The following is a 72,089-nucleotide window of genomic DNA, read 5'->3' on the forward strand; positions in this document are numbered from 1 at the left end:
CTGAGAGCCCGAGAGACTGGAGAGGTTTATGACTGAGCGAGGCCGAGGGCCTGTTTGTGAGGTATTGTACCTTAGCACGTGAGTTGTCCGTGCGGATTCTGATAAGATATTATAGCACGTGAGTTATCTCTGTAGCACGTGAGTTATCCATGCAGATTATAGCGCTTGGGCTGTAGGAGTTCCCCCGGAGTCTGAACACCCCCAATGAGAGCAGGTACCTACTGAGTGCGAGTGCCGAGTGCTGAGCGATTGTAAGGCATGAGTGATTGTGAGGCTTGAGTGATTGTGAGGCTTGAGTGATTGTGAGGTTGGAGCGATTGGGAGGTCTGAGTGATGTTAGCCCGAGGGGCAGTATATGATTTCATCATCCATGCTTAGAGTTGCTTTGAGTCCTTGTTTGAGAACTGTTGAAAGATATTTCTAATTGTATTACTTGAACTTGATTTAAACAAGCTGATTTGACTTAAACTCTGGTTGCAAAGCATGCCGCACTTTACTAAATTCTTGTGATATGAATGGTACTTGCATTTAGCTCATCACTACCTCTCAGCCTTTATTTACCTCTGTTGCTTACTAAGTTGGTGTAATCACGTTACTCCCCACACATTGTGTGCAGATCCAGGCATTTTTGGTCACGGGGGCGACTGTTGATATTCCTGTAGCTGATCATTGGAGTTAGTAAGGTAGCTGCCCGGCGATCGCATCCCTGTTTTCTACTTCTTCATCTTCCCCTTAGTTGTATTTTGGATTTTTCCCATACTATGTTAGTCTTCTTGTTGTTGGACCAGTTTTTAGTAGTTGCTCATGACTCAGTGACACCCCGATGTTTGGGGCTTTTTATTCCGTATTTCTATTGTTGAGTTCAACCCTTGTTTCTTTTATGAAATTTTGCTATCCAAGATGTCTTTTGGCTTATCTTTGAATGAATTATCATAGTATTGTGGGAGTCGGCTGGCCTAGTACCATCGATAGGCGTCATCACGACAGGTTTGAGTCTAGGGTCATGACAAGTTAGTATCAGAGCCTAGGTTATATAGGTCTCACGAGTCATGAGCGGGTTTAGTGGAGTCTTGCGTATCGGTACAAAGACGTCGGTACCTCTCTTCGAGAGGTGTTAGAACCTTTAAGAAATCTCATATTCTTGAATTCTTGTCATGTGAATCTGTTGATTCTGGTAACTAAACACCTGTTATTTCATTCTCTCATAGATGGTGAGGACTCATGCTACCGGTCAGGAGGACCAGCCACCAGTACCACCAGCCAGGGCCGAGAGAGGCTGAGGCCACGGTCGAGGCTGTGATAGGGGCAGAGCTATAGCCCGCACAGCAGCTGGGGCAGTACCTGCAGATCCACCAGTTTCCCCAGATCATGACCAGATTCCAATTGTTGATGCACCAGCTCAGGCACCACTTGTGCCTATTGTGATTCAAGGCCTTCAGGAGGCCTTAGCTCAGATTCTAACCGCGTGTACTAGTCTTGCTCAGGCGGTCTCTGCTCCAGCCACAACAGCCACTTCTCAGGACTGGGGAGGTGCTCAGACTCCCGCTGCCCGCACACCAGAGCAGGTGGTACAGGGATTCCAGAAACCGGAGGCACCACCAGTCCAGCCCGTTGCAGCTACTCAGGATTATGTGGTTCCTGCTATGTCTGAGGATGATCAGCATAGGTTCGAGAGGTTAAGGAGACTCCAGCCTCCACCTTTCAGTGGCATAGAGAGAGAGGATGCCCAGGACTTCTACTAGTTATCCTGATGCTCATGACTCCCTTCAGTCCCCGCTACCAGTACCAGGGAGTTATTTTGAGTGTGGGGAGTTCGGGCATATGTGGAGGCAGTGTCCTCGTCGTCATGGAGGTCTATCTCAACAGAGGAGTCAGCCTTTGACTTCAGCACCAGTTACTTCACCAGCCGCCCAGTTAGCTCGGGGTAGAGGTCAGTCAGCTAGGGGCCGCCCTAGAGAGGGAGGCCGATCAGGTGGTGGTCAGGCCCATTTCTATGAACTCCCTGCTAGACCAGATGCTATTACTTCAGATGTTGTGATTACAAGTATTGTCTTAGTTTGTCACAGAGATGCCTCTGTATTATTTGACCCTGGTTCCACGTATTCATATGTTTCCTCGTATTTCACCCATTTTCTGGATATGTCCCGTGAGTCTTTAGTTTTATCTGTTCGTGTATCTATGAGCGATACTATTGTTGTGGACCACGTATATCGGTCATGTGTGGTGACTATTGGGGGTCTGGAGACCCAAGTGGACCTTTTGCTACTCAGAATAGTTGACTTTGATATTGGGTATGGATTGGTTATCTTTATGTCATGCTGTTCTAGATTGTCACGCTAAGACCGTGACATTGGCGATGCCGGGATTTTCGAGGGTCGAGTGGAGTGGTTGTATAGATTATGTACCTAGTAGGGTGATTTTATATTTGAAGGCTCAGCGTATGGTTGAGAAGGGTTGCTTATCTTATTTGGCTTTTGTGAGGGATGTTAGTGCAGAGACTCCTACTATTGATTGTGTTTCGGTGGTACGGGATTTTCCTGATGTATTTCCTGTAGACCTACCGGGCATGCCGCCTGTCAGGGTTATTGACTTCGGTATTGATTTGGTGTCGGGCACTCAGCCCATTTCTATTCCATTGTATCGTATGGCACCAGCGAAGTTGAAGGAGTTGAAGGAACAACTCCAGGAACTCCTTGATAAGAGGTTTATTCGGCCTAATGTGTCACCTTGGGGTGCACCAGTTTTATTTGTAAAGAAGAAGGAAGGTTCCATGAGGATGTGCATTGATTACAGGCAGTTGAACAATTTCACAGTCAAGAACAAGTATCATTTGCCTCATATTGATGATTTATTTGACCAGCTTCAGGGAGCAAAGGTGCTCTTCTAGATTGGTTTGAGGTCCGAGTATCACCAACTGAAGATTCGGGATTCGGATATTCTTAAGACAGCGTTTAGGACCCGATATGGTCATTATGAGTTCTTAGTGATGTCTTTTGGGATGACCAATGCCCCAACATCGTTCATGCATTTGATGAACATTGTATTCCAGCCCTATTTGGACTCATTCGTTATTGTATTCATTGATGACATCCCGGTGTACTCTCGTATCCAGGAGGAGCATGCTCAGCATCTGAGGATTGTATTACAGAGATTGAGGGAGGAGAAACTTTATGCAAAGTTCTCCAAGTGTAAGTTTTGGCTCGGTTCAGTAGCATTCTTAGGGAACATGGTGTCCAAGTAGGGTATTCAGGTGGATCCGAAGAACATAGAGGCGGTGCAGAGTTGGCCTAGACTGTCCTCAGCCACGGAGATTAGGAGCTTTCTTGATTTGGCGGGCTATTACCGTCCCTTTGTGGAGGGATTTTCATCTATTGTATCGCCCTTGACTAAATTGACCCAAAAGGGTGCTCTATTCAGGTGGTCGGATGAGTGTGAGGAGAGCTTCCAGAAGCTCAAGACTGCCTTGACCACAGCTCCAGTGTTAGTTCTGCCATCAGCTTTAGGTTCTTACACCGTGTATTGTGATGTCTCGAGGATAGGTATTGGATGCATTCTGATGCAGGAGGGTAGGGTGATTGCCTATGTCACGCGCCAATTGAAGACCCATGAGAAGAACTATCCTGTCCATGATCTTAAGTTAGCAGCCATTGTTCACGCCTTGAAGATTTGGCATCATTATTTGTATGGGGTTCATTATGAGATCTATACTGATCACCGAAGTTTGCATCATCTGTTTAAGTAGAAGGATCTTAACTTGCGTCAGTAGAGATGGTTAGAGCTTCTTAAGGACTACGATATCACCATCATGCACGATCCGGGGAAGGCCAATGTGGTGGCCGATGATTTGAGTCGTCGGGCGAAGAGTTTGGGGAGTTTAGCATATCTCCCAGCAGCAGAGAGACCCTTGGCATTGGATGTTCAGGCCTTAGCGGGCCAGCTTGTCAGATTAGATATTTCAGTATGATGACCCCCACCTGCTCGTTCTTTAGGACAGGGTTCAGCGAAGTGATGTCAGGTATGTGACTATTGGTGATGATGGCATGTTGAGGATGTAGGGCCGGATATGTGTGCCTAATGTGGATGGGCTTCGAGAGTTAATTCTTGAGGTGGCCCACAGCTAGGGGTATTCCATCCATCCGGGTGCCGCAAAGATGTACCGGGATTTGAGACAACACTATTGGTGGAGGCGGATGAAGAAAGATATAGTTGGGTTTGTAGCTCGGTGTCTCAACTGTCAGCAGGTTAAGTATAAACATCATAGACCGGGTGGCTTTCTTCAGAGGTTAGATACCCCATAGAAGAAGTGGGAGTGAATCACCATGGACTTCGTAGTTGGGCTCCTACGGACTTCGAGGAAGTTAGATGCTATTTGGGTTGTCGTGGATCAGCTGACCAAATCCGTGCACTTCATTACAGTTGGTACTACTTACTCTTCAGAGCGGTTGGCGGAGATTTACATCTGAGAGATTGTTCGCATGCATGGTGTCCCAGTTTCTATCATTTCAGATGGGGGCACTCAGTTTACATCATAATTTTGGAGGGCCGTGCAGCGAGAGTTGGGTACTCAGGAGGAGTTGAGCGCAACCTTTCACCCTCAGACGGACGGGCAGTCCGAGCGAACTATCCAGATATTGAAGGATATGTTATGCGCTTGTGTCATTGACTTTGGGGGTTCATGGGACCGGTTCTTACCGCTCGAGGAGTTTGCATATAACAACAATTACCAGTCAAGTATTCAGATAGCTCCGTACGAGACTTTATATGGGAGGAGGTGTAGATCTCCAGTAGGATGGTTTGAGCCGGGTGAGGCTAGGCTCTTGGGTACAGACTTGGTCCAGGATGCATTAGGCAAGCTGAAATTGATTCAGGAGCGGCTTCGCACGGCGCAGTCAAGACAAAAACGCTATGCTGACAGGAAGGTCCGTGATGTGTCTTACATGGTTGGGGAGAAGGTCTTTCTGAAGGTTTCACCCATGAAGGGTGTTATGATATTTGGGAAGAAGGGCAAGTTGAGCCCTCGGTTTATTGGGGACGTTTGAGGTGCTTCGGAGGATTGGGGAGGTGACCTAGGAGCTTGCTTTGCCACCTAGCCTATCAAGTGTGCATCCAGTGTTTCATGTTTCCATGCTCCAAAAGTATGTTGGCGATCCGTCCTATGTTTTGGACTTCAGCATGATTCAGTTGGAGGGTGATATAACTTATGATGTGGAGCCGGTGGCTATTTTAGTTCGGTAGGTTTGGAAGTTGAGGTCAAGGACATAGCTTCGGTGAAGGTGTAATAGAGAGGTCAGCCTGTAGAGGAGGCCACCTGGGAGACCGAGCGGGAGATGTCGAGCAGATATCCACACCTATTTGAGACTTCATGTATGTTTCCAGATTCGTTCGAGGACGAACGTTTGTTTAAGAAGGGAAAGATGTAATGACCCGACCAGTCGTTTCGAGAGTTATAGCCCCCTTTCTCCCATTTCTGCTTCTTCGTGTGTCCTTCAGCTATATTTTGATATACCAAGTTAGTTGGTTCGGGTTTGGAGTGGTTTTGGAGTGAATTGAGACACTTAGTCTATAAAGTAGAAGCTTAAGTTGAAAAAGTCAACTGGATGTTGACTTGTGTGTAAACGATCTCGGATTTGAATTTTGATGGTTCTGTTAGATCCGTTAGGTGATTTTGGACTTAGGAGTGCATCCGGAATATGATTTGGAGGTCCGTAGTGGAATTAAGCTTGAATTGGCGAAAGTTGAAAATTTGGCGATTTTGGTCGGCAGTGGAAAATTTGATATCGGGGTCGTAATGGATTTCTGGAAATTGGAGTAGGTTCGTGGTGTTATTTGTGACGTGTGTATAAAATTTGAGGTCATTCGGACGTGGTTTGGTAGGTTTCGACATCGTTTGTGGAATTCGAAAGTTTAGAAGTTCTTAGGCTTGAATCCGGGGATAATTTTGTGTTTTGATGTTGTTTTGAGTGATTCGAAGGATCGACTAAGTTCATATGATGTTATGGGATGTGTTGGTATGTTTGGTCGAGGTCCCGAGGGCCTCGGGGTGGTTAACGAGAGGTTTGGAATTTGGAAATGCAGCTGAACTGCTGCTGCTGGTGTTTTACCGCACCTGCGGAGAGGTAGCCGCCGGTGCGAGAAGGCTAAGGTGGGCTGGAACCGCAGGTACGAGAAGGCTATCGCATCTGCAAGCCCGCAGGTGCGAGACCTGGAGCGCAGATGCGGAAAAGGGGATATTGGCAGGCTTCGCAGAAGCGGAGGGAGATACGCAGGTGCGCTTCCGCAGGAGCGAGATTTGGCCACAGATGTGGAACTTGGGATCTTAAGTGAGTTCCGCACCTACAATGGAAATTTCGCAGGTGCTGCATCGCAGAAGCCGAAAAAGGGACCGCAGGTTCGGTTTCACTGGGCAGAATGTATAAAAAGGGGACTTCGTGATTTTTGCTCATTTTCACCATTTTCAATTCGGACCTTGGAGCTTTTGGAGTGATTTTTGAAGGGGATTCAAGGTTTTTCACAGAGGTAAGTTGCTTGAGCTCTAATACTCGTAGCTATGGTGTTTTCTCGTTGATTTCTCATCTAATTAGTGGGGTTTTGAAGTGAAAATTGGGGGTTAGGGCTTGGGATTTTGGAGAGAGTAATTTGAGGATTTGAGGGCCAAATGATGTCGGATTATGATGAATTTTGTATGGTTAGACTCGTGAGTGAATGAACTTACAGGTTTTGTGACTTTTGTTGGATTTCGAGACTTGGGCTCGGGGGTCGGATTTGAGTCGATTTCGGGTTTTGAGTCTAATTTAGTAGTTTTTTTGTGGGATTGATTCCTTTAGCATATATTAATGGTATTGTACTGCTTGTGGCTAGATTCGGGACACTCGGAGGATGATTCAGAAGGCAAGGGCATTGCAGAGTAGAGATTTGCTCGGTTCGAGGTAAGTAACGGTTGTAAATCTAGTCCTGAGGATATGAAACCCCGGATTTTTGTGTCATGTGACTATTTGAAGGTGACACACATGCGAGGTGATGGGCGTTTGGGCGTGCACCAATGGGGATTTGTGACTTGGTCCGTCCCGTAGCAACTGTAAAGTTGAACAACCTGTTGTAGCTATATGCTCTTTATGTACTTTAGAAAGATTTACTGTAAATCATGTTATATACCATGTCTAGGCTTTATGCCAGTATTGGTTGGACCCTTGGAGGTCGTTTCTTGCTGTCCTCTCACTTATTTAGTTGATATCCCGTACTCAGTCATGTTCATGCATTCTTACATCATAGCTCAATCTCTGTTATTCTATTTGATGCATTATGTTAATGTTGTTTGGGCTGATTTCTTTAATTTCTGAGAGCCGGAGAGACTAGAGAGGATTATGATTGAGTGAGGCCGAGGGCCTACTTGTGAGGTATTGTACCTTAGCACGTGAGTTATCCGTGCGGATTCTGATATGATATTATAGCACGTGAGTTGTCCGTGCAGACTATAGCGCTTGGGTTGTAGGAGCCCCTCCAGAGTCTGAACACCCCCAATGAGCGCAGGTACTAACAGAGTGCAAGTGCCGAGTGCTGAGCGATTGTGAGGCATGAGTGATTGTGAGGCTTGAGTGATTGTGAGGTTGGAGCGATTGGGAGGACTGAGTGATGTTAGCCTGTTAGCCTGAGGGCAGTATATGATTTCATCATCCATGCTCATAGTTGCTTTGAGTCCTTGTTTGAGAATTGTTGAAAGATATTTCTAATTGTCTTACTTGAACTTGATTTAAACAAGTTGATTTGACTTAAACTCTGGTTGCAAAGCATGCCACACTTTACTAAATTCTTGTGATATGAACGGTACTTGCATTTAGCTCGTCACTACCTCTCAGCCTTTATTTACTTATGTTGCTTACTGAGTTGGTGTACTCGCGTTACTCGCTGCACCTTGTATGCAGATCCAGGCATTTGTAGTCACGATGGCGGCTGTTGATATTCCTGTAGCTGATCATTGGAGTTAGTAAGGTAGTTGTCCGACTATCGCAGCCATGTTCTCTTCTTCTTTATCTTCCCCTTAGTTGTATTTTGGATTTTTCCCAGACTATGTTAGTCTTGTTATTGTTGGACCAGTTTTTAGTAGTTTCTTATGACTCAGTGACACCCCGATGTTTGGGGCTTTTTATTCCGCATTTCTATTATTGAGTTCAACCCTTGTTTCTTTTATGAAATTCTGCTATCCAAGACGTCTTTTGGCATATCTTTGAATGAATTATCGTAGTTTTATGGGAGTCGACTAGCCTAGTACCATCGATAGGCGCATTCACGACAGGTTTGAGTCTAGGGTCGTGACACAGGTGCATTGATGTTTGGCATATTTCGATATGTGTTGATGTTACTTTGCCCATGTTTTAACCACTTTTTGATGTTATTCAATCTTTAAAACACCCAACATGGTGTAATTATTGGTTTGATGACTAATTAAGTTATGTGTGACGATTTAAGGTGTTCGGAGTGCAAAATATGAAGAAAAGGTGGTTTAGCCAGAGGAAGAAGGGTTGGATGCGTCGCATCCAACCTAGGAAAACATCATCCTGCATGCAACCTTAGCAGTGAAGTTGGGCCATAGCGTCCGCCATCGCGTGCGAAACTGGGAAGTAGAAGTGAAGCTGGATGCGTCGCGTCCACCATCGCATGCAAGCTGAGAAATAGAGGACAAGGTGGATGCGTCGCATCCACCTTCGCAGAAGAAAAATTGAAATGGAGGACAAGGTGGATGCGTCGCATCCACCTTAGCATCAATCCCTGAATCCGATTTGGACTAGGAATAGGAGAGCTTTGGCCCACGACTTTTGTACGCAATATATAAGCCAAAAACGCCTCCTTTAGTGGATCGAACATATTGGGAAGAGGGAAAAAGCCACGACAAAGCTGTGGAGGCCGGACTTCATCAAGTTTCATCTTTCTCCTACCAAACTGAGTAATTTTTATGTTTCTTTGTATGATTTGTTTGGCTACCATGTCTATGTGGAGCTAAACTTCACGTTCTAGGGTTGTGGTTCTTTCATGACTATTGTTATTCGGATATTGATTTTGACTTCTTGATTTATCATATTAGTTTATTTATTCAATCTTGCGCTTAATTATTTAATTGCTTGATCACCAATTGAATACTATCTACGAATCTAGAATTGAACTCGAAAGTGGGAATTCTATATTGCATATAGGATTGAGTAGAGCAAGTTCTTGAACTCGGGCATCGGGGAACGGATTCGTGGTTAGGATAGACATATACCTAATTGCCTTGCTTGGTTGATTTACAGGAATTATAAATGCGTTCTTGTTGATTCTAACTCCATAGACATATAGGCGTTAGGTTAGCTTGAATAGGCGAGTAAGAACTCGACAGATTCTTATGAGCAATATTAACCCTGTCAACCAATAAGCTAGATAAATTAGTCGGTCAATTCAATTGAAGAATACAATAGGATTGTTAGATAGCCCATAACCCTAGATCGTTTTCATTACATTGATATCATAAAAATCTGCTCTTTCTCTGTTCAAAGTTCATTATTTATATTTTTTTATTTAATTAGTTTAGAATAAAATATTTTTAGGTTTAATTCTTGTTTAGATAATTAGGATAGTCTAATTTAGTTAATAGTTAATCATAAGTCCTCGTGGGTTCGACATCCGACTTTTAGTCACTTTATTACTTGACGACCGCGTATACTTGCGTGAGTGTGTTTGGTCGTAACAAGTTTTTGGCGCCGTTGCCGGGGACTTAGAAATTAGCTACGTGACTAAGTTAAGCTTTTATTAGATATTTGTTTTCAAGTTTTAATTTTCAGTTTGCCCGGTTTGTGTCAATGCAAGGTTTTCTCTCGAATGCAGAGGAGTAGAAGTGCAAACAACCTCATTCCTCTTGATCCAGAAATCGAACGAACACTACATAGAGTGAGAAGGGAACACGAAGCTAGAACGAGAATAGAAAGAGATTTGGACATCGCAGTCCAACCACAGCCAATAGATATGGCAGGCAATGAAGAGCGTCCGGTAATTGAAGCCGCAAGGCCCAATCTTGCGAATATGACTCAGGCTATTGTGAAGCCTGATATCACTGGGCATTTTGAACTCAAACAGTACATGGTACAGCTGATTCAGTCCACAGGACAATATGTGGGTCTATCTCATGAGGACCCGCAGAGGCATATTCAGAACTTCTTGGAAATCACGGACACTTACAATTATCCGAACGTCTCCAAGGACTATGTCAGGCTGACACTATTCCCTTTTTCACTGTTGGGGGAAGCTAAAGAATGGTTGCAAAAGGAGCCCGCGAACTCTATCCACACTTGGGATGATCTAGCAAGGAAATTCCTGATCAAGTTTTTCCCAACTAAGAAGACAAAGTCGTTGAGGAGCCAAATTCTTGGGTTCCAACAACGGGATGGCGAGACACTTCGTCAAGCTTGGGAAAGATACAAGAAACTACTCAGAGACTGCCCGCATCATTGTCAAACTGATGAGGTATTGGGTCACACTTTTGTTGATGGGTTAGATGAAGCATCAAAGATGAATCTTGACTCAGCTTGTGGGGGTAGTTGCATGGCAAGACCGTATAGTGAAATACAACTCTTGCTAAATAATTTCACTGCTAATGACCATAATTGGCAAGGAGAGGGGGATTCACGAAGGGGAATTAAACAGAAGGCCGCCGGTTTGATTGAGCTTGATGACTTTTCCGCCATGAGAGCCGATATAGCAAAATTGGCAAATCAGATGAATAGAATGACAACACAACAAATGCAACATGTACAGCAGATGTCTATTTGTTGCGAACTATGCGGAGATAGTCATATGATTGACATGTGCCCCACGAATCCTGAATCTATATATTATGTGGGGCAACAAAACAGAGGTCCTATGAATCAACATGCGCAATATGGGAACACTTACAACCCAAACTGGAGGAATCATCCTAACTTCTCATGGGGCGGAAGTCAACAGAATCAGTATAGGCCTCAAGGGAATTTTACTCAACCTCAGAAGCCACCCCAACAAATGGAAGAAAGTACGAATGACTTGCTGAAAAAGTTGTTACTAGACAATCAACAGCTCAGGACCGATTTCAGAAATCTTGAGAGGCAAATGGGGCAGTTAGCAGCAAACCAAAATACTAGACCTACAGGCTCACTTCCCAGTGATACAGAGAAGAACCCTCAAATTAATGCAGTTACACTTAGAAACGGGAGGGAACTAGAGGAAGTGCCAAGGAAGATAAAAGAAAAACCTATACCTGGGGGGAGTTGACACCTAAGGCAACACAAGAGTCAAAGGAAGATGATGCAAGTTCAGAGCGAATGGGGGTTACAAGGCCACCACCACCTTTCCCCCAAAGATTGCAGCAAAGGAATGACGATCGCATGTTCAACAAATTTCTCGCCATGTTGAGTCAGGTTCAATTAAATATTCCATTAGTGGATGTACTTCGTGAAATTCCAAAGTACGCTAAGTACATAAAAGACATAGTGGCTCATAAGAGAAAATTGACTGAGTTCGAGACGGTTGCACTTACTGAGGAGTGCACATCAAGGGTCCAAAACAAGCTTCCCCAAAAGCTTAAGGACCCTGGCAGCTTCACCATTCCAGTACAAATCGGTAATGTTAACGTGGGACATGCTCTGTGTGATTTGGGTGCAAGCATAAATCTGATGCCGTTATCCTTGTTTAAGCAATTAGGTCTGGGAGCTCCGAGACCAACCACCGTGATGTTGCAATTAGCTGATAGGTACATAGCCTACCCCGAAGGAGTGATTGAAGATGTGCTGCTGCAAATTGGAAAATTCATCTTCCCAGCTGACTTCATTATTCTAGACTTCGAGGTTGATGAACAAGTTCCAATCATATTGGGACGACCTCTCTTGGCTACTGGCGATGCAATAATTAAAGTGAGAGAAGGGAAAATGATTATGAGAGTGGACAACGAGGAGGCAGTCTTCAATGTCTACAAAGCAATCCAACTCCCCCGCCACTATGAGGAGCTCTCTATGATATCTGTAGTGGAGGTGGATGAGAAACTTCTTAACACGAGTGTATATCTAGGCGACTGTTTAGAAAAAGCAATCATGATGTTTGATAGCTTGGAGATGGATGATGAGGTTGAGGAGATGAAGGGAATCCTAGATACATCATGTGGTTACATGCAAGGAATAATCCCGTTTGAGCCCCTGAATAGGCCAAGTGGCCCTCCACCAAAGCCGTCAATTGAAAAAGCTCCAAATTTGGAACTTAAACCCCTACCCCCTCACCTTCAATATGCTTATTTGGGAAGTTCTGACACTTTACCTGTTATTATTTCTGCTCACTTGTCTAAATTACAGGAAGAAAAGCTATTAAGGGTGCTACGTGAGCACAAGCGAGCAATTGGGTGGACAATGTCTGACATTAAAGGCATTAGTCCAGCTTTCTGCATGCACAAAATCCTCATGGAGGACGGACACAAGCCAAGTGTAGAACACCAACGCCGACTAAATCCAATCATGAAAGAAGTGGTAAGGAAAGAAGTGATTAAGTGGCTTGATGCAGGTATTGTATTTCCAATCTCTGATAGTAAATGGGTAAGCCCCGTTCAATGTGTGCCGAAGAAAGGGGGGATAACCGTAGTAGTTAATGAAAATAATGACTTAATTCCTACAAGAACTGTAACTGGATGGAGAATTTGCATAGATTACAGAAAACTGAACAATGCCACCCGGAAAGACCATTTTCCCCTTCCTTTTATTGACCAAATGCTTGATAGATTAGCTGGCCAGGAATACTACTGTTTCCTGGACGGTTATTCGGGGTATAATCAGATTGCTATAGCCCCAGAAGACCAAGAGAAAACTACATTTACATGTCCTTATGGCACGTATGCGTTCAAGAGAATGCCCTTCGGTCTTTGTAATGCACCTGCGACTTTTCAAAGGTGTATGATGGCTATTTTCACTGACATGGTTGAAAGATATGTAGAAGTATTCATGGACGATTTTTCTGTGTTTGGATGTTCTTTTGATAGTTGTTTAATGAACCTTGATAAAGTGCTAGCTAGGTGTGAAGAGACGAACTTGGTGCTAAACTGGGAAAAGTGCCATTTCATGGTACGTGAAGGTATAGTTTTGGGGCACAAGGTTTCAAAAGATGGTCTACAGGTGGATAAGGCAAAGGTGGAGACGATCGAAAAATTGCCCCCGCCGACATCCATCAAAGGCATTCGCAGTTTCTTGGGTCATGCAGGTTTTTATCGTCGTTTCATTAAAGATTTTTCGAAAATTTCTTCCCCTTTGTGCAGGCTTCTAGAGAAAGACGTTACCTTCAAGTTTGATAATGCATGTCTGAAAGCATTTGAGGAGCTGAAGGGAAGATTGGTGACTGCACCAATTATCATTGGCCCCGATTGGGCACAACCATTTGAGTTGATGTGCGATGCAAGTGACATAGCAATTGGAGCGGTGTTGGGGCAAAGGAGGGATAAAATCTTTCACTCCATTTATTATGCAAGCAAAACCATGAATCCAGCTCAGATAAATTATACAGTGACTGAAAAGGAGTTGCTTGCAGTGGTGTGGGCGTTTGACAAGTTCAGATCCTATCTAGTGGGAACCAAAGTCATCGTCTACACGGATCATTCAGCTATCAGATACCTATTTGAAAAGAAAGACGCCAAGCCGAGGCTGATTCGTTGGGTCCTCCTCTTGCAAGAATTTGACTTAGAGATCCGAGATCGAAAAGGGACAGAAAATCAAGTGGCCGATCATTTGTCCAGATTAGAGAGCCGGAACCATGTAGCTGAAGGAGGGTCAATTAAAGAAACATTTCCAGATGAGCAAATATTAGCAATCACCTCAGGTGAAGCCCCATGGTATGCAGATTATGTGAATTTTATCGCAAGTGGGGTAACGCCACTAGAATGGACAGCTGACAATAGAAGAAGATTCTTACATGATGTAAGGTTCTACGTGTGGGATGAGCCATTCCTATATAGGCAGTGTGCAGATCAGTTGGTGAGAAAGTGTGTTCCTGAGGAAGAGATGAAGGCTATACTACATGACTGCCATGCGTCACCATATGGAGGTCATCACGGCGGGGATAGAACCGCCCAAAAAGTGCTACAATCAGGTTTTTATAGGCCAAAATTGTTTAAGGATGCACATGCCTTCATTAAAAATTGTGATAGATGCCAAAGAACTGGAACTATCACGAGGAAGCACGAGATGCCCTTGCAAAATATACTGGTGGTAGAACTTTTTGATGTTTGGGGGATTGATTTTATGGGACCATTCCCATATTCTAACGGACACAGATACATCTTGGTGGCGGTCGACTATGTTTCTAAGTGGGTAGAGGCCATAGCTCTTCCTACTAACGACGCAAAGGTTGTGGTAGGCTTTGTAAAGAAGCACATCTTCACACGTTTTGGGACCCCAAGAGTGTTGATAAGCGACGGGGGAACTCACTTTTGTAACAAACTGCTGAATAATATTCTTGCAAAATACGGAGTCAAGCACAAAGTTTCCACTGCCTATCATCCCCAAACGAGTGGTCAAGTAGAAGTTTCCAACAGAGAGGTCAAGCAGATTTTGGAAAAGACAGTAAGTATGAATAGAAAGGACTGGGCCGGGAAGCTGGATGACGCATTATGGGCATATCGCACTGCGTACAAGACCCCAATAGGCACTTCTCCGTACAGGTTGGTTTATGGGAAGGCCTGCCATCTGCCCGTCGAGCTTGAACACAAAGCATATTGGGCGATTAAAAAGCTAAATATGGAGATGGACTTGGCCGGTGAGAAGAGATTGCTACAACTCAACGAGCTTGATGAGTTTCGATTGCATGCGTATGAAAATGCCAAATTGTATAAAGAGAAGACCAAAAGATGGCATGATAAGCATATCCAACATCGTGAGTTTGAACCAGGTCAAGAAATTCTACTGTTTAATTCAAGGCTAAAGCTTTTTCCAGGAAAGCTTAAATCTCGATGGTCGGGTCCGTTTGAAGTGGTTAGTGTGAAACCTCATGGTGCGATAGAATTGTGTGATAAGGGGTCCAATACGACATTCCTGGTAAATGGCCAAAGAGTAAAACACTATTGGGGTGGTGACATTGCACGTCACAAGACCACAATGGATTTAGTGGAGGCATGAAGAACATGTTGCGTCGTGCCGCGACGTTAAATCAGGCGCTTCTTGGGAGGCCACCCAAGTTAGTTAGTTTTTTTTTTTTTTATTTTGTTGTTTTTTCTTTCTTTTCGTAGGACATAGATTTTATTCAAGAAAACGAGGCGGATGCGTCGCGTCCCCCTCAGCAAAAAAAAAAAAAAAAAAAAAATTTGACGGGCCAATTGCTCAAGGCAGTGAAGTCTGCCTATCGCGCCCGTATCGCGTCCGAAAATTTTTGAAGGAAGACAAGGGGATGCGTCGCGTCAAAGCTCGCACGCACAGGTAAGTAATATATATTTTAACACATCTTAAGATAACCTATTCGAACAAAAACGTTTCTTGCGACGCATCCACTCGTCTCGTTTTGGCGACGCCTACGAACGCAGAACAGAATTCTCTCATCAAAATTATAATGCGATAAGCTCAAACGCGACAGGTACGCATCATCCTTTTCATTCTTCCGTTGGCTTCTCTCCTAATTCATCTCTCCTCCCTCCTTCAATGGTAGCAACAAGTAGGTTTTGCAATTTCAAGGTTTTTAGGGCTGTCGTTCTTGGTAGTTGTAATGGTTGCGAGATGATAAACTATAATTCCCTTCATCTCGTCCAATTTTGGGAGGGTAGTTGCATTGCTCAACTGATAGAATGAACTAGGCACACTTGTTGCATACCACATGTTCGACGAATTGTCCCTGAGGAAAATTTAGGCGTCGGTGAAGTCTGAGTAACCGAGCAACATTGGTGTATGCTTGAGAATAAGTGTGGGGTCGAGTGAGGGGCTATGTGCAATTGAATTTTTGAAGAGAAGTTATCACATACTTGCTGAAAGTCATGAGCTACAATTCCATGAAGAGTGAATGGCATGACTTTACGAATAAATTGAAGTCTGCAAGCTGTTGCAATTGCTTTCAAGCTGAACTTCGCTGTTTCATCTGCTAATTGTTGAATTCTTTGCATTGCAGGTACTTAGATTCGTAAAATGACAGCAGCGAGTAAACCATCCAAGCAACAAGACAAAGATGGTAACAAGCAACCGCCCAAAAAGCCTACCGGAAGGGCAGCGGGCGGTCCAAATCCACAGAAAAAAAGGAAGCGGACGGAGAAGGAAATGGAACTGCTGCCTAGGCAGTTAAGTGATGATTCAGAGCAAGAGGAGGAGGAAACATTGGTCAGGAGGACAGTGAAGAAGGGTATTACACCAAGCAAAGGAATAGAGATACGAGAGCCTGTGACATACCAAAGAAAAGCTTCGAGAATGAGTGCTCCAACTGATAAAGGGAAGGAGAAGATTACTACAGAATCTGAATCCGATTCCGATTCGGACAATGACCACCTACAGATCAACATGAGTGATGAAGACGAGGGTGAACCCATAGACCGAGTTGATTGGGAGAAATACTTTGTTAATGAGAAAGCATTCCGAGCCTATAAGAAGATATTGGTTTCAAAGAAGTACATTCCGGAAAAGCCGATAAACATCGGACCACTTAAGACAAAGTACTCAGAGTTTCTCCAGTCAATTCGAGAGGTGCAAAAATGGGGACCCATTCTGAAAGGCCATGGCAAAGCCAACCTCACCATTGTTAGAGAGCTCTACGCCAATTGGCGTCACGCAAAGGGGAAACATTGTGCGAGTAAGAGGGGTAGATATTAATGTGTCAGCTGAAGCTCTGAATAACTTCTTAAGGGTGCCACACACACTCACAGACAGGTTTGACGCCATATGCAAAACACCAGATTATGCACACATTAAGTCTGTCCTATGCCCTACCAGGAAGGATGCAGAATGGAAGCATGGGAGTATGGAGTACCACTCTATAGCAAAGGAATTCATGAGTGCGTTAGCACGTGTGGCTCTAAATTTCATTTGTAACCGACTGCTGCCATGCCAACATAAAACTGATGTCCCTCGTTACCGCGCACTCGTATTATATGCTTTATTAGAGGGGATACCACTCAACTTCGGAGCCATCATGCATGATCAAATGCAGCGAACCAGGATGAATTACAAGTGGAGGCTGTTCTTTGCTAATACCCTAACGGCTTTTTTAACAGAGAGGGGAGTACTATGGGACAAGGAGAATGACGACATTGAGGCTAAAGCTCCAGGACCATATGATGTCACTCATGTTCTAGAGCCGAACAAGGGAAGGTCTTCTAAGCTCACCATCCAACAATTATTTGAACATATGCAAGCAGATATGCAAGAGAACAGGGCTGAGCTGATAGCAACTCGTGTCGAGTTGAGTGCCACCAGGGATGAGTTGAGACAGACTCGTGCAGATCTAAGCCGAGTTCAGACCGAGCAGGCCACGATGATGAAGGAGATATCATTACTCCTCAGAGCTCTGGTTCAATGTGCAGGTACAGACATATCCCAGCTGATTGCATCATCCACTGCCGGACCATCCACTCCTGTTCCTCCCATAGTCACCGAGGCTCCACTCAACAGGCCTATTGAGGTCGCTGTAACACCTGATACAGAATCCGCACCAGTTGTTGATGATAGGAATGCTATGGATGCAGATGCTCCTCCACAGACTGCGGATGAGCCCTCCACCTTGACTTGAGGGAGTTCTTCTCACCCTACTTTACCTTGTTTGTGTGCGTTGGGGACAACGCACAGTCCTAAGTGTGGGGTGGGGGTGATTTATGTTTGATGTATGGATGAATGTACTAATATATTCACTGGATTAATGGCATAAAATAGCAGTAAATTCATCTATATGGAGTAATTATCAGTTTATCTAGTAGTTTATTTAAAAAAAAAATGTATATATATATATATATATATATATATATATATAGTATCTTTGTAGATAGTAATAATCCCCTGTGGTTTTTCTTTGTGCCTCGGTTCTTTTCCATGGGATGTAGTTTGAACCGGGTAATTTTGTTTTCTTTTTAGAGTAGGAATGTAGGGAATAAAAGAAGTAAGAAGGGACCCTTCTCACTCTGAAATTATTGATGATGCCTTGTTAAAACGGATAGCATGTTTTGTTGCAGCCTATTTCTCACTTTCTTGACTTGTGTTCACTTTGCGCTTAATGCTTAATATCTCGTGGCTCCGTGAATACTTGCATTGCTTGAGAGTCGGAATGTGATCGTCCTTAGTGAGTCATGTGCCATGTGTGGTGAGATTTTTTTGTGTAGTCCATGTATTGTACTTGTGTCTAGAACTTGCCCGGTATGTGAGTTGAAGCGAAATTTTAGGTGATGCTCGGTTTGAAAAATGATTTTAGGCTTTCTTTGATCTTTTTGAGCTTATTGCTTATCACAAATAAAATCTATCCCTAGTTAACCCTTTTGAGCCTGTAAACCTTTTATTTGGTACCCACATTACAAGCCTAATACCCTTTTTATTTTTAATTGACATTGTTTTGATCCTTTTACCTCTTAAAGCACTTTAATTGTTAGATGAGCGCTAAAAGAAGTAAGAAGGGACTAAGTGTGGGGTGACTTTTGAGTGGAACCAATGAAAGAAAGAAGGGTGCACTTATTTTGTAAAATAATACACCACTAGCGGAAATTGAAAGAAAAAAAAAAAGAAAAAAAAAGAGAGAAAAATCTGAAAAAAAAAAAAAAGAAAGAAAGAAAAATATAAATGAATAAATTGTTATCTTGTTCTTGCTAGTGGGTATGAATTAAAGTAGGGCTTAAAGAAAAAGGGACTGTTTTGGGGGTGATATTGTTTGTGAAATTGAAGTGGTGTTGAAGAATTTGCGCTTAAAGTAATTTTGTGATGTATTAAAGTGCTTAGGAGGGTGAGTCACTATTCCTAAAATATATCCTACTTTTCCCTTAGCCCACATTACAATCATGAAAAAGTCCTAATTGATTTTAGATCGAGCGAGCTTACATTAGTAGAGATTTACATTAAGGGCAAGCATATGGTACCAACTACATGCATGTGACTTCTTTTGTGAGAGTGAGCGATTTTCTTTGTGAGCATGATATTCGAATGTGTGGATTGATTCTACTCGCTCTTTTGTTCTTGTTGTGAGGGCACATGGTTTCACGAAGGATAGGTAACGTTATTAGACTTCTCTATGATGTTGGGTGTTCAAGCCATGAGTGCATAGTGACATTGAGTCGGTTTTTGAGGTTAGGATTGTTGTGAGCATGTTATCTTTGTTCGAATATTTTTAAAGAATGGCTTAAGTAAAGCGAAGGGTATGTGATGCATATCCTAGAGCCTAATGGTTGCAAATAACCACGGTCAGAGGTGCAGTGTGCTTTGAATGATAAGAGCTCAATTTTGTTTCGTCTACTATAGGATGGTTTGTTCGAGGACGAACAAAGGTTTAAGTGTGGGGTAGTGATGTTTGGCATATTTCGATATGTGTTGATGTTACTTTGCCCATGTTTTAACCACTTTTTGATGTTATTCAATCTTTAAAACACCCAACATGGTGTAATTATTGGTTTGATGACTAATTAAGTTATGTGTGACGATTTAAGGTGTTCGGAGTGCAAAATATGAAGAAAAGGTGGTTTAGCCAGAGGAAGAAGGGTTGGATGCGTCGCATCCAACCTAGGAAAACATCATCCAGCATGCAACCTTAGCAGTGAAGTTGGGCCATAGCGTCCGCCATCGCGTGCGAAACTGGGAAGTAGAAGTGAAGCTGGATGCGTCGCGTCCACCATCGCATGCAAGCTGAGAAATAGAGGACAAGGTGGATGCGTCGCATCCACCTTCGCAGAAGAAAAATTGAAATGGAGGACAAGGTGGATGCGTTGCATCCACCTTAGCATCAATCCCTGAATCCGATTTGGACTAGGAATAGGAGAGCTTTGGCCCACGACTTTTGTACGCAATATATAAGCCAAAAACGCCTCCTTTAGTGGATCGAACATATTGGGAAGAGGGAAAAAGCCACGACAAAGCTGTGGAGGCCGGAATTCATCAAGTTTCATCTTTCTCCTACCAAACTTAGTAATTTTTATGTTTCTTTGTATGATTTGTTGTTTGGCTACCATGTCTATATGGAGCTAAACTTCACGTTCTAGGGTTGTGGTTCTTTCATGACTATTGTTATTCGGATATTGATTTTGACTTCTTGATTTATCATATTAGTTTATTTATTCAATCTTGCGCTTAATTATTTAATTGCTTGATCACCAATTGAATACTATCTACGAATCTAGAATTGAACTCGAAAGTGGGAATTCTATATTGCATATAGGATTGAGTAGAGCAAGTTCTTGAACTCGGGCATCGGGGAACGGATTCGTGGTTAGGATAGACATATACCTAATTGCCTTGCTTGGTTGATTTACAGGAATTATAAATGCGTTCTTGTTGATTCTAACTCCATAGACATATAGGCGTTAGGTTAGCTTGAATAGGCGAGTAAGAACTCGACAGATTCTTATGAGCAATATTAACCCTGTCAACCAATAAGCTAGATAAATTAGTCGGTCAATTCAATTGAAGAATACAATAGGATTGTTAGATAGCCCATAACCCTAGATCGTTTTCATTACATTGATATCATAAAAATCTGCTCTTTCTCTGTTCAAAGTTCATTATTTATATTTTTTTATTTAATTAGTTTAGAATAAAATATTTTTAGGTTTAATTCTTGTTTAGATAATTAGGATAGTCTAATTTAGTTAATAGTTAATCATAAGTCCTCGTGGGTTCGACATCCGACTTTTAGTCACTTTATTACTTGACGACCGCGTATACTTGCGTGAGTGTGTTTGGTCGCAACAAGTTTTTGGCGCCGTTGCCGGGGACTTAGAAATTAGCTACGTGACTAAGTTAAGCTTTTATTAGATATTTGTTTTCAAGTTTTAATTTTCAGTTTGCCTGGTTTGTGTCAACGCAGGGTTTACTCTCGAATGCAGAGGAGTAGAAGTGCAAACAACCTCATTCCTCTTGATCCAGAAATCGAACGAACATTATTAACTTTTCACTTCTTATTTTCTTAATAAATAAACTCCAATTATTTTGGAATTATTAAAAAAGAATAATACATGGTTAGTTCACCGTTGGCTTGTCTAGCGACGACGTTGGGTATCATCACGGCCTATAGGAAAAACTGGATCGTGACACCTTTTATATGAGTTGGGGGCCTGTAGGACCGAAATAACCTTGTCCCGAGCGAATTAGGAAAAATCTCGCCTCCGGTGTTTAGGGCAGCGCCTCGCGCTGCCTTGGCGCACAAACCAGAAGCTTTTTGCAATTTCAATCTCTGCTGCCAATTTAGTTTCCTTCAATGTGGCTTTTGCCTAACCTTTCTTTTCCAATGTCTTATTTAGTTTTCTGCTTCAATTTAATTGTAAGATCTCAACTAAACTCCAATGCCACATAATTAAATCTACGCTACATTATCTAAGATCCCATCAAAATACTTTCATTCTTTATTGCACTTGGCTTCCTCCACATTGAATTATTTTGGTCTTCGACATAAAGACTCTATTTAATATTAATTCACCATATACTCCAAATTCGTCATTTTGTTCAAAATTCATCTCCGATGTACCTACATTATCCATTAACACCCAAATAAATATAAAACTCTATAATCAAATTAAATTGGGCATATTCAATATCAAATATAACCAAAAAGCGGTAAAAATGTGAGTAAATTAATATCGAAACATATGAAAATATGCCCAACATCAACACGTTTAGATTTTAATAAATACAGTATTTAGACCTAACTACATGAGTTGAGAAGTTTGCGATATTTGTGATTTTATTTAAAAGTTACATGTGAGTACTTAAAATTCACTTCTTTTGCATGTTTAGTTTCTTTTTCCCTTTTTCCTTGTATTGAGATTCTCAAGAGCACAACAACAAAAATATCCCATTATAAACAGCTAAAAGGAAACTCTACCTTAGAGAAAATTGAAAGGTACAGGACAGGAATCTAACATATAGGTTACATATGTTATAAACGTACTAATAAATGTAGGGCGCTCGATGCACGAAGTATCTCGCGTTCAGTTAAGGTCCGGAAAAGGGTCGCATAGTTAATTTTACGGCTCGAACCCGTGACCTATAGGTCTCACGAATACAACTTTACTGTTGCTCCAAGGCTCCTTTTCATACTAATAAATGTTTATTTTAGAAAATGTATCATGATTGATACAACTAAAACAAAGCAAAATCCAATCATGTTTTGGAGCATAATCAATTATTATTTCTGAATAGAAAGTCACTCATGACTTGTTATTATTATTTTTCATAGCACAAAAGACGAGTAAATAAATAAGAAAAGACAAGCAAACACTGAAATTACACAATGACATATTGATCATAATTGTAATCTGTCCACTGCCACTAGTCACCACCAAAATTTGACGCACACACGGTTTGATTCGGGTACAAGAGTGTGTTTGAACAAATGCAACAAACCCAACAATCGCTGCAATCACTATCCGACGTACAAGATCTAAAACAAGTATTAAGCTGTGGGAGCATTCTTCTCTTGAGTCCGGGGAGCACAAGATCAACATCTTGTGTAGCTATAACTTGTTTCGTTGAGAACCAGGATGTATTGACTGAAATATTTAACCATAATCAGTATCAGAATCAAATAATCATCAGTATAATATCAAAAGCCCACATTTATACATCAGATAATAAAAAACACACACGCATAAACACTACTAAATTCAATTTGTATGTATGTGCAAGGTCACATATGTGATATGTACCTACATACGTACTAACAAACATAACAATTCTACATTGTAGATATAAACAGAAATGAATATTAACTTGTGACTGTCATGATAAGAATAGTGAAAATGAAGCTAAGCTTAATCAACGTCATGTTAGGAATAACACTTCAAGTTTTATGATATTTTGTGTATGAGTATCTCATTGCTAGATCCGAAGGTCGTATATATAGGCGTCTCGATAAGTAAACTACGTACCTCTGGCATGTAATATTCTTGCTTATTTTTCTTTTTTCTTTTGATATTTCTTCACTTATTTTTATGTGCAAGTGTTGCTCATGATGGCCTCCCTTTATTATTTATTTATGTACATGTTATCTATAAATTAAAGTTCCATTTACTCCCTTATTCCCCGAAAAACAAAATTGCATTGAATATTTATAAATGAGACATTTGAGCAAGAAGTACTCTATAGTAAATTTGTTTTTTCGTTTTTCTTTTTAAAATAATAGATTGACTTAAATTCAGATCCATTTTTTTCGTATGATCCATGTTGGATTAAAAATGAATCCAATCTAAAGCATTTATGCTATGCACATGGCTATTGAATTTTTCTATTTAAGTATAATTATCCACTTGATTAAAGGAAACTATAGAGTTTTTTTATTGTAAAACTCTTTTTGTGTTAGGTTAATGTAGGGTAATAAGATTTACGATTAAACGTTTAAATTGAATTGCTTATAATATTTTTCATTATTAGTATTGATAATGTTTAAGCGAATGAAGTGTACATTACTGAAACTAATAGTTTTATCTGTATATATAATACTAATAGGTGACTAAAGCCAAATACTAAAAATTAAAAATCATATGTTGACAACAATAAGACAGTGATTTTACAATATCAAATTGTCATTACAGGTTTTCTAACTAATTGAAAAGAAATTAGTTAGTCGATCCATATCTTATTTAGAAAGTTACAGATGTAAAAATACATAATAGGGAGAACTGTTAAAAAATTGACATAACATATTTTTACTGAAGATTAATAAGTTTCTTTTTCTTCCTTTTTTTTATTTTCAAGTATACAATGTAAGTTCTATATTAAATTTACAATTTTATCAGCCAATTAAATACAACCAAATAATATTTTAGTATAAGCAGAGGTAAATAAAATTATGTTGGTTAGTAAAAGATGCAGCTTTAAGAATCTAAAATTCAAAGGACTGCAATTATAATGACGAAAAAGAAAAGAACTAAAGAACACAAGTGATCACTGTTGCACCTTATTTTGCATTAGTCAAGACAGGATTCAACTTGTGGTTTCTCCGTTGTTGATGAAAGAGAATCGCCACCTAATATTTAAAGGTATACTAGGGTACCTATTTAATTACTAAGTTATGTTCACTATAGGTCTGCAAACTGGTGAGATTATGGGTAATGGTTTTGGTTCTTCTAAGGGGAAGGTGCATGTTAGGCATTCCTTAAAATCTACCTGAGGTACCTTCATAGGACTTAGACTAATTTTAAGGGCTCGATTATTTATACTATGCTTAATTATTAAGACATGGTTTACTACATGTTAAAAGGCGTACATATAATATTTAGAAGGGGTGTAGGATTATAAAAGAGTTATTGAAGGTTAAGAGAGTTTTGAAAGTGGTCTAGATTTTAAGGCTTGTAATTATTATGTCAAGAAAGTGATTATCTTTAAAGAAAATAAATGCTTGTACAATTTTTACAGAAAATATACATAAGAACAACGATTCCAAATGTACCTTGATTTTTCTTAGAATTCTGAAGAAGGCGAGTCTTTGAAAATTTGTTTGGGTGATCGTTCGTTACTGCCTTTTATGAAAATCTGATTTCATTCCTTGTTAGTGAAAATCAATGATTATTTTCTAATTTTTCTTTGAAAACGGGTTGTCGTTCTGATTAAAGACCTGAGCTTCAAAACCTTTAAGAAAAGTGCAAGATGAAAAAGTATAATTAATAGGAGGCGGAGATTAATTACTAGTTATTTCTTTTTAAGTCCTATATTAGTTAAGGTTTGCCTATGCTTTCATGTAATACTAAGGCATGAAAATAAAGTACATAATCTAATATATGAGTGTTAAATATATGAGGAACAAAATATGATAAAACAACGAAGGCTGAAAGCGAAAAATAATAAAGGCAGTAAATCATGCTATGGAAATAATGAACAATAACGAAAGAAGTAGGGAGAGAGAACTAGACTTTGATGATTGGGCCTCAACAAGGTAGGCCCAACAATTTGAGAGGTGCGGATATGGCAAGATTGGACTCTTCAAAGTTGCAGCAAAGCTAGTTGGGCCAGAGTTCCTTAGGTGATGACCCAAAAGGTCATCTTTAAATTTAATATTCAATTCAGTGTTCTGAGACCTCAAATAGCACCATTTAGCTTTACTCAACTTGCGTGCGCAGTCCATATAATTTTTCGGGAAGTTTTTATGTGAAAAATTGATAAAAATATGAATTTGTGCATTAAAACTCACTTAAGTTGACTTCGGTCAATATTTTGAGCAAATGGACCAGGATCAGTGTTTTGACAGTTTCGGTAGGTTCGTATCGTAATTTGGGACTTGGGCGTATGCTCAGAATTTAATTTGGAGGTCCCTAACTCGAGTTATCGCTATTTGTTGAAAAATTAGAAGTTTGAAAGCTTAAAGATTTCAAAGTTTGACCATGAATTTGACCTTATCGATATCGGACTCGGATTGGGATTTCGAGAGTTGGAATAGCTCCATTACGCCAATTATGACTTGTGCGCCGAATTTGAAATCAATCCGTATTCATTTGATTCATTTCGGCGCGAATTTTGTAAAGTGAAAAGTTTGAAACTCATAAGTCTGAATCGAGGTGTGAATTGTAATTTCGACGTTATTTGACGTGATTTGAGACCCCGAGTAAGTCTGTATTATGTTATGGGACTTGTTGAAATATTCATACGAGATCATGAGAGGCTCGAGTGGATTTCGGACGAGCCGCAGATCATTTTTGGAAATCTGCTTTGCTGCTGAAGGGGGCTGGAAAATAAGAGGTCCGTAGACAGAAGAAAACGGACAAAAAGAGAGATAGAGAGAGGAAAAGAGATCTGAGAAATGGAGAACGAAACAAATTTGGGGACGAGATAGAGAGGAACAGAAAGGACACAGGTACTTCATTTAAGCACTAACTCGCACTCAGACTTTCGTCAATTAAATCCACTTCCATCGTTACTGTAAATCACCTCTAGACCCCCATTTTCACCGTGTGAGATTTACTATAGAAACACCATTAACATCATCACAGCACATCCTTATATTACCAGTTCCCATCATAAAACGCAGGACCAAAAGTTAAAAATCAGCATTAACTTCACTTCTCATTTTTTGTTACCTTTGAAATCTCATCTTCTTCTACAAAATAAAGACAAATCCCAATTCTACCAAAAGTATCTTTTAAAAACTCTGTTTAGCTTCCTTTGTCAGATTTCTTTGCTGGCTTGAGTGAAGCTTTGGTTCGTCAATTTCGAGTTGGTCCGGTCGAGGTTGCTGTTCGGGTTTCCGATCTTAAGGCTCCAGCCAGTTTTGGTTCGTCAATTTCGAGTTGTCCGGTTGAGGTTGAGGTTTGATTGATTTGGAGAATAATTCGAAAGAAAAAGCCGTGTTCGAGTGATCATTTAAAATTGCGGAACAAGGTAAGTATCGTGGTTAACCTTGATTTGAGAGAATAAAACCTTTAAATTATTTGTTACGTGAATTTCTTGTGTAAAGATGTATAGGCAAGGTGACGAGTGTCTATACGTCGTCAAATTGATTGTTTGCATATTTATTTGAAAATCTTAAATTATTTTCTTTATCATGAGTTAATTATTATATTAATTGTTTCTCTCATATTCTTCGCCACATATTAAGTTTTGAATTTATGCTATAATTGTTACATGCTTATTTGACTTATGTGACTTAATTGCTACCTGTCATTACTTGTTTCCTAAATAATTTATAAATATTGTATGCTTTGTTGCCTAATAATTTCTTATCGAATGTGGTATTTATTGGAGTATTTATATTACATTTAAGGGTTGTTAAATTATATTATTGGAGCGGGTTGCACACCGTAAAGAAATTTAATTGAAGGATTATATTGGGGAATCAGGTTGCACGCCGCAACAGATTATATTTTAAGTTTATATTGTTTTAGCGGGTTGCACGCCGGAACAGAATGAGAAAAGAAATAATTGGTTGTGACTGCTGAAATAATTTCAATTATTGATATGATTTACATGTCTTACTTATTATTATTATTATTGCGTACATGTTAAAGTAAGTGATCTGCCTTAGCCTCGTCATTACTTCGTCGAGGTTAGGCTCGGCACTTATCAGTACATAGGGTCGGTTGTACTGATACTACATTCTGCACTTCTTGTACAAATTTCGAAGTTGGTCTCAGCGACGTACCATAGACGTGCTCGGATTCAACTACCAGTGGAGACTTGAGGTATAGCTGCACGACGTTCGCAGCTCTGAAGTCCCCTTCTACTTTATTTTAGCTGTGTGCTTTCTTTCAGACAACTTTATTTCATTCAGACCCTTATTTGTATTATTCTAGAAGCTCGTGCACTTGTGACTCTAGTTTTGGGATGGTATTTAGATATCGCGATTATTATGGATTATTCACTTTACTTCAGACTTTATTTTCGCATTTGTTTCTTTGTTATTAATTAATTTAAAATTTTGTTAAAATGGCTAATTATATTCTAACGTTGGCTCGCCTAGCAAGTGAAATGTTAGGCGCCATCACGGTTCCGTAGGTAGAAATTTCGGGTCGTGACACCCAAATGTACACATGCCCAAAAAATAAAAGAAGTTCATTAGAAATATTCCCACAATCTCAGCAGATTCCAATACACATGACAGGTATATAGACAAATAAATGAACTAAGAAAATAATCAATATTGTGGGAAGTTATATTAATGTGGTGGTTCTACTTAGCAAATAATTCACATTGAAAACCTTTCGTTGTCATTAAACACTAAACCCCTAAAGAATTAAATGTGTCAATGAATTAAGGGCTAAGGAGGAAGCTCCACCCAAGGTCGATGCTCCCTTTGGATCCCCGACACTTCAATGTTCTCAAGGGACTCAAGGCCTAGGGCAATGCCTGTGCCGGGGTGGACATCTCAACCTAGAGTCGAACTCCACTCCCAAATACCTTTAAACACTAACAACACGTGTTCCTTACGGGTTTAAATGTCAACGAGGCCCTTCTAATGTAAATTGAATTCAATAGCTTTACCTTTCACAAAATATACTTTCCCTCCTAACATAAGAATATATAGTCTATATTGAATTACCAAAACAAACATGTATTAAATGAATTCTAAAGATCTGGTTCTGAAACTCATACAAGTGAACATCAGAAACATCACAAACATGTTACAAGAGTCTAAATTTAGAATAAAGCAACACTCCAAGGAAAGGTAAAACTATACAACAATAACTCAGCATATATAAAGGTTTCAAAGATATCTATGACACGATCAACTTTCTCAATAGGTCCACAAATTTACATACTAACAGGGAATCCCTAAGCATCATACTCCTAATGGTATCAAGTTCAGATAGTATCAGCAAGGATCTTTATGAGGCCTAGGGATTGAGTTTGGTTTTAAAGTTATCGGGAGATCAAGGAATAAGGCAATTCTGGACAAAATATATCAGAAACTAAGTAAGAACATGCAGTATTCAGTCAGATACTTAAATACTTCAAATGCAATAGTGATCTTATATAAACAAAGGAAACTTTACACATTTTTTGTAGGATTAGATTAAGCAAAGTTATAGAAAAGGGAAAGACATTATATCAGGTCAAGTTCAACTCAAACTTAAGTCTGGGTTATCACATGAATACAAAGATGATCATGCTTCCATTTTTACAAGTTATCACTTAGTCAGGGAAGAGTAACTAGGTCTCTTAAAAAGATAAAATGCATGCTAGATTTTCAAAGATGAATGATGACCCTAAAGATAAGATATAAGAGACATTATACCAAGGATGCAGTTGAGGGTGTTGATTAATTAAGAAAACAGTTAAGTTCAGTATAACCAATTATCAATATTTATAACAAAGAGAAACGAAACAGTATCATGATCATATTGTGAGGAAAGATAAGTTGACCTTAACAGATTTGTACAGTATGATTACTGGGAGAAGAAAGGATAAGGTTTAGTTCAAATAAGATTAGGTTAACTTGTAACGATCCGGCCAGTCATTTTGAGTGTATTAGTCCCGATCTCCTATTTACTATTTTCTTCGTATCTGTTTCGGCTTATGTTACTTGCCGGGAGGTCTTATTTTTGATTTTCGAGTGTTTTGGGACACTTAGTCCCTAAAACGAAAGCTTAAGTCTCAGGATTTTGACCGTAGTCGGAAGTGTGTGATGACGACTCCGGAATGGAGTTCCGTCGGTTATGTTAGTTCCGTTGGGTGATTTTGGACTTAGGAGCATGTCTGGACTGTGAATTTGAGGTCTGTAGCTAATTTAGGCTTGAGATGGCGAAAGTCAATTTTTTGGAAAATTTGACCAAGGGGTTGACTTTCTGATATCGGGGTCGGATTTTGATTTCGGAAGTTGAAATAGGTCCGTAGTGTTGAATATGACTTGTGTGCAAAATATTAGGTCAATCGGACATGGTATGGTAGGTTTTGTTATCGTTTGTGGAATTTGGAAGTTTAGAAGTTCTGTAGGCTTGAATCTGGGTGTAATCGGTATTCTAATATTGTTTTGAGTGATTTGAAGGTTCGACTAAGTTTGCATTGGGTCATATGACTAGTTGGTATGTTTGGTTGAGGTCCCGGGGGCCTCGGGTTGATTTCGGATGGTTAACGGACTTGAACTTTTGAATTGATGAAGTAGCTGAAGTGTTGCTGCTACTGGTGTAACTGCACCTGCGGAGTGGGCACCGCAGGTGCGAGCTCGCAGAAGCGGGGATGGGACCGCAGAAGCGGCCAAGGAGGAGTTGAGCAGAAGTCGCAAGTGCGAAGATTTTCCCTCACCTACGATGGTCGCAAAAGCGGACAACTGGGCGCATACGTGAGTTTTAGTCGCAGATGTGATGGGTTTCCGCAGATGCGGTCTTGAAGCCGCAGGAGCGAAATCTGGGATTTTAGGTGGAATCCGCACCTGCGTTGGATTTTCGCAGATGCGGCAGTGGGTCCGCAAATGCGAAAAGTCTGGGAAGAAGGTTTAAAAGGCAAGGGTTCACGATTTTAGTCTTATTTCACCATTTGAGACTCGGACTTAGGCGATTTTGGAGAAGATTTTCGAGGGGATTATTGAGGTAAGTTTCTTGTACTCATTTTTTTATCATAAATCTTGATTCCCCACTGACTTCCCCACCTAATTAGCGAGATTTTGAAGTGAAATTTGGGAGTTTAGGACTTGAGAATGGGAGAGTGGATTTTAGGGAATTGGAGGACCAAATGATGTCGAATTTTGATGAATTTAGTATGGTTAGACTCGTATGTGAATGAGCTTTCGGGTTTTGTGACTTTTGTTTGATTTCTAGACGTGGGCCCGGGGGCCGGGTTTGAGCCTATTTCGGATTTTGGCTTATAATTTTGTGTTTTTCTTTTGGAATTGATTCGTTTAGCTTATATTAATTATATCATACAGCTTGTGGCTAGATTTGGGACGTTTGGAGATTGATGCGAGGGGCAAAGGCATTTTGGAGTAGGAGTTTTGCGCGGTTGAGGTAAGTAACACTTTTAAATCTGGTCCTGTGGGTATGAAGCCTCAGATTATTGGATTATGTGAGTATTTTGGAGGTGACGCACATGCCAGGTGACGGGCGTGTGGGCGTACACCGTAGCAATTGGGACTTAGCCCATTCCATAAAACTGTAAAGTTGAATAACTTGTTACTAGCTATATGCTCTCCCTGTGTTATAGAAATTGATTGCAAATCATGTTAGAAATCATGCTTAGGCTATGTGATGGTACTGTTGGGACCCGCAAAGATCGCGTACTTGATGAATTACTTGTTGATTGTTGTCTTGTACTCAGTCATAGTTTTACTTACGTATCATATCTCAGCCTCTTCTTGATATTTGTTGATACACTACGTTATCTTTGTTTGGGCCAATCTTTGTGATTTCCGAGACCACGAGAGATTAGAGAGGCTGATGACTGAGTGAGGCCGAGGGCCTATTTGTGAGGTATTGATACTATGGCACATGAGTTGTCCGTACAACATGTGAGTTATCCGTGCGGTTCCACGTATTGATACTGTGGCACGTGAGTTGTCCGTGCAACACTTGAGTTATCCGTGCGGTTCCACATATTGATACTATAGCACGTGAGTTATCTGTGCATCACATGAGTTGTCCATGCGAATATAGCGCTTGAGCTGAAAGGAGCCCCTCCGGAGTCTGCACACCCCCAATGAGCACATGTACCTATTGAGTGTGAGTACTGAGGGCTGAGAGCCGAGTGATTGAGTTGTGGTGACGAGTTGAGTGACTGTTGCCCTGAGAGGCTGTACTTGCTTTTTCATTTGTTGATGCACTTAGTTGCTATCTGTCATTGTTGTGAAATTTTTGAAAGATTCTATATTCGGATTTACCTGCACTGTAACTATATAAAACTGATTTGATTTGAACTGCCGGATTTGAAAGCATGTCTATTCTTTGCTGGAATTATTGAAAATGAACTGTATTTGTATAGCTCGTCACTACCTTTTCAGTTCCTTATTTATTTCTGTTACTTGCTGAGTTGGTTGTACTCATACTACACCCTGCACTTCATGTGCAGATCCAGGTGTGTTTGATCATGGAGGTCATTGAGTTCGTGCGCGATCGAGTACCGAAGACTACGAGGTAGCTGCCGGCGTCCGCAGACCTTGTCTCTCCTTCTATGTATTCTTTCTTTTCTATATTGATACTTAGACACTGTTTTTATTAGACTGGATATCTGGATGCTCATGACTTGGTGACACCCCGATGTTTGGGGCTATTTTTCCGTATTTTATTTTGAATTCAACTCCGGCTTTTGTAAAACTTTCTAGTATGAAAAAACTTTGAATTATCCTTTTTATTAAATATTGAAGTATTTTGAAAGTGTTTTGAAAATGTCGGCTTCCTAGTATCACGATAGGCGCCATCACGACGGGTTAGGTTTTGGGTCGTGACAAGTTGGTATAAGAGCCTAGGTTACATAGTTCTCACGAGTCATGAGCAGGTTTAGTAGAGTCTTGCGGATCGGTACGGAGACGTCTGTACTTATCTTCGAGAGGTTATCGAACCCTTAGGAAAAACTTCACATTCTTGAATTCTTGTTGTGCGAATCTGTTGATTCTATTGACTAAATTTCCGTTATTCTAATTCTCTCACAGATGGTGAGGACGCATATTACGAGGCAGGATGGACAACCACCAGTACCACCAGCCAAGGCCGCGAGAGGCCGAGGTCGCGGTAGAGGTTGCAGTAGGGGCAGAGGTGCAGCTCGCACAACAGCTGGGGCAGTACTTGCAGACCCACCAGTTTCCCAGTTCAGGAGCAGGCTCTAGCTGTGGACGAGCCTGTGGGACCAGCTCAGGCACCACCCGTGCCCATTGTGATTCTAGGTCTTCAGGAGGCCTTAGCTTAGATTCTGACCGCGTGTACCAGTCTTGCTCAGACAGTCTCTATTCCGGCCGCAGCAGCCACTTCTCAGATCGGGGGAGGCGCTCAGACTCCCGCCGCCCGCACAACAGAGTAGGTGGTACAGGGATTCCAGACACCGGGGTACCACCAGCCCAGCCGGTTGCCGCTGCTCAGGATTATGTTGTTCCTGCTATGCCTGAGGATGAGCAACGTAGATTGGAGAGGTTTGAGAGGCTCCAGCCTCCATCTTTCAGTGGTGCAGAGGGAGAGGATGCACAGGGTTTCTTGGACAGGTGTCAGAGGATACTCCGTATGGTAGGTATTTTGGAGACCAGTGGGGTCTCGTTCACTATCTTTCAGTTCTCAGGGGCTGCATTTAGTTAGTAAGAGGCTTACGAGAGGCGTAGGCCGGTTGGCGCAGCACCCCTTACCTGGCAGCAGTTCTCCGGTCTATTCCTGGAGAAGTTCGTACCTCAATCCCGTAGAGAGGAGCTGCACAGGCAGTTTGAGCAGCTTCGTCAGGGTGATATGTCCGTGACGCAGTATGAGAGGAGATTTTCAGAGTTGGCCCGTCATGTTATCTGGTTGGTTCCCACAGATAGGGACAGGATCAAGAGGTTCATAGATGGCCTCACGTTTTAGCTGCGATTGCTTATGACTAGAGAGAGTGTGTGTGTCTGGTGCTACTTTCGACGAGGTTGTCGACATTGCTTATCAGATTGAGATGGTTCGCAGCCAGGAGCGGGTTGAGAGGGAGGCCTCGTGGCCAGGGTGGCTTCAGCGGTGTTCCTTCTGGGGGCAGTTCCACCACGGTAGGGGTCGTCCTTTCAGGCATGATCAGGCGGCTCGCCCAGTTCACCATGGTGCATCATCTGGCCACGGGTCACACAGTCATCAGCAGGGCTAGTCGTCATTCAGTTCACTTACGGCGCAGAGCTCTTACCATATCTCGTCAGCTCAGGTTTCCACGAGTAGTTCCTCTGGGCATAAGGAGCAGCAGTTCCATCAGAGGAGGGGTTGTTTCGAGTGTGGGGATTTTGGTCACATTAGGAGAGATTGCCCTAAGTTGTTGAGAGGGGCTCCACAGCAGAGTACGCGGCCGATGGCACCAGCACCAGCAGCTCCACCACCCGTCCAGCCAGCTCGAGGTGGGGCTCAGTCAGCTAGGGGTCGCCCGAGAGGGAAAGGCCGATCAGGGAGTGGCCAGTACCGTTTCTATGCTCTTCCTGCCAGGCCAGATGCCATTGCTTCAGATGTTGTGATTACAAGTATTGTCTTAGTTTGCCACAGAGATGCCTCTGTATTATTTGACTATGGTTCCACTTATTCATATGTGTCTTCGTATTTCTCGCTCATTTTCTGGATATGCCCCATGAGTCCCTAGTTTCATCTATTCATGTATCTACTCCAGTGGGCAATACTATCATTGTAGACCGTGTATATAGGACATGTGTGGTGACTATTTGGAGTCTGGAGACTAGAGTGGACCTCTTATTGCTTAGTATGGTTGACATTGACGTGATTTTGGATATGGATTGGTTGTCTCCATGTCATGTTGTTCTAGATTGTCACGCTAAGACCGTGACGTTGGCGATGCCGGGGTTGCCGAGGGTTGAGTGGAGCGGCTATATAGACTATGTTCCCGGTAGAGTGATTTCATACTTGAAAGCTCAGCAGATGGTTGAGAAAGGTTGTTTATCTTATCTGATCTTTGTGAGGGATGTTAGTGCAGAGGCCCCTGCTATTGATTCTGTTCAGGTAGTGCGAGATTTCCCGGATGTGTTTCCTGCAGACCTGTCGGGCATGCCGCCTGACAGGGATATTGATTTCGATATTGATTTGGTGTCGGGCACTCAGCCCATTTCTATTCCTCCATATAGTATGGCACCGGCGGAGTTGAAGGAATTGAATGAGCAGCTTCAAGAACTCCTTGATAAGGGGTTTATTCGGCCTAGCGTGTCACCTTGGGGTGCACCAGTTCTATTTGTGAAGAAGAATGATGGTACTATGAGAATGTACATTGATTATAGACAGTTGAACAAGGTCACAATCAAGAACAAATATCCATTGCCACGTATTGATGATCTGTTTGACCAGCTTTAGGGAGAGAGGGTGTTCTCTAAGATTGATTTGAGGTCAGGGTATCACTAGTTAAAGATTCGGGATTCAGATATTCTTAAGACAGATTTCAGGACCTGATATGGCCATTATGAGTTCTTTGTGATGTCTTTTGGGCTGACCAACGCCCCAGCATCATTCATACATTTGATGAACAGTGTGTTTCAGCCTTATATTGGCTCGTTCGTTATTGTATTCATTGATTACATCCTGGTGTACTCTCGTACCCAGGAGGAGCATGCTCAGCATCTGAGGATTGTGTTGCAGCAATTTAGGGAGGAGAAGCTTTATGCAAAGTTCTCCAAGTATGAGTTTTGGCTCAGTTCAGTGGCGTTCATGGGGCATGTGGTGTCCAGGGAGGATATTCAGGTAGATCCGAAGAAGATATAGGCGGTGCAGAGTTGGCCCCAGACCGTCCTCAGCCGCGGAGATTCGGAGTTTTCTTGGTTTGGCTGGTTATTACCGTCGTTTTGTGGAGGGCTTTTCATCTATTGCATCGCCCTCAACTAAATTGACCCAAAAGGGTGATCCTTTCAGGTGGTCGGAGGAGTGTGAGGAGATCTTTCAGAAGCTCAAGACTGTTTTGACCACGGCTCCAGTTCTAGTTCTGCCATCAACTTCTGGTTCTTACACAATGTATTGTGATGCCTCGTGGATCGGTATTGGGTGTGTTCTGATGCAGGAGGGTAGAGTGATTGCTTATGCTTCGCGCCAGTTGAAGCCTCATGAGAAGAACTATCATGTCCATGACCTTGAGTTAGCAGCTATTATTCACGCCTTGAAGATTTGGTGGCACTATTTGTACGGGGGTCCATTGTGAGATTTACACTGATCATCGGAGTTTGCAGCATATGTTCAAATAGAAGGATCTTAACCTGCGTCAGTGGAGGTGGTTGGAGCTTCTTAAGAACTATGATATCACCATTTTGTACCATCCCGGGAAGGCCAATGTGGTGGGCGATGCCTTGAGTCGCCGAGCAGAGAGTTTGGAGAACTTAGCATATCTTCCAGCAGCAAAGAGGCCGTTGGCATTGGATGTTCAGGCCTTAGCTAGCCAGTTTGTTAGATTGGATGTTTCTGAGCCGAGTCGAGTATTGGCTTGTGTGGCTCTCGGTCTTCTCTTTATGATTGTATCAGGGAGCGTCAGTGTGATGATCCCCATTTGCTTGTCCTTAAGGACACGGTGATGCTAAGAAGGTCACTATTGGCGATGATAGTGCATTGAGGATGCATGGCAGGCTATGTGTGCCCAATGTAGATGGTTTGCATGAGTTGATTCTCCAGGAGGCTCACAGTTCGCGGTATTCTATTCATCAGGGTGCCACGAAGATGTATCAGGACTTGAGACATCATTACTGGTGGAGGAGAATGAAGAAGGACATAGTGGAGTATGTAGCTCGGTGCCTAAATTGCCAACATGTGAAGTATGAGCATCAGCGACCAGGTGGGTTGCTTCAGAAGTTAGAGATTCTGGAGTGGAAATGGGAGCGGATCACTATAGATTTCGTTGTTGGGCTTCCACGGACTCAGCGAAAGTTTGATGCAGTTTGGGTGATTGTGGAACGGCTATCCAAGTCAGCTCATTTCATTCCTGTGATGACTACCTATTCTTCTGAGCAGCTGGCTCGAGTGTATATCTGCGAGATCGTCAGGTTTCATGGTGTACCGGTATCTATCATCTCTGACCGGGGTACGCAATTCATATCACGGTTCTGGAGGGCCGTGCATCATGAGTTGGGTACTTGAGTGGAGTTGAGCATAACATTTCACCCTCAGACGGACGGACAGTCCGAGCGCACTATTCAGATATTAGAGGATATGCTCTGTGCGTGTGTGATGGAGTTTGGAGGTTAGTGGGATCAGTTCTTGCCTCGAGCGGAGTTTGGTTACAACAACAATTATTAGTCGAGCATCCAGATGGCACCGTATGAGGCTCTGTGTGGTAGGCGGTGTAGGTATCCAGTGGGTTGGTTCGAGCCGGGCGAGGCTAGATTATTGGGTACAAACTTAGTTCAAGATGCTCTGGAGAAGGTTAGGGTGATTCAGGATAGACTACGCACAGCGCAGTCCAGACAGAAGAGTTATGCGGATCGGAAGGTTCACCATGTTGCATTCATGGTTGGAGAGCGGGTCTTGCTCCGGGTGTCACCCATGAAGGGTATTATGAGGTTTGGAAAGAAGGGCAAGCTGAGCCAGAGGTTTATCAGTCCATTTGAGGTATTGCGATGTGTTGGGGAGGTTGCTTATGATCTTGCCTTGCCTCCCAGTCTAGCAAGAGTTCATTCAGTATTCCATGTTTCTATGCTCCAGATTTATCACGGTGATCCGTCTCACGTATTGGATTTCAGCTCAGTCCAATTGGACAAGGATTTATCTTAAGTTGAGGAGCCAATGACGATCTTGGATAGGCAGGTTCAAAAGCTGAGGTCGAAGAATATTACTGTTGTGAAGGTTCAGTAGAGGGTTCAGCCGGTCGAGGAGGCGACTTGGGAGACCTAGCATGATATACGCAGCCGTTATCCTCAATTTTTCACCACTTCATGTATGTCTCTATGCTCGTTCGAGGACGAACGATTATTTTAGAGGAGGAGGATGTAAAGACTCGACCGGTTATTTTGAGTGTATTAGCCTCGATCCCCTATTTACTATTTTTTCCGTATCTGTTTCTGCTTATGTGACTTGCCGGGAGGTCTTGTTTTTGGTTTCGGGGTGTTTTGGGATACTTAGTCCCTAAAATAAAAGTTTAAGTCTTAAGATTTTGACCATAGTCGGAAGTGTGTGAAGACGACTCTAGAATGGAGTTCCATCGATTCTGTTAGCTCCATTGGGTAATTTTGGACTTAAGAGCGTGTCCGGACTGTGAATTTGAGTTCTGTAGCTAATTTAGGCTTAAAATGGTGAAAGTTGAATTTTTGAGAAGTTTGACCGGGGGTTGACTTTTTGATATCGGGGTCAGATTCCGATTCCGGAAGTTGGAATAGGTCTATAGTGTTGAAGCTGGGCAGCTGGGCAAAGGCGCGAGTTTTAACCGCAGATATGATGGGTTTCTGCACCTACGATAGGCGCAGATGCGGTCTTGAAGCCGCAGGAGCGGAATCTGGGATTTTAAGTGGAATCCGCACCTGCGATAGTGGATCCGCAGATGTGAAAAGTCTGGGCAGAGGGTTTAAAAAGCAAGGGTTCGCTATTTTAGTCTTATTTCACCATTTGAGACTTAGACTTAGACGATTTTGGAGAAGATTTTCGAGGGGATTATTGATGTAAGCTTCTTGTACTCATTTTTTATCATAAATCTTGATTCCTCCACTGATTTGCCCACCTAATTAGCGAGATTTTGAAGTGAAATTAGGTGGTTTAGGGCTTGAGAATGGGATTGTGGATTTTGGGAAATTGGAGGACCAAATGATGTCGAATTTTGATGAATTTAGTATGGTTAGACTCGTGAGTGAATGGGCTTTCGGGTTTTGTGACGTTTGTCAGATTTTGAGAAGTGGGCCCGGGGGCCGGTTTTGAGCCTATTTCAGATTTTGGCTTATATTTTGTGTTTTTCTTGTGGAATTGATTTTTTTAGCTTATATTAATTATATCGTACTACTTGTGGCTAGATTCGGGGCGTTCGGAGATTTATTCGAGGGGCAAAGGTATTTCGGAGTAGGAGTTTTGTGCAGTTGAGGTAAGTAACAGTTTTAAATCTGGTCCTGAGGGTATGAAACCCCAGATAATTGGATTATGTGAGTATTTTGGAGGTGACGCACATGCTAGGTAACGGGCGTGTGGGCGTACACCATAGGAATTGGGACTTGGTCCATTCCGTGAAACTGTAAAGTTGAATAACTTGTTGCTAGCTATATGCTCTCCCTGTGTTATTGAAATTGACTGCAAATCATGTTAGAAATCATGCTTAGGCTATGTGACGGTACTATTGGGACCCGCAGAGGTCGCTTACTTGTTGAATTACTTATTGAGTGATGTCTTGTACTCAATCATGGTTTTACTTGCGTATCATATCTCAGCCTCTTCTTGATTCTTGTTGATTCACTACGTTATCATTGTTTAGGCCGATCTTTGTGATTTTCGAGAGCCCGAGAGATTAGAGAGGCTGATGACTGAGTGAGGTCGAGGGCCCATCGGTGAGGTGTTGATACTATGGCACGTGAGTTGTCCGTGCAGTTCCACATATTGATATTAGCACATGAGTTATCTGTGCGGTTCCACATATTGATACTATAGCATATGAGTTGTCCGTGCAGCATGTGAGTTGTCCGTGCGGATATAGCGCTTGGGTAGAAAGGAGCCCCTCCGGAGTCTGCACACCCCTAGTAAGTGCATGTACCTATTGAGTGTGAGTACTGAGGGTTGAGAGCCGAGTGATTGAGCTGTAGTGACGAGTTAAGTGACTGTTGCTCTGAGAGGCTGTACTTGCTTTTTCATTTGTTGATGCACTTAGTTGCTATATGTCATTGTTGTGAAATTTCTGAAAGATTCTATATCCGGATTTACCTGCACTGTAACTGTATAAAATTGATTTGATTTGAACTACCAGATTTGAAAGCATGTCTATTCTTTGCTAGAATTATTGAAAATGAACTGTATTTGTATAGCTCGTCACTACCCTCTCAGTTCCTTTTTAATTTCTGTTACTTGCTGAGTTGGTTGTACTCATGATACACCCTGCACTTTATGTGCATATCCAGGTGTGTTTGATCACGGAGGTCATTGAGTTCGTGCACGATCGAGTACCGGAGACTACGAGGTAGTTGCCGGCATCCGCAGACCTTGTCTCTCCTTCTATGTTTTCTTTCTTTCCTGTATTGATACTTAGACACTGTTTTTATTAGACTGGATATCTGGATGCTCATGACTTGGTGACACCCCGATATTTAGGTTTATCTTTCCGTATTTTATTTTGAATTCAACTCCGGCTTTTGTAAAAATTTCTAGTATGAAAAAGCTTTGAATTATCCTTTTTATGAAATATTGAAGTATTTTGAAAGTGTTTTGGAAAGGTCGGCTTGCCTAGTATCACGATAGGCGCGCTCACGACGGGTTAGGTTTTGGGTCGTAACACAACTAACAACTAAAACAAAATGAAAGACCATAGTAGCATCTCAGAAACAGTATAACAAACATAAGCAGGAAAGATGACATATAAACACTTAGAGTTCTTGCTCAAGGTTTAAAGGGATAGATGATATAAACTTAACACCTTCAGATTCATTTAATCAGAATATAAGTTCGACTTCAAAATCTCGCAAGCTATAGAGATGTAACATGCAAGGATAAAGGTTACTGCATGCCAATAAGAGCTATGAGGTTCATGTGAACATGAACATATAATAACTTAAACATATAGAGTGTTGGAAACTCAGGAAATAAGATCAGCAAGAATCAATTATATAGTTTAATCGATCATCATGTAAAGACTTATATCAAGATAACTAATCACAAGCAGCCATTAAACTAACAAAACACAAGTATTAACATATTAAACACCATAAAATAACTGTAATATATAGAACCTAACTTAGCATGCTTGTAGTATTCAAATAAAACGAACAGAAGAGAAGAATGAGAGAGGTGCTGACCTTTTTGAGAGTAGCAAACCAAACGAGAGCTCTTTTCAGTTGCTTAAGATCCCATAAGACCTCAAGTTTAGACCAACAATAGTAGTCAGCAAAAGAAAGGAAAAATAGTAAGAACCTAAGGCTTGGAATCCTAAACTTCTCAGTGTTTGTGTATGTGTTTTTCTCAGTGTTAGGTAATTGGTTCGTATTTTTTGTTGTATGTAGTTGTTGTTTAGTGAGAGCATTAAAGACTTCTATTTATAATGGCTATTGAAGGCTCTAGGGTTTCAAATGATTCAAAATAAGATAGTGGAATATGACGATTACCAGATGATGGGAGCACGATTGAGTGAAATTGAAAGAGAATAGAGGAAAAATCAGTAAGGATTTTTACCTCAAAGAAAAGAAGGTTGATCGTTAGAAGTGCGAATCGGCGGACAAAGCCCGAACACCCAGATGTCACTGTGTTTAACCTCTGGATATAGAATATTCATCATGAAATCTTTGAAGAAGGTTCAAGAATGCTTTGATTTAACATAACACAAGAGCAATTCGAAGATTTGATGTTTCATGTTTAAATCCTAGGGTTCGAATTTGGGAGACTTGCAATGGAGTGATAAAAATGGGAAGTTAACGGCGAGAATCACTACAAGAAAAAGCCTTATTAGGGACCAGCATTTAGCGACAGGTTTAAAATATGGTCCATAAAAGTATATTTATAGGGATGAGAATTTTTTTTGGTCCCTAATATGCAATTTTATTTTCTAAATACATGACAAGATGAATTTTGGTCTATAAAAAAGTCAATATCTGGTCTCTAATACGCAATTCCAGCGGGATAGAGGCGCGAACCTGAAATTAAAGTAAAACACTGAATGCTCCAAAAATTTACTTCCACGGTAAAATCTCTCCAAAAATTCACTTTCACCCTAAAATCCCTCCAAAAATTCCTTTCACGCTAAAATTCCTAAGCGGCGACTAATAAACTTCATCAGAATTCAGAAGGTTGCAACTTCATCATTCAGAACTCAGAAGGTTTTCATCTCTCTAAGCGACTCTACACAAACTCTACCATTGGATTGTCCGCAAATCAAGAGTAAGTTTAATTTCTTTCTCTTTTATCTTTTTCTTCTTCGCGCTTTTTTTTCCTTTGAACCAGAAATCGGAATCGGGTTCTGCAATTTTTCCGTTTTTTTAGTTTTTTTTTGTAATTGGGTTGTTTTGAGTACTGATAGTTATTATGTGAGTGATAAAAGTAAGAGTATTGGGTTTAAAGTTGGGGCATATAGGTCAAGGATGAGAAATTTTGACCAAAATCGTTAAAGAACCTAAAACCAAATCAGGGAAGCCTGAATTTTGAGAAGCATTGCGTTTTCTTCAACACACCAGGGGATGCCTAAATGGCACCACTTGTCCCTTCCTGCACGATATGTCCAAATAATGGAGGTTTGGGTGAATGTTGGAAGCTCCTGCTCCAAAGAGAATGAAGCTAGGTGGGGAAGAGGTAACCTTTTTCTTTTATACATGGAATCAGAGAAAGGCAGTTGCACAGTTTTAATATATGCACCCCTCTTTTCTTTAGGGAAATTTTGAAAAGCAGCAGTTTTAGACTTAGATTAGATATTTAGAATGAGTTGGCCTTTATATGAGAAGCTTGTAGAGTTTCATCTATGCGATGGTTTTCTCCTTTGCGATTTGCATTATACAACTCCTCTGGGGACTTTCTTGAAGGGTCACGAAAATTTTGTAGGATGTCTAGTGATTTTTCATATGAGGTGATGAATTGGCTGGATTTTTTTTACCATTAGGTGCTCTATTTCAGTTTCGTTACTCTGATTTTTTATGGGTTCTTTAAATTGTATAGCCAACTTATTACCTTTGGTAAGTCACTAATTCTAATCTAATATTTAAAAAAATAATTAGATGAAGAAGAAACAGTGATGCAAATTAGCTTTGTCAAATAAATTTTCTGATGAAAACATTCCATTGAGTTTTGCCATTGAATCTACTTAGTCAATAGCACTCTAGTTGAAGTGATGGACTCGCTCGTCGAAGCTCTTCGCTGTCAATGCTTGCATTTACTCTGTCGCGAACTACTCCCTCCAAAATAAGGTCAATGTTTTGAGCATTATAATATAGGCTCTATTTTGATTCTAGTTATAATGTAAGTTTTGTTTTGATTGAAGAAGAATATTTTTGATGGAGCAGATTAGTATAGCCAATTAATTAGTTTTGTTAATAGTTATAAAACATTCATTAGTATAGCCAATTAATTAGGTTCAGGAAATCTAAGTATAAAATATTCTATAGAATCAGAAGTGATAGTCCCTCAAAGTTGATCAACAATATAGATTTGGGTGTTGGTATGAGATATTCTCCCTACTTTACATATCAACCTAGCTACTGTTGTGTAAGGGACACCTAAAACAAGGGGATATTTTAAATAAAAACTACTGTTGAAAAGATAATAGAAAGAAGTGCGTACTTTTGGTGTATGGCAAGGTGTTAAATCTCTGATATGGTTGACGGACTAAGACAAGAGATCAAGAAGCATGATCAAGACGTAGAGTTCTTTTATTACTTTTATCTTGAAGCTGGTAAGGCAAAAACATCCCCTGCCGGAAGGAATTTTGTACCTATTGGAACAAATACCATCTTGCCTAGTTTCTTGTACCACTGAACATTACGAGGTTGCACCCTCAATATGGATAAGGATTTCTTGTATTTTTTCTAAAGATGTTTCTTATTTTGAAATAAAATCTTGAGATTGAATATGAGACCTTTAACACTTTAATATATATAGTTTACCCCCAGATGAAAATGTTATTTTTGTATTTCAATTTCAAATTCAGTTTGTATCCACTACAAGGGCATATAAATTTCTTCATTTGTTTGGGTTTTTTTTTTTCTTCTTCTTCTTCTTCACAATAAAAACTGAAGTGACAAAGCAACTAACTATAGGTGCAGTAATCCTAGTGGGGTATGAAGCTGGAAATTAAGATATAGAAGGTAGAAAATATAGCTAGTGTAAAGTGACAAATATAGCTAGTTCTTGATTAAACAAAAGTGATAAATATAGCTAGTGTCTCATAAGATAACAATCATTACAGTTTTTGAACAATAGAATGATAGCTATTGTATCATTTTGTTTATTTAAGAAAAATACGACACAAAATTAGTGATTTAACTTTAAAGTGTCTTATGTGTTTTAATTTCTCATATTAGCGCAACAGACTAATTTCCAGCATCTAGTTCAGGAGAATGACTATTCCGATTCTTGATGACACCAAGTGAGCAACATCTTAGCCGAAACATCAATTTATTTTGTTGATTTAAGTGTATGTTGTTACATATCATTTGTGGAATTTACATCTTCTGTCGATTACGAATTTGCTGGTTATGCATAGTTATTTGTCGTATTACTGATTTCTTAATGTACGTTAGTGGTTTAGTATTGTGCACTGACTTTCTCTGGTGCTATACTGAGTTCTCTGGTGTTGACACCAGACCGAGCTTAACAAAGTGAGGCTAAGGTCTGGTGCTGACATGAAAAGAAAACTCACATGGTATGATTTAGTAGCTTTTGGAGTTGGAGGAATGCTTTGTGTTGGAGTTTTTGTTACTACTGGTTCAGTTGCTCGTAAAACTTCTGGCCTTCTGTTTTTAACTCATATAGAATTGCTGCTATATTAGTACTTCTTTCTAATAGTTGCTATACTAAGTTCTCTGTTGATGTCCATGTTGCTGGAGGTGGTTTTAGTTGTCTTCACTTTACCTTTGGTGTGTATAAAAAGGTTAAAATACATTACTAATGTAAAGTTCATTACGTTGTTAGTGTATATAAGTTAAATTTATATGTAATTACTGATTAACTTGACATTGATTAGATAAACATGGCCACAAATACCATGTTAAATTAAAGAGAAAATACATGAAAATTATTCTCGGTGTGTAAATGATAACTAGCTACACTTAAAAAGCCGAGTTATCTACCATTGAGTTAGCAATCCAAAGAAACTATGACTATAGGCTACATCAAAAGTATTTCTTTTTCACAAATTTCATAATTCATACAGAAAATTCTAGCAATTCCACACTTGCTACCGACATCTGATTCACATGAAATAGCACATGATCCCAAAAAGAGGCACACTAGCTCATAGAAAAATCTGATTCATAGGTTTTCCTGTCCCTCCCTTCCAAGGTTCTACATTTTAGGGGATGGTCTCAGAAATTTGCCTAGGAAGGACATGGAAGAACAGTTCTTTTACCTTACTTCCAACTTGTTGAATATTCACTGAAACTGGTTTCCAATTTAGATTATGATCATCTTTTATAACCTCTGTTTTGCAAATTGGAACCACCATTCCCCTCTCAGTAAATTTGGATATCACCAAAAATGGATATTTCAAATAATGCCATTCACCTCAATAATCTTTCCTTTGACCAACCCACGAATATAACAGACTGCACTATTTGTCTCAATTCTTTGTCCAAGTGATGTAATGGAACAATAGTTTCTAGCCATTTGTTTCTTGTTGCTTCTTTTTTCTTTGTTATTTTTATAATCTTCTGTCTAGCCCTGATTTTTTTGCGTCTACACTGTTATAATTTTTCTAAATGAAATTTTTTATTTCTTTTACAGGTTTTGGATAGTGAGGTTTACAAGAAGCAGATTTTTGACGATGTACAGATTGACCATATATCTTTTGCTGGGAATGTCAATAAAATTTTACATTACAGTCGAGGATTATTAGTGATATGTAGTTTTTTGCTAAGGGTTTATGAACACAATACTGTGACTCGCTTACATTATTGATGTGCGGTGCAAGTAACTGTTGTTGATCACTTTTGGTAATTATTTTATGAAAGTAGTATCATCTTTATATTAATTACCAGATAATTTAGTTGCAAATTGAATGTGATTTAGGGACGTGTGACTTGTTTCTTTACGGACTAGACTGTTAGTCCTTAAATCCTTTTTAGAAGTAAAAAATTTGGTTGCTAAACCTGTTCGACTTAAGGACCAACTTTAAACCTCTTGCGAAAGATATAACGACCAACTTTTAACTGGTCGCAAAACGTATAAACGACCAGCTTTAACCTAGTTGCAAAAACATTTTAAGGACCGGGAATTTAGTCCCTAAAATATACAAATAGGTACCAGAAACATGGTCCTTATAAAGCATTTAACGTCCAGTTTAAAACTTGTCGTGAAACACTTTTAACGACCAGTTCAACATCTCGTCCTTAAAGACCTTTAGCGGCCAAATCTATAAGGACCAGATTTGCTGGTCGCTATTGACCATTAGGGACCAATTCCTTACTTTTAGGGACCAATTTTCCCTTCGCTATTGAGCATTTTTCTTGTAGTGAATCGCAGACATGAGAGACAGGAAACATGATTCTCTGATGAATTCGTGACCTTGCACTAATTAGTGCAAGGTTTAGGTGATTGATGGGTCTGTGGGTTTGACAGAGATGAGAGAAGAAGAGGAAGGGGGGGGGGGGGAGGGGCTGAGAGTTTGGAGAAATTATTTAAGGTTTTGGGGTATTGGGGCTATTCTTTAGGCTTAAGAGTGAGAGATAGGATCTGGGCCGTTGGATCTAATGATCAACGGCCCTGATAATTTGGGCATTAAAGAATAAAAAATGTAAAAAGTTATGGCCGTTGGATGGTTGGATTTGGTCAACTTAGATTGAGTCTGGTGAGGTACCAAAATTAAAGAAAAATTGGGGATAAAATGTGCGCCGTTGATCTGATAAATCAACAGTCCATATTCATTGTGTTTTCTTTGTGAGTGAGAGAGGCGAGTGATGTGGCAGGTTATGATTGGTTTAGGGAGAGTGTCACGGATCACCAAGGTGGCAAATGAGATGGACGTTTGGACTGGGTCATTTCGGATTGGGCCTTGTATTTGGGCTAAATATCATTTAAAAGGTAGCCACTTTGTAATTAATAAGAGAATTGCAATCGTAGCCCTTTAGTCTTTTACTCTTTTGAAATTAATTTAAATAAACTTAATTATTTTTAATAAAATATAGTTAAAATTATAATTTTTAAATACTATTAATTATTGTAATTAATTGATTATTTGCAAAAATACTTCACTAGGACATTAATTTTGAATTATTGAAATAGTAAACTAATTAACTATTTTAAGAAGTAATTTATTGAATTAATTATAGAACTTACGCATAGAAATTATTTCAATAATCCTAAAATGGTAAATATATTTGTAATTACATAATACTAATACCAAATGATTAATTTTAAAAACTAATACTGAATTAATTTGTGAAAATAGGTATTTATTATTGGAAAATACTTTGAAAACATTTATTGCAAATTGTTAAGTATAAATAAATTAATTTTAAAAGGGAGGGTCAAAATTGGCCGTCAACGGCTGCCCCTCTTTGACCGTAGACGATGAAAGAGTTTTCGGGCAAAGAAATTGAACCAAAGCCAATTTTGTCCTGACTTTTAGGCAGGTATTACAGGAGATGGAAATGGTGAATTGCAAGATTGAATTGAAGAAAAATCTAGAAAGATTTGGGAGTATTGGACCGAATTCTGGCTTTGAATTGCTTACATACCTCGGGCTTAACTACGATCATGCCTCATGTAGTTCTGGAGTAGGGACTTTGGGAAAGCGACACTCGCAGGAATTGCCCAGTATCGTATTGCGACGATACGGCGAGACGAAAGATTGGTCACTCATGATAGCTTGAATTTTGCGGCCTGATTTGAATGATTCGAAATTTTTAGCTCGCTGATCATCTTGAGCAGGGATATTAGGCTCGTTACTGGGTTGGTTGTCCCCATAGCGTTGTAGTTCGGTCTGATGCTAAGAAACAGTTCCACGATGCGGTGTTTGTTCTTGCAAAACGAATGAAATATACGCATAACAATATATTGTAATATAGAATATATTAAGATGCGATGTAAATGATAATGCCTGGCTGCCGGCGAGCCGTTATTTGGGATTGGGATGATGGGATACTTGATCTTGACTCGATTTGTTAGCCGGGTTATGTACCGTTCTGCAGCTGTCGGAGCATTTGAAAATTATCTCCGCTTGTTGGGAGAGCTTTGCACTGAGAAATGTCTCTGCTTGTTGGGAGAGCTTGATTTGTAAAGTGCGTCTCCGCTTGTTGGTAGAGCTTTCCACTGAAATGTAAAGTATTCTCCGCTCGGGAGTGATTGATAAAAATTGTTATCAAACCTAAAGTTGCACGAACAAAATGTTAAAACATTCAAAGTAATAGAAAATGAAATAAAAGCATGCCCAAGAGATACTCTTGACTGCGAAGCTAGGTTGCGACCATCGATTGGCAGGACGTTGGTAACACAGTTTGCGATTGTCTATTCCGGTATCCGTGATTGATAGAGCGGTGCTCCGAATTGCTTTTGTTGGCGAAGTTTGCAGTTTGCTATATACAAGGCTCCAGATGGCGAAGCCGACGTTCGATTTGACTGAGCGAACAATTTGCTATATATAGGACTTCGATCGGTGAAGCCAAAGTTCGATTTATACAAGGCACTCTGATTGATTGAGCTGACGGTTTTCTAATTTCTATATACAGGACTTCGATTGGTGAAGCCAACTTTCGATTTGTACAAGGCGCTCAGATTGATTGAGCTGACAGTTTGCTATATATTGGACTTCGATTGGTGAAACCGACATTTGATTTGTACAGGGCATTCCGATTGATTGAGCAGACGGTATGGTATATACAGGACTTCGATTGGTGAAGCCGACGGTCTGTTTTGTACAAGAAGCTCCGATTAGATGAGCGAACGGTTTGCAATGTACAAATTTTCGTATCAGTTGTCCGATTACGAGGCACCTGAAGAGGATTCAAGAGTTAGCTTTAGCTATACTAGAAAATTTTAAGTAAAAAGGGGGAGTCATAATCTTAGGCAAGTGGAAGATCTGTCATTTGCCCCAATGTGGTCCTAGTTCTTCCTTATTTCCTGATGACCTAGCAATCAAAGAAAAATTCTTAGTGGGGGGGGGGGGGGGAGTTGCTTTGTGTCGACCACAATGTTGGTTTTCCCCAGCCTTCGATATGATTGCACCACAAAGTTTGGTAGATGGAACAAGTTACTGTATACACACACAAAATACACACACACACACACACACACACACACACACACATATATATATATATATATATATAGAGAGAGAGAGAGAGAGAGAGAAGATATTTTGAAAATACTTTTTTCTTTTAAGGCAAATGTTGTCGTTTCGGATTATGACATGTTACGAAATGTTCTCCACATGCGAATGTATTCCTTTGAGAACTTCGTCCTGTTGGTGTCGATCTTCCGTGATGCCTCTGACAACACAGCTACTTGTTGTTTCAACTGCGTCCTAATTAGAACTAATGCATTACAAAGGCTTTCCTAAGGTTATGACCGAACCCTTTCAGGTTGCCTACGTATCCAAAATGGAATCAGGTCTGAACGTAGTTCGTAGAATGATGATAAAATATGATAAAAATGACCGAGCCTGACTCAGACAGCCTACGTATCCAAAACTGAATCAGGTGAAGCGTAGTTCGATTACAACAGATGCAAAATGATGAGATTAAGAATGAAAAGTGGCCGAGTCTGACTTAGACAGCATACATATCCAAGTGGAATCAGGCCAGAACGTAGTTCAATTATGAAAGACGACTGAATCCAATGAGGATTGCCTACGTATTCCTTTCTGAGGAAATCAAGTCGGCGTAGTTCCTGAACAATATACAAAAGTGATATTTGATTTTTCTATTACAAGAGAAAGGGGGGGAGAGAAACTGAACTCTACGTGGGTTGCCTACGTATCCCTCCGTGGGAAGTCAGGTTGAATGTAGTTCTGTTACATAAAGATCCTAGCTCTATTTTCCTTCAGACATAGTATCTCTTGATTATGTCTGAGTTGATATGATACATACTGACTCTTCCATCCATTTCTGCCAGGATTAGAGCTCCACCTGACAGTGCTCGGTGAACCACGTAAGGACCTTGCCAGTTTGGTGCAAACTTTCCTTTGGATTCTTCTTGATGGGGAAAGATTTTCTTCAGAACCAACTGCCCCGGTGTGAATTGGCAAGGCTTCACTCTTTTGTTAAATGCACTAGCCATTCTGTTATGATATAGCTGGCCATCATATACTACATTCATTCTTCTCTCGTTAATGAGCATGAGTTGTTCCTGCCTGATCTGTATCCACTCTGCATCGTCCAATTTTTCCTCTTGAATGACTCTTCAGGACGGTATCTCGACTTCTATGGGTATCACCGCTTCAGTGCCGTATACAAACATGTATGGCATTGCCTAGTGGGTGTTATTATAGTAGTTCGATAACCTAATAAAGCGAAGGGTAGCTTCTCATGCCATTGTCTGTGATTGTCCACTATCTTTCGCAGAATCCTCTTGATATTCTTGTTGGATACCTCGACTGCCCCATTCATTTGTGGTCTGTAGCCTATGGAATTACGGTGGATAATTCTGAACTTCTCGTAGATTTTTCTCATGAGGTCGCTATTGAGGTTAGCGACATTGTCAGTGATGATCGACTCTGGTATTCCAAATCTGTAGACGATGTTGTTTCGGACAAAATCTGCCACTACCTTCTTTGTGACGGCCTTGTAAGTAGATGCATCGACCCATTTGGTGAAATAGTCGATAGACACTAAGATGAAATGAGGTCCGTTTGATGTTGCAAGCTCTATGGGTCCTATCACGTTTATGCCCCAAGCGGCGAACGGCCAGGGTGAACCCATTACATTTAACTCATTTTGTGGAACCCGGATGAAATCTCCATGAATCTGGCGGTGGTGACACTTCTGCACGTAGTGGATACTATCGCTTTCCATAGTCATCCAAAAGTATCCAGCTTTCAAGATTTCCTTGGCTAATGTGAATCCGTTCATGTGGGGTCTGCACGTCCCTGCATGTGTTTCGTTGAATAGTCTGGTTACTTCAGCAGCGTCTACACATCTCAGCAAACCTTAGTCTGGGGTCCTCTAGTACAAGACTTCTCCGTTGAGGAAAAGGTGGTTTGCTAACCTCCTGAGGGCTCACTTTTGACCATTAGTAGCATTCTCTGGGTATTTATGGGTCGCAAGGAATTTTGTTGATGCCGTGATACCATGGTTTACCATCTGGTTCTTCATTCACATGGAAGCAATAGGCATGTTGATCCCTGATCTCTACCTCGATAGGGTCGATGTAGTTCTTGTTTGGATGCTGAATCATAGATGATAAGGTTGCAAAGGCGTCAACGAACTCGTTCTAAATTCTGGGGACGTGCTTGAATTCAATCTTTGTGAACTTCTTACATAGCTCCTTCACGCAGTGCAGGTATGACAGTACCTTGACATTCTTGGTGGACACCATTCTCTTTGGACTTGGTGTATCAAAAAATCGAAATCTCCTATGACCAAAAGTTCTTTGATGTTCATGTCGACCGCCATTTTGATTCCAAGGATGCATGCTTCATATTCAGGCATATTATTGGTACAAGGGAATATTATCTGTGCCAATGCTGGATAGTGTTCTCCAGATTCAGAAATCAGGACTGCCCCAATCCCGACTCCTTTAAAATTTGTTGCTCCATCAAAAAACATTCTCCACCCGAGGTATGATTCTATAATATCCTCCCCGGCAAATAGTACTTCTTATTCGGGGAAATATGTGGTAAGCGGTTTGTAATCTCCATCCACCAGATTCTCGACGAGGTGGTAAGTTAAAGCTTGTCCTTTGATAGTCTTCTGAGTTATGTACACAATGTCAAATTCGCTGAGGAGAATTTGCCATTTGGCTAGCTTTTCGGTAGGCATTAGCTTCTGAAAAATGTACTTGAGCAGGTCGTGCCGAGATATCAGATGCGTAGTTTATGCCGACATGTAATGCCTTAGCTTATGAGAAATCCAGGTTAGAGCACAACACGTGCGTTCTATCAGGGTATGCTTGGCCTCCACGTCAGAGCACAACAAGTAGATGGCCTGTTCCTTTCTCCCAGTATCGTCATGCTGCCCTAACACGCAGCCAAAGGCGTTGTCCAAGACTGACAAATAGAACAACAGTGGTTTCCATAGTTCGGGGGGAACCAACACTAGCGGGTATGAAAGATAATCTTTGATTCTGTCGAAGTCTTTCTGGAACCCCTCTGTCCATTTCATGGCAACATCCTTCTTTAGCAGCTTGAAAATGGGTTCACAGATTACCATGGACTGGGCTATGAAATGACTGATGTAATTCAATCATCCCAGGAAACTCATGACATCTTTCTTTCTCTTTGGTGGCGGCAAATCCTGGATGGCCTTGACTTTTGAGGGATCCAGTTCTATCCCCTTCCTACTTACAATGAAACTGTTTCCCAGCGGGGACTCCGAACACACACTTTGCTGGGTTCAACTTCACATTGTTCCTTCGTGGGCGTTTGAAAATTTTCCTCAAGTCATCTAAGTGCTCCGAACTCTTTCGAGACTTTATGATGACATCATCCATATACACTTTAATCTCCTTATGAATCATATCATGAAAGAGGGTCATCATGGCCCTCATATAGGTGGCGCCGGCGTTCTTGAGACCGAACGACATAACCTTATAACAGTAGACTCCCCAGGGCATGGTGAAAGTTGTATTCTCTACATCTTCCTCATGCATTAAGATTTGATGGCATCCAGCGAAACAATCCACAAACAACTGCAGTTCATGCTTTGCATAATTGTCGATGAGGCTGTGGATATTTGGCGGGGGAAATAGTCCTTTGGAATAGCTTTGTTGAGATCTCAGTAGTCCATACATATTATGATGTTTCCATCATTATTAGGCACTGGGACGATGTTTGCCAAACAGCTTGGATACTTGGTGACCCTTACTATATTGGCTTTTATCTGCTTGGTCACTTCTTCTTTTACCCTCACTCTTAAATCAGGTTTGAACTTCCTGGGCTTCTGCTTGACCGGCATTCTGGTAGGGTTAGTGGGTAATCGATGCGAGACAATGTCGGTGCTTAATCCTGGCATGTCATCATAGGACCATGCGAATACGTCGACATACTGTCGGAGGAGCTCAATCATTGTTTCCTTCTGCTTGGCTTCTAGGTGAGTGTTGATTTTGGTTTCTTTTACATCTTCTTTGCTTCCAACATTGACCACTTCCGTTTCTTCGAGATTGGGCACCTTCTGACTCTCCAGTTTCTCGATCTCCTGCGGGAGAATGTCTGGCATTATATTCCTTGTAATCGGGGTCGTCGCGCTCAACGATTTTATTACACGTCATAATCGTGGAACGCGGGTTTTTATCGGTTTGATTACTGAAAAGAAAATCTAGGTATAAATAAAACAGTAAAAGAAGTTTCAATATTTAGGAAAATGATTATTTTTATTTCATCAAAAGGAGAACGTCTTAAGCGTTCACAAGAGCCAAATGACAAAAGGGTGCAGGCACGGTATAAGCCTCAATTGACCGTGCTCTTTTCAAAAGACAGTTCCATACATCCAAGACTCCCGATGAACCAAATATGGACTAGCGGTCCAATTCTGCATCTCTTCCCATGGTTCAGCATCCCTGATAGTCGGTGTCTTGATGTCAGTTCCTTCACAATATTCTTCCATCATATTCACAAACATCTTTCCCATCTCGTCGATGATATCATCTTTGGGCGCTGAACTCTATCCCGGACGTGCAACATGCTCTGGAACAAAAACCTTTTTTTTCAGAGCTAACGATGCGAGCTTTCCCTTCTAGAGGCTGATATCCTATGCCAGCCCTTCCTTTCTGCCCATTGTGTTCAATTGGCTCTTTGATTCCATCTGACTTGGCTCTCAACCCTGTTCCTGGCTTGTATCCATATTTCATCATCTCCCTTATAGCCATCTTGGATCTATATGGCAACTGCACTCCCAAGTTTTGTTCACTCTTCTCCATCTTAGTAGTCTGCATGATTTCCACAACATGGAAGGCAACTCCATCCAACCTTTCAATGAATGGAACAATATACTCCAGATAGGCGGAGTGACCCCACTCGCCGTGAACCACGATCTCTTGGCATCCCCACTTGAATTTTATGCATTGGTGCAAGGTAGACGGCACAACCCATGCCATATGAATCCAGGGCCTGCCCAACAGCAAGTTGTAGGAAGAGGAGATGTGCATTACTTGAAACAATACCGGAAAATCGACCGGCCTGATTTGCAAAGCTAGATAAATTTCTCCAATAACATCCTTTTGCGAACCATCAAAGGCTCTTACCCTTATGTGGCTTTCCTTGACTTCCCTCAAATGAATTCCCAACTCCCACAAGGTGGAGAGAGGACAAATGTTGACTCCTGACCCTTCATCAACCAACACCCAGGACACCACTTTGTCCCCGCATTTGACAGTGTTGTGAAGAGCCTTGTTGTGACTTGCGCCTTCGACAGGAAGTTCGTCTCTTCTGAAAGTGATCATGTTTTCTGTGACCACTTTTCCAATTTTCGAAACTAACGCCTTGCTAGTGGTGTTACTTGGTACACTTACCCCACTTAGTACTTTTAACAAAGCGTCCTTATGATTGCCAGAGCTCATTAATAGATCCATGATAGATATTTGTGCTAGAGTTTTCTTCAACTGCTCTTCCACAGAATAATCTTTGCTTGACATTCTTTTCTAAATCTCCGCGGCTTCTGGATATGTTATGTTCCTACTTGGAATTTATTCTCTCCCTGGATTTCCTTGATTGACATCTTTAGGAGTGTAGCATCTCCCAGACCTAGTCATATCATGGGCTGCGGTAAAGTCTGTCATTTTGACCTTTCCCTTTTGCTGGTATGTCCATGGGACGGTTTTGTACTCCCCATCTTCTTGGTCTCGAGTAGCATCAGCAGGCTACTACAGATAGGTTTGAACTGTCACTGTAGGCCTTAGTTGTACTGTAATTATCGGAGCCTTTTGAGAAAGGGTCCTTGCGGCTTCTGCATTCCCTATACTGATAATTGTTCCCTTCCGGTCATACTTTTCGTCTAATGTGATCATGTTAGCTCCCTGGTTTCGATGATTTGGCAGTGGGTTGCGATTCACATTAGGTGGGGCCAGAGTGCACTGAATGGCTTCGCTCTTAATCATGGTTTCAATTTCATTTTTCAACTTGAAACAGTCTTCATTACCGTGCCCCGGTACATTGGAATGGTACATGCATCTCTTAGTGGTGTCAAAATATTTTGAGGTATGTTCAGGAGCACTTCTCTCGATCGGGTGTATCAATCTCGCTCTTCTCAACCTTTCGAACAATTGGGCCAGAGGCTCAGCAATCGGGGTATAAGTTCTTGGACCCCTCTCTTCAAAGTTAGGACGAGGGTGTGGTGCATAAATAGGTTGATTTGATGAGTAGTGGTTTGGACAAGAGCATATGGCTGTTGTGGATTTTGGTTGTTGTTGGCTCAAAGAGGATTCTATTGTGGTTGAGGGTGGTAATATGGCTGGGTATTATATATTGGAGCGTAAGTAGGTGGTGGCGAGTTGTTGTTTGGGGAATAACAGGTGCTTCCATGAGGTGGGTTGGGTTGGTAGTAAGGGACGACTGCTGATACCTCCTCTTTCTTCTTCTTTTCGCTACCGATTGACCGTGACTGGATGGCCTTGCTAGCCGCTTGCAATGCATCCATGGATTGTACTTTACCAGATTTTATGCCCTCTTATAAGAAATCTCCCATCTTGACCAGCTCGAGGAACTTTTGACCCATCATTCCCATCATCATTTCAAAGTATATTCCCTTCTGGGCTCTGATGAAATACTTGGTTAGTTCACTGTCATCCAGCAGAGGTTGTGCCCTGGCAGCCTCCGACCTCCACCATCGTGCATATTCTTGGAATGACTCAGATGATGTTTTCTGCAGGTTCACCAGTGTGAATCGATCATGAGTGATCTTTGTATTGAATCGAAAACGATTCATGAAGTCCTCCACCATATCTTTCCAAGTTCTCCAATTTCGCAGGTCCTGTAGGGTATACTAGGTGAGTGCTTCTCCTGTTAAACTTCTTATAAATAATTTCATCCTCAGTTTCTCGTTCCTTCCAACTTCGTCTAACTTGTCACAATAAGCCCTCAAATATGCGTGAGGGTCCCCCGTCCCGTCGAAGATATCAAACTTTATGGGTTTGTACCCTGCTGGCATATCCACATTTGGATGAATACACAGGTCCGCATAGTCCAAACTTTCGCTTCCCCATGTAACTTGGAGACTCTTCATTTGTCTTCTCAATATTTGCAACTGCTCAAATACAAACTCTTCTTCCTTACGCCTGGCTTCTCTTTCCATCTCGATGTATTGATCAATCTCATAAGGCACCCTTACCGTGATATGTGCTATAAAGGTAGGTTCAGAAACGGCATATACAGGGGGAACATACCGCTCATGGGTGGCGGCATATGCCACAGGTATGTGCTGGTTAGTGGTGAAAGTGACTCCGTCACGAGGAGGGGTAGTTGTATTAGTGGTAATAGGCGGGTTCTATGATGTCTGAGTGTATTGTGGTATGTAAGAAGTGTGAATAGGGGGATTTGGTAGGTTAGCGGGGGTTATCAGAGGTATGACTTGAGTGGTAGGAGTTGAAGTTGGAGTGTTGATATTTTGGTGTGACGTGGAAGGAAAGTGATGTGGAAGTGAATCCAAAGAAGGGAATCTGGGTGGCTGAGGAAGTATTATCATAGCCAGGTGCGATAGTTCTTTAATATCTTGTACCTCCTATGTCACAGCCCAAAAATACACATGTCGTGATGGCACCTATCTCAATACTAGGCAAGCCAAAAACATTAATAACCCACATTTCCATTAAGTTTGAAAAAATAATATTGAATTTCATAGAAAATATCACAATTTCTGACATAGAAATACACTCCCAAAACCCGGTGTCACTAAGTACATGAGCATCTAAATGAAAACAAAGTCTGAATAATTAAAAACATTGTCTGGAAATATAGAATAGTACATTATCTACGAGGAAGAGAGATAGGGTCAGCGGACGCCAAGAAGCTACCTTGATAGTCTCCAACTGGTAACACACTGAGGTTTAACAGTCACCGTGTCTGGAAGAACCTGGATCTGCACACGAGGTGCAGAGTGTAGTATGAGTACAACTAACTCAATAAGTAACAAGACTAACCTTTGGGATAAAAGTAGTAACGAGCTCAGCAAATATAGTCCAGTGTAGAAATGACAGTTTAGAAATGTAGGCATACTTTCAAGTTCAAAGTTAAACTCAGTACCAATAAAATATATCATTTCTAAATGATATGAGGAATATGACATCTCTGTATCTACATGCCCATACACATACCGTATGTGATGCACCTTAGTGAAAACTTGGTGTACTCACAATCTAAAAATACTCAAACACTCAGTACTGTATATGGCCAATCCAGCCTAGGGAAGATCCATCCTAAGTATGTATGTATATCCATCAACTGACAGTCAGTCAATCAGTACTGTATAAGGTCAATCCAGTCTAGGGAAAGATCCATCCCTGAATTTCAATGATTCGGACAAGATCCATGTCCAGGGAAGATCCATCCCTCATATATATATATATATATATATATATATATATATATATATATATATATATATATATATATATATATATATATCAACTGCGCTCACTGTGGGTGTGCAGACTCCGTAGGGGATCCTTCAGCCCAAGCGCTATAACAGTCAGATCCAGGCATAAATAAATAAGCGTAAATATCACTCCGAATCTCCAGTCTCTCGGGCTCTCAATGACAAGAAAAATCAACCTGACATGATGATATGAAGTATCAATGAATGACAACAAAAACTGAGATATGATATGCAAGTGATAGATGTGACTGATTACAAAATTGTAAATTTAAATTAAAAACAATTCAACAATAATACGACCTATGTGGGTCCCAAAATATATCGGCCTATAGCCTAAACATGATCTTTAATATGCGTCTCAACTCAATTTCTTTAACATGTAGAGGATAAGAGGACAATGACATTTATTTAATTATACAACTCCACATAATCAATTTAAGTCACAATTTCTATGATGCACGTCCACACCCTGTCACCTAGCATGTGCGGCATCTCCAAACAATTCATACAACACGTATTGCAAGGATTCGTACCCTCAGAACCAAGTTTAGTAGTGTTACGTACCTGAAACAGTGTAATTCTTTATTCCACTATGCCTTTTCCTCGTGAATTGGCCTCTGAACGCCACGAATCTAGTCATAATTAATTCAATTCAGTCAATACAAATCATTGGAATTAATTCCATATAAAAATACTAATTTTCCAATACAATTCGAAATTTAACTCAAATTCTCTTATGGGACCCACGTCTCGGAACCCGACAAAAGTTACAAAATATGAACGCCCATTCAACCACAAGTCTAACCATATAAATTTTACCAAATTCCGACATCAACTTGACCTCCAAATCATCAAATCTTATTTCCAAATCCCAAGGTCCAAATTACCGATTTACACCTCTAAAACACGTAATCTAGTTAGAATATTCGATGATAATTCAATATTATAGAGTAAAAATGATCACAACTGACTTACTTCAAGTTTTCCGTGAATTCTCTCTGAAAATCGCCCCAAAAACCGTGCTTGAAGGTCCAAAAATGGTAAAACTCGGAACCCCTTCGAAATGTATACTGTCCAGGGGTTCCGCATCTGCGGTATTTTAACCGCTTCTGCGATTTTGGAATCCTCTTCTGTGCCCCTTTTCGCTTCTGCAGACACGGTTCTGCAAAGAAGTAGTCTGCTTCTGCAGCGAGTCCAAACTGCCCCTGCCGCTTCTGCGGTCAATCAGCCGCATTTGCGACCTCGCAGGTACGGCAAAAATCTTCGCACTTGTGCAACCTGCCCTGCCCTTCACTCCTGGCCACTTTTGCGAGGGTCCTTGTGCACCTGCGGTGTCGCACCTGCGATCAAAGCTTCGCAGGTGTGGTTACACCAGAAGCAAAATTTCCAGATTTTCCTAAGTTCAAATTTTCGATCCGTTAACCATCTGAAACTCACCCGAGTACCCCCGGGACCATAACCAAATGCACCAACAAGTCCTAAACATCATACGAACTTAGTCGAATCCTCAAATGACATCAAATAACACTAAAAGAATGAATCATACCCCAATTCAAGCTTAATGAAACTAAGAAAATCTAACTTCTACATTCGATGCCAAAACCTATCAAATCAAGTCTGATTGGCCTCAATATTTGCGCACAAGTCATAAATGACATAACGGACCTATTCCAATTTCCAGAATCGGATTCCGACCCCGATATCAAAAATTCAACTCCCCGATCAAACTTCCAAACTTAAATTTCTATTTTAGCCATTTCAAGCCTAATTTAGCTACGGACTTCCAAATAATTTTTCGGACACGCTCCTAAGTCCAAAATTACCATTCTAAGATATTGTAATCATAAAAACTTTATTCCGGGGTCATTTACACATAGGTCGACATCCAGTCAACCTTTTCAACTTAAGTTTTAAACGTTGGAACTAAGTGTTCCAATTCATTCCAAGACCTCACCGGACCCGAACCAATTATCCCGACAAGTCATATAACAACTGTAAAGCACAAATTGAGCAGTAAATGGGGAAACGAGGTTGTAATAATCAAAATGACTGGCCGGGTCGTTATATTCTCCCCCTCTTAAACAAACATTCTTCCTCGAGCGGGTTTAGAATCATACCTGGAGCCTCAAATAGGTGTGGATATTTGCTCCATATCTCCCGCTCATTCTCCCAGGTAGCTTCTCTGACTGGATGGCCTCTTCACTGTACTTTCGCTGAAGCTATGTTCTTTGATCTCAACTTTCGAACATGTCGGTCTAAAATGGCCACCGGCTCCACATAATAAGTCAAATTACCATCCAACTGCACTGTGCTGAAATCCAAAACATGAGACGGATCCCCGATATACTTTCGGAGCATAGATACATGAAACACTGGATGAACACCCGATAGATTGGGCGGCAATGCAAGTTCATAAGCCACCTCTCAAATCTTCTTAAGTATTTCAAAAGAGTCCAATATACCTATGACTCAACTTGCCCTTCTTTCCAAATCGCATAACACCCTTTATAGGCGAAACTCGGAGTAGTACCTTCTCTCCTACCATGTAAGCAACATCGCGAACCTTCCGGTCGGCATAACTCTTCTGTCTAGACAGTGCCATGCAAAGTCGTTCCTGAATCAATTTAACCGTTTTCAAAGCATCCTGAACTAAATCAGCACCTAATAGCCTAGCCTGACCCGGCTCAAACCAACCCACCAGAGACCGACACCGTCTCCCATATAAAGCCTCATACAGAGCCATCTGAATGCTCGATTGGTTGCTGCTATTGTAAGCAAACTCTGCAGGTGGCATAAATTGATCCCAAGAACCTCCAAAATCTACAACAGAAACGCGTAGCATATCTTCCAATATCTGAATAGTACACTCGGATTGTCCGTTAGTCTTGAGGGTAAAATGTTATACTCAACTGAACCTGTGTACCTAATTCTCGTTGCACTGCTCTCCAAAACTATGATGTGAACTGTGTGTCTCAATCTGAAATGATGAACACTGGCACACCGTGTAGGTGAACAACATTGCGGATATAAATCTCAGTCAACTACTCCGAAGGATAAGTAGTACCAACTGGAATAAAATGCGCGGACTTCGTCAACCGATCTACAATCACCCAAACAACATCAAACTTTCTCAAAGTCCGTGGGATCTCAACTACGAAGTCCAAGGTAATAGGATCCCACTTCCACTCTTGAATTCCAAGTTTTTAAAGTAATCCGCCTGGACTCTGATGCTCGTATTTCACCTGTTGACAATTTAAACACCGAGCTACAAACCACTATATCTTTCTTTATTTTTCTCCACCAATAGTGCTGCCTCAAGTCTTGGTACATCTTAGCGGCACCCGGATGAATGGAATACCGCGAACTGAGGTCTTCTACAAGAATCAACACACGCAATCCATCTACATTCGGCACACTAATACGACCCTGCATTCTCAATACCCCATCATCTTCAATAATAACATCTTTGGCATTACCGTGCTGAACTCTATCCTTAAGGAAGGGCAAATGGGGATCATCATACTGACGCTCTCTGATGCGATCATATAAAGAAGACCGAGAAATCACATAAAGCTAGAACCCGACTGGGCTCTAAAATATCTAATCTCACGAACTGGTTGGCCAAGTCCTGAACATCAACTGCCAGAGGCCTTTCACCAATAGGAATGAATGCAAGGCTACCTATACTCACCGCCTTTTTACTCAAGGTATCGGCCATCACATTGGCCTTCCCGGTAAGATATAGAATAGTAATATCATAGTCCTTTAGCAGCTCCAACCATCTCCGCTGCCTCAAATTTAGATCCTTCTGGTTGAATAAGTGATGAGGTCTCCGATGATTTGTAAATACCTCACAAGACACACTATAGAGATAGTGCCTCCAAATTTTTAATGCATGAACAATGGATGCCAATTCTAAATCATGGACATGGGAGTTCTTTTCATGAAACTTCAACTGACGCGAAGCATAAGCAATCACTCTACCCTCCTGTATTAAGACACACCCAATGCCAATCCGAGAAGTATCACAATACACTGTATAAGAGCTTGAATCTAAAGGCAAAACTAGAACTGGAGTTGTGGTTAAGGCAGTCTTGAGTTTCTGAAAGCTCTCTTCACACTTATCCGACCACCTGAACGGAGCACCTTTCTGGGTAAATTTAGTCAAGGGCGATGCAATAGACGAGAAGCCCTCCATAAAGCGACGATGATAACCATGCAAGCCAAGAAACTTTGAATCTCAGTAGCTGAAGATGGCCCGTGCCAACTCTAAACAACCTCTATTTTCTTTGGATCCACCTTAATTCCTTCATTGGACATTATGTGTCCCAAGAATGCCACCGAACTAAGCCAGAACTCACACTTGGAGAATTTGGCATAAAGTTTTTCCTCCTTCAGTCTATGCAGTACGATACTCAAATGTTGTGCATGTGCTTCCTGGCTACGTGAGTACACCAAGATATCATCAATAAATACTACGACAAACAAATCAAGATACGGCTAGAATACACTATTCATCAAGTGCATAAATGTTGCCGGGGCGTTGGTTAGCCCAAAAGACATCACGAGAAATTTATAGTGACTATAACGGGTCCTAAATGCCGTTTTTAGAATATCCAAGTCCCGAATTTTTAACTGGTGATACCCAGATCGCAAATCAATTTTAGAGAATACCCTCGCTCCCTGAAGGTGGTCAAATAAATCATCAATACGCAACAAAAGATAATTATTCTTGATTGTAACTTTGTTCAACTGCCTGTAGTCGATGCACATCCGCATAGTACCATCTTTCTTTTTCACAAACAGAACTGGTGCACCCCAAGGTGACATACTAGGCCTAATAAACCCCTTATCAAGAAGTTCCTGAAGTTGCTCTTTCAATTCCTTCAATTCAGCTGGTGCCATACGATACGGAGGAATAGAAATGGGCTGAGTGCCCGGCACCAAGTCAATACCCAAATCAATATCCCTATCGGGTGGCATGCCCGACAGGTCTGCAGCAAAATACATCCGGAATGTCTCGCATTACCGGTACAGAATCAATAGTAGGAGTGTCTGTATCAACATCTCTTACAAAGGCCAAATATGACAAACACCCTTCCCAACCATACGCTGGGCATTCAAATAAGAAATTACCATGTTGGGAACATAATTTAGAGAACCTTTGCACTCGACCTTCGATAATCCCGGTATCGCCAACGTCACTATTTTTGCGTGACAGTCCAAAATAGCATGACATGGAGACAGCCAAGATAACATCGAAATCGACCATACTAAGCAATAAAAGATCAACTCTAGTCTCCAGTCCCCCAATAGTTACCACACACGACCGATACACACAGTCCATAATAATAGTATCACCCATCGACGTAGATACACGAACAGGTGAAACTAAGGACTCACGGGGCATATCCAGATAATGAGTAAAGTACGATGATACATACGAATAAGTAGAACCAAGGTCAAATAATATAGAAGCTTCCATGTGGCACACTAAGACAATACCTGTGATCACTGCATCTGAAACAACAACATCTGTCCTGGCAGGAAAATCATATAATCAGGCTTGACCGCCACCTGATTGGGCTCCCCCTCTTGGGCTCCCCCTAGCTGACTAAGCCCCACCCCGAGCTGGCTGGGAAGGTGGTGGAGCAAATAGTTTAGAAGTTGTAGCTTGACTCCTCTTCTGAGCTCAACCTCCCGTAAGGTGAGAGAAATATCTCTTTATATGGACCAAGTCTCCACACTCAAAGCAGCCCCTTTCTGAAAATGTCGGTAAGTTCTGAGGCGGACTTCGAGAACCAGAATAACTGCTAGAAGCACCTAGTGCACATGAACCCTGAACTGAAGGAGCACGGGATGTACTCTAGGCTAGCAGGGCACTGAAAGATGACTGACCCTGATGAGAACTGTATGAACCATGGCTGGATGATGCACCACGGTGAATTGGAAGACCATTCTGAGCGTGCATGTAAGGGCAACACCTGTTATAGTAGGACTGCCCTCCAGAAGGTACCCCACTAGAATCGCCCAAACCTCGAGGCCTCTTGGCCTCCCTCTCACCACGCTCCTGGCTACAGACCATCTCTATCTGCCGAGCAATGGCAACCACCTCATCGAACGTGGTACCAGATACCCTCTCCCTAGTCATAAGCAATCACAGTTGATACGTGAGGCCATCAATGAATCTCCTAATCCTCCCCCTATCAGTGGGAACTGACCAAAATGCGTGACGAGCCAACTTAGAAAACCTTATCTCGTACTGGGTCATAGACATGCCATCCTGCCAAAGCTGCTCAAACTGTCTGCGCAGCTCCTCCCCTGCGAGACTGCGGCACGAACTTCTCCAAAAAGAGGACAGAGAACCCCTGCCATGTAAGTGGTGCTGCACCAACCGGCTTGCGCCTCTCATAAGCCTCCCACCATTTGAAGGCAGCCCCAGAAAACTAAAAAGTAGTGAATGAGATGCCACTGGTCTCCAGAATACCCACTTTTTGAAGCATCCACTAGCACTTATCCAGAAAGACCTGAGCATCTTCTGACTCAGCACCGCCAATTGATAGAGGTCGAAGCCTCCCAAATCTTTGAAGTCTCCTTTGCTCATCATCTGCCATAACAGGGACTACCGGGGCCTGAGCAGCTGCAAACGACTGGTAGTGCCCCCGGTATATGAAGTTCATGCACCACCTGCTCTGGAGTACGGGCAACAAGGGTATGAGTACCTCCCCCTACCTGAGAAGTTGCAGGTGTGGCCTGAGCCGAAACCACCTGAGCAAGGCTAGTGCAAACTGGCAATATCTGGGCCAAAGCCTCCTGAAGGTCTGGAATCTCAATGGGCATAGCTGGTGCCTGAGCTGGTCCTGTCGGCTCAGCTATATCTGGAATCAGATCCTGAGCTGGAGCAACTAGTGGTGCTTCAGGTGTTGCTCCATCTGCTGTATGAGCTACACCTCAACCTCTACCTCAGCCCCGGTCTCTCACGACCCTAACTGGTAGCACTGGTGGCTGACCGTCCGATTTGGTAGTAGGTGTCCTCACCATCTGTGAGAGAATAGAATAACATAAATTTAGTTTTCAGAATCAACAAATTCGCACGACAGAATACAAGAGGGTGAAATTTTCCTAAGGGTTCGGTAGTCCTCGAAGTTAACTACATATGTCTTCGTATCGATCCGCAAGACTATACTAAACCTGCTCATGACTCGTGAGACCTATGTAACCTAGGCTCTGATACCAACTTGTCACGACCCAAAAATCACACCTGTCATGATATGTCAATACTAGGTAAGCCGACAATATCAATAACCCACATTTCCATTAAGTTTGAAAACATAATATTGAATTTCATAGAAAATCTCACAATTTTTGACATAGAAATATACTACCAAAACTCGGTGTCACTGAGTACATGATCATCTAAATGAATACAAAGTCTAATTGATTAAAAACACTATCTGAAAATATAGAATAGTACAATATCTGCGAGGAAGAGAGACAAGGTCAGCGGACACCAAGCAGCTACCTTGATAGTCTTCAATTGGTAACACACTAAGGTCTAACAGTCGCCTTGTCTGGAAGCACCTGGATCTGCACATGAGGTGCAAAGTGTAGTATGAGTACAACCAACTCAATAAGTAATAAAACTAACCATTGGGATGAAAGTAGTGACGAGCTCAACAGGTACAGTCCAGTATAGAAATGACAGTACAAAAACTTAGGCATACTTTCAAGTTCATAGTTAAACTCAGTACAAATAAAATAAATTAATTCTGAATGATATGAGGAATATGACATCTATGCATCTACATGCCCATACACATACCGTATGTGATTCACCTTAGTGAAAACATCGTGTACTTACAATCTAAAAATACTCAATCACTTAGTGTTGTATATGGCCAATCCAGCCTAGGGAAGATCCATCCCAAGTATGTATGTATATCCATCAACTGACAGTCAGTCAATCAGTACTGTATAAGGTCAATGCAGTCCAGGGGAAGATCCATCCAAGAATATCAATGACTCGGACAAGATCCATGTCCAGGGAAGACCCATCCCTCAATATATATATCTATGGCAAGATCCATGCGCAGAGAAGATCTATCCCATATATATATATATATATATATATATATATATATATATATATATATATCAACTGCGCTCATTGTGGGTGTTCAGACTCCGGAGGGGCTCCTTCAGCCTAAGCGCTATAACAGCCAGATCCAGGCATAAATAAAAAAAATGTAAATAGCATTCAGAATCTCTAGTCTCTCGGGCTCTCAATGACATGCAAAATCAACCCGACATGATGATATAAAGTATCAATGAATGATAACAGAGACTGAGATATGATATGCAAGTGATAGATGTGATTGAGTACAAAATTGTAAATTTAAACAAAAGAAATTCAACAACAATACGACCCATGTGGCTCCCAAAATATATCGGCATGTAGCCTAAACATGATATTTAATATAAGTCTCAGCTCAATTTCTCTAACATGTGGAGGATATGCGGATAATGACATTTATTTAATTATACAACTCCACAGAATCAATTTAATCACAATTTCCATGATGCACGCCCACACGCCCGTCACTTAGCATATGCGTCATCTCCAAACAATTCATACAACACGTACTTTAGGGATTCATACTCTTAGAACCAAGTTTAGAAGTGTTACTTACTTCAAACCGTATAATTCTTTATTCCGCTATGCCTTTACCTCGCAAATTGGCCTCTGAATGCCTCGAATCTAGTCACAATTAATTCAATCCAGTCAATACAAATCATTGGAATTAATTCCATATGAAAATACTAATTTTCCAACAAAATCCAAAATTTAACTCAAATATCATTCTCGGAACCCGACAGAAATTACAAAATATGAATGCCCGTTCAACCACGAGTCTAACCATACAAGTTTTGCCAAATTCCGACATCAACTCGATCTCCAAATCATCAAATCTTATTTCCAAATCCTTAGGTCCAAATTCCCGATTAACACGTCTAAAACACGTAATCTAGTCGGATTATTCGATGATAATTCAATATTATGGAATAGAAATGATCACAAGTGACTTATCTCAAGTTTCTCATGCATTCTCTTTGAAAATCGTCCTAAAAACCGTGCTTGAAAGTCCAAAAATGGAAAAACTCGGAACCCCTTCGAAATGTATATTGTCCAGGGGTTCCGAATCTGCGGTATTGTAACAGCTTCTGCGCAACTGCTTATATGGTTTTAGCATCCTCTTCTGCGCCCCTTATCGCTTCTGCAGACTACTAGTCCGCTTTTGTGGACATGCTTCTACGAAGAAGTTGCCCGCTTCTGCGGCGAGTCCAAATTGCCCCTTCCGCTTCTACGATCAATCAGCTACATCTGCGACCTCGCAGGTGCGGCAAAAATCTTCGCACCTATGCAACCTACCCTATCCTTCACTCTTGGTCGCTTCTGCGATGGTTCTTGTGCGGTGTCGCAACTGTGATCAAAGCTTCGCAGGTGCGGTTACACCAGAAGCAAAATTTCCAGATTTTCCTAAGTCCAAATTTTCGATTTGTTAACCATTTTAAACTCACCTGAGGCCCCCGGGACCTCAACCAAATACACCAACAAATCTTAAAATATTATACGAACTTAGTTGAATCCTCAAATCACATCAAACAATACTTAAACCATGAATCATACCCCAATTCAAGCTTAATTAAACTAAGAAATTCCAACTTCTACATTCGATGCCGAAACCTATCAAATCAAGTCTGATTGACCTCAAATTTTGCGTACAAGTCATAAATAACATAACGGACCTATTCCAATTTACAAAATTGGATTTCGACCCTGATATCAAAAAGTCAACTCCCCGGCCAAACTTCCAAACTTAAATTTCTATTTTAGCCATTTCAAGCCTAATTTAGCTACGGGCTTCCAAATAATTTTTCGAGCACGCTCCTAAATCCAAAATCACCATTCGGAGCTATTAGAATCATAAAAACTTTATTCTAGGGTCGTTTACACATAGTTCAATATCCAACCAACCTTTTCAACTTAAGTTTTAAACTTTGGAACTAAGTGTTCTAATTCATTTCAAGACCTCACCGGACCCGAACTAATTACCCTGACAAGTCATATAATAACTGTAAAGCATAAATTGAGCAGTAAATAGGGAAACATATTCATCCTTCCTAGTGTTGTCTTTTCCCCCGATCGCCCAGGGTGTCGGCTATGACCAAAGCATGTTCAGTAGGGTCTTCTTCGACTGACATCTTTCCCTTTGACCTTAGATTGACCTTAGTGGTTCCGACGGTTTTGGTCGACACAAACCAACTTTCTTTTTTTAGGGATAATAATAAAGCAAAAGAAAAACAAGAAAAAAAAAGTGAACAAGAGTCAGTTTCCTCTTTTATGCGAGCAGGAAATCACACAGAGCAAATAATTTGTGCATTACAGCTAGCGCATTCCTAGAATTCGCGGGGACCTCTCATTGCCAGAGGTAGGACTAGTTCACGGATATCTGACAGACATTTAGACTCGACACATTTAGATCCAAAGAAATTTATTTTCATTGATAATTTAGACTGGTACAAATGGGAACAAGGGTTACGTCATTGTTTCATAGAACTGCATGGGCTTGGACAACTCGCCTTTTTGGAAAGTAAAATAGGAAACTAGGGGTAAAGGTACAAAGTAGGAAAGAGGGGAAATCAACCAACTCTAATAACCATCCCCTAAGTCATTTCCCAATCCTTTCTCTTCTTCTAGCTCTTCTTCCGGATCCTCCTCCGGGTCTTCCTCGAACTCCTCCTCATCATCGTTGAATTCAGACTCCTCTTCCGGATCTTTTTCTAGCACTGTACTTGACTCTATCTAGATGCACTCCACTACCTGATCATCATCTTCAGCCGGTGGAAACATGTGGTCAATGGATCCTGGGACCACCTGACGACGCATTGATGTGGTCACAAGATAATGCGGCATGATCTCATGATAAATCTGCAAGGCAACCACTGCGTCCTCTAACCAGGCTATAGCCTCTCTGCTTGGGCGGACCATTTCTTCTTCTTCGTTAATCCATATGTAATATTCGGGAGTACACCATGAGTTTTGACCCATAGGCATTGTCACCAGGTCATTCCACTCTTCTTGCAGTCTTCTTATCCTGGGAATTTGGATCTGGCCATTGTACTCATCCTTGTACAGCATCGTCCTTGTCCACAGAGGCATGTCTTGGATCATCCTGAATTGTCTGAGGACCCGCAAGGGTGAGTATGGTTGAATACCTTCCAGTCTGATCAACTCAATGAAGTACTTATGATGAGTCCTCAAGATTGCCCTTCCACCTAACCAAGAGAGTTTCCAGTTGATCCATTCTCTTGTTAGATTGGTTAGTGTTTCCCTCCATTCTTCTTGCCCATGTGGGGAGATCCAGTGCTTCATTCTTTCATTGTGGTTGCGGATCATATTGCTGACACCCATGAAGTAGTCGATATTGGCCTCTCGCTGGAAGAAGTGTTCAGTAGCCCAGATCTAAAGTAGCAAGTCACAACCCTTAAAGAAATCATACCCTCATGCACATGCGGACAAAGCTCTCAGCATCTCGGCTAACACCATCGATACCAGAATAGCTTGAAGATTGTTGCGGAAGGTTCCTAGGACCACCGATAACAAGTTTATATTGATACGGCTCCTTCGCTGTTGGAAGACCAATAATCCCAATAGTGCCATTGCAAAGGTAATAGTCCTGACACTCTCCCACGTTGCCTGGTCACATTGAAACTCCCCTGAATACCATTCAAACCTTTCACAGTGCCCATATCTATCAAATATCTGGTCGAGGCTCACCCATCCGTCCTCGATGCTTCTGAGGCTTCTGCAATTGGTAAAACCCAAATCATCCAAGAATTGATAATCGGGAATAGTAATTGGCAACACTGTCTTTCTACTGTTGAACGGTAGCTCCAAAACTTGTGACTTCTTCCAATGTCAGTACCAGCTCATAGTCGGCAAATTTGAACACTACCTTAGCCAGATCCCAAAACTCTATCAACAGGCGAGTGAGCACCTTGTCTACTCAGATGTTCATCAATGCAGTTAATGTCACTAGGTGCGTTCGAACCTCGTCTTTGTGTTCCCGACGAATATTCTTCCACTATTGTTTCAGATTATGTGGTGCTCCCATTACCATGCTGATTTCAGGGATGTTTTGGTTAATTTTCATTTTTCTGAGGTGGTTAAAAGAAAGATACTTGGGTAAGTGTTTGCTTATGATCCTTAAGTGTCTTGTCATGTTTGTTTGTCTTTCCACAAAAATTGTGTCGTTGGGTGCATGACCCGTTGACATCAAGGTGATTTCCTAATTGTGTGTCGGTACCAACGACCGACTCACCTAAGGTTTATGTAGTATGACCTATTTTACTAGAGTAGAGTATTTTCTATTTTTGAATTGGACTGAAAGCTGCGAGAAGTTATGTCAGTTGACCTGACAAAGCCTTTCTCTGAAACTAGAGATTTTTTAGAAGAAGGTTCGGAGGGGTGTAAAAGACAACCCTCGCGTGCCATTCTGTATGATAGTGTACAACCAAGATTCGATTGGAAGGAATGTGATGACAGTGTATACAAAACTGCAACAAGCAAGGGTGTAGCAGCAATAAGCATGGTGATCATAAAGAGCAAATAATTATAAAGAGCAAATACAGCATGTAAGCATGTAATTGCAATTTCAACTATAATCAAAACAAGGTATAAATAAATCTAGAAGCCAAAATAGTCTAAGTCTGCTAAGGTTAAAACCTAAGTGTGATTATCCCCAGCAGAGTCATCGTGTTGTTGCACCCTATTTTGCACTAGTCAAGACAGGATTCAACTTGTGGTTTCTTTGTTGTTGATGAAAGAGATTCCCCACCTAATATTTAAAGGTATACTAGGGTACCTATTTAATTACTAAGTTATGTTCACTATAGGTTTGCAAACTGGTGAAATTATGGGTAAGGGTCTTTGTTCTTCTAAGGAGAAGGTGTTAGGCACCCCTTAAAATCTACCTGAGGTAGCTTCATAAGACTTAGACTAATTTTAAGGGCTCAGTTATTTATACTATGCTTAATTATTAAGGCACGGTTTACTATATATTAAAAGGAGTACATATAAGATTTAGAAGGGGTATAAGATTATAAAAGAGTTATTGAAGGTTTGGAGAGTTTTGAATGTGGTCTAGATTTTAAGGCTTGTAATTATTAAGTCAAGAAAGTGATTATCTTTGAAGAAAATTAATGCTTGTACAATTTTTCTAGAAAATATACATAAGAATAACGATTCCAAATGTACCTTGAGTTTTCTTAGAATTTTGAAGAAGGTGAGTCTTTGAAAATTTGTTTGGGTGATCGTTCGTTACTGCCTTTTATGAAAATCTGGTTTCATTCATTGTTAGTGAAAATCAATGATTCTTTCCTAATTTTTCTTTGAAAATGGGCTACCGTTCTGATTAAATACCTGAGCTTCAAAACCTTTAAGAAAAGTGAGTGTGCAAGATGAAAAAGTTATAATTAACAGGAGGCGAAGATTAATTATTAGTTATTTCCTTTTAAGTCATATATTAGTAAAGGTTTGCCTATGTTTTCATGTAATACTAGGGCATGAAAATAAAGTACATAATCTAATATTTGAGTGTTAAATACATGAGGAACAAAATATGATAAAATAACGAAGGCAGTAAGCGAAAAATAATAAAGGCAGTAAACTAAGTTAGGGAAATAATGAACAATAACGAAAGTAGTAGGGAGAGAGGAATGGACTCTGATGATTGGGCCTCAATAAGATAGGTCTAGAAATTTGAGAGGTGCGACTATGACAAGACTGGACTCTTCAAAGATGCAGCAAAGCTGGTTGGGCCTGAGTACCTTAGGAATTCAGCAGGCCCAAATGCACACATGCCCAAAAGATAAAAGAAGGTCATTAGAAACATTCCCACTTTCTTAGCAGATTCCAATACACATGACTAGTATATAGACAAATAAATGAAACAAGAAAATAATAAATATTGTGGGAAATTATATTAATGTGGTGGTTCTACTGAGCAAATAATTCACATTGAAAATCTTTCATTGTCATTAAATACTAAACCCCAGGAACTAAATGCGTCGATGAATTAAGGGCTAAGGAGGAAGCTCCACCCAAGGTCGATGCTCCCTTTGGAACCCTCCGACACTTCAAAGTTCCCAAAGGACTCCAGGCCCAGGGCAATACTTGTGTCGGGGAGGGCTTCCCAACATATAGTCGAACTCCAGTCCCAAATACCCTTAAACACTAATAACATGTGTTCCTTATGGGTTTAAATGCCAATGAGGCCCTTCCAATGTAAATTGAATGTTATAGCTTTACCTTCAACAAAATATACTTTGCCTCCTAACATAAGAATATATAGTCTACACTGAATTAGCAAAACAAACATGTATCACATTAATTCTAAAGATCTGGCTCTGAAACGCATACAAGTGAACATTAGAAACATCACAAATATGTTACAAGAGTCTAAAATTTAGAATAAAGTAACACTCCAAGGAAAGTTAAAGCTATACAAAAATAACTCAACATATATAGAGGTTTCAAAGATATCTATGACACGGTCAACTTTCTCAATAGGTCCACAAATTTACAGACTAACAGGGAATCTCTAAGATTTATACTCTTAATGGTATCAAGTTCAGATAGTATCAGCAAGGATCTTTATGTGGCCTAGGGATTGGGTTTGGTTTTAAAGTTATCAGGAGAGCAAGGAATAAGGTAATTCTGGACAAGATATATCAGAAACTAAGTAAGAACATGCAGTATTCAGTCAGATACTTAAATACTTCAAATGCAGTAGTGATCTTATATAAACAGAGAAAACTTTACACATTTCTTGTAGGATTAGATTAAGCAGAGGTTATAGAAAAGGGAAACATTACGTCAGGTCAAGTTCAACTCAAACTTAAGTCTGGGTTTGCACGTGAATACAGAGATGATCACGCTTCTCGTTTTACAAGTTATCACTTAGTCAGGGCAGAGTAACTAGGTCCCTTTAAAAGATAAAATTCATGCAAGCTTTTAAAAAATGAATGATGACCCTAAAGATAAGAGATAAGTGACATGATACCAAGTATGCACGCAGCTGAGGGTGTTGATTAATCAAGAAAATAGTTAAGTTTAGTATAACTAATTATCAGTCTTTATAATAAAGAGAAAAAAAATAGTATCATGATAACATTGTGAGGAAAGATAAGTTAACCTTAACAGATGTGTATAGTAGGATTACTGGGAGAAGAAAGGAGAAGCTTTAGTTCAAACAAGATTAGGTTAATAGAAACAACTAACAACTAAAACAAAATAAAAGATCATAGTA

General features: G+C 40.9%; 1 protein-coding gene and 3 long non-coding RNA genes across 6 annotated transcripts; 2 read left to right on the forward strand and 2 right to left on the reverse strand.

Moving 5' to 3' along the window:
- Positions 1-22,253: 22,253 nt before the first annotated feature.
- Positions 22,254-22,991, reverse strand: LOC138891750 (uncharacterized). The gene is made up of 2 exons (XR_011408072.1): positions 22,893-22,991; positions 22,254-22,672 (listed from the first exon to the last, which is right to left on the reverse strand). It is a non-coding gene; the product is annotated as an uncharacterized lncRNA (long non-coding RNA).
- Positions 22,992-25,797: 2,806 nt separating this feature from the next.
- Positions 25,798-33,782, forward strand: LOC138910751 (uncharacterized). 3 transcript variants are annotated; one of them, XR_011415885.1, is made up of 3 exons: positions 25,798-26,492; positions 31,608-31,672; positions 32,188-33,782. It is a non-coding gene; the product is annotated as an uncharacterized lncRNA (long non-coding RNA). The 3 variants fall into 3 exon arrangements; XR_011415886.1 differs by lacking the exon at positions 32,188-33,782 and adding an exon at positions 30,472-30,550 and having other exon boundaries at positions 31,608-31,882; XR_011415884.1 differs by lacking the exon at positions 32,188-33,782 and having other exon boundaries at positions 31,608-31,882.
- Positions 33,783-40,971: 7,189 nt separating this feature from the next.
- On the forward strand, positions 40,972-45,011 carry LOC104101587 (uncharacterized). Its single transcript, XR_687512.4, has 3 exons — positions 40,972-41,215; positions 43,345-43,409; positions 44,765-45,011. It is a non-coding gene; the product is annotated as an uncharacterized lncRNA (long non-coding RNA).
- A 6,898-nt stretch (positions 45,012-51,909) lies between these two features.
- LOC117278049 (uncharacterized) lies at positions 51,910-52,350 on the reverse strand. Its single transcript, XM_033657474.1, has one exon. The coding sequence runs from the start codon at positions 52,348-52,350 to the stop codon at positions 51,910-51,912; it is 441 nt and encodes a 146-aa protein (XP_033513365.1).
- Positions 52,351-72,089: the final 19,739 nt, after the last annotated feature.

The sequence above is a fragment of the Nicotiana tomentosiformis genome, chromosome 5 (assembly GCF_000390325.3).
Source record: "Nicotiana tomentosiformis chromosome 5, ASM39032v3, whole genome shotgun sequence".
Classification (NCBI taxonomy): domain Eukaryota; kingdom Viridiplantae; phylum Streptophyta; class Magnoliopsida; order Solanales; family Solanaceae; genus Nicotiana; species Nicotiana tomentosiformis.

What these genes read in the sequence shown, in the direction of transcription:
- LOC117278049 (XM_033657474.1), bottom strand. Translation starts at nt 52,350, where the DNA reads ATGCCAGACATTCTCCCGCAGGAGATCGAGAAACTGGAGAGTCAGAAG.